General features: G+C 33.7%; 3 protein-coding genes across 3 annotated transcripts; 1 reads left to right on the top strand and 2 right to left on the bottom strand.

Annotated features, from left to right (window-relative positions):
• Window positions 1-44,216: 44,216 nt before the first annotated feature.
• Window positions 44,217-46,007, top strand: LOC130671228 (uncharacterized). Its single transcript, XM_057474995.1, has one exon. The coding sequence runs from the start codon at window positions 44,217-44,219 to the stop codon at window positions 46,005-46,007; it is 1,791 nt and encodes a 596-aa protein (XP_057330978.1).
• Window positions 46,008-51,865: 5,858 nt separating this feature from the next.
• LOC130671227 (uncharacterized) lies at window positions 51,866-56,176 on the bottom strand. Its single transcript, XM_057474994.1, has 2 exons — window positions 55,991-56,176; window positions 51,866-55,843 (listed from the first exon to the last, which is right to left on the bottom strand). Exons 1-2 carry the CDS (start codon window positions 56,174-56,176, stop codon window positions 51,866-51,868), a joined length of 4,164 nt encoding a protein of 1,387 aa, XP_057330977.1.
• Window positions 56,177-57,133: 957 nt separating this feature from the next.
• Window positions 57,134-61,444, bottom strand: LOC130671223 (uncharacterized). Its single transcript, XM_057474990.1, has 2 exons — window positions 61,259-61,444; window positions 57,134-61,111 (listed from the first exon to the last, which is right to left on the bottom strand). The coding sequence occupies exons 1-2, from the start codon at window positions 61,442-61,444 to the stop codon at window positions 57,134-57,136; spliced, it is 4,164 nt and encodes a 1,387-aa protein (XP_057330973.1).
• Between the last annotated feature and the right edge of the window lie 10,645 nt (window positions 61,445-72,089).

Raw genomic sequence — 72,089 nt, 5'->3', positions numbered from 1 at the left:
AATTCTACGAATTCTTGAGACAAAATTATATATTCTTGAAAATTATCAAGAATTTATGTTTTTGTCTCAAGTAAATGTTCTTGATAAAAGTATTTTTTTTTCTCCGTGTAATAATTGATTGAAAAAATGAAAAAAAAAACAATTGTGCATTTAGGGCTTCGGGTTTTTAGATGTATGCATATTTATTAAATTATTTTTCATAAATTATCTGTGAAAAAACTATTATTGATAAATATATATATATATATATATATATAACAAAATGGTCACCTAAAATAGTTTTAACATTTTCGGATAACAAATTATCAGCATTAACATGGTAACTTTCATTTACCCCCAAATATTCATAATTCATTCCACCATTTTATGATAACTATTTTCTAACACTTTTTAACTTCCCGCTAAGAAAATCGACGATTTTCGAAAAATTGGGAAGTTATTGTTTTCACCCCGATTTTCGAAAGTCGAGTTTTCATCAGATGTCGACGTTTTGAGGTCCTAGGAAGCTATTCTGACTATTTCCGGAATGATGTCCGAGTGTATGTATGTATGTGTGTGTGTGTGTGTGTGTGTGTGTGTGTGTAAAGTCTTTGTAACTTTTTAACTAAAGAATCGATTTGGGTGGTTGAGGTGGCAATCGAAAGAGCTTGTTGGCCCTCAACTTTTCTGAAAATTTCAGATCATTCGATCAAGCAGACTCGAAAATATTGGCGAATTACGAAAAAAAAAAAAATTTTTTTTTTTAGTTTTTTAGTGATTTCTCAGAAACGACTCGAACGATCGACTTCAAAATCTAATCAGCTCTAGAACTTTATAAGCCGCGTCGAATGCCACCTCAACCATCTCAATCGGTTAATTTGTTCGAGAGAAATCGTTGGCGAAAGAAATGATAAAAAACGGTTTTTTTAGATTATCTTTGAAGTGACTCATCCGATCAATTTCAAAATCTAATCAGCTCTAGAACTCAATAAAACGCGCCGAATGACACCTCGAACGTCACAATCGGTTCATTAGTTCAAAAGATATCGGCGCTGAAAAGTTAAAAAAATAACATAAAATGTTATTTTTTCCGGATAAATCAAAATACAATGTAATAAATGTTTTTGAAATCATACCAACTCTTTCTGATTATAGTCTCTTTCGATTATCATTTAATGTCATCTAACTTGTTCTTTAGTTTAAAACATATCATCAGCAAAAAATTGAGAAAACCCCCTGATTAAAAAAAATAATTAAAAAGTATTTAAAATGATTTGTTTTTTAATCATTTTAAATACTTTTTAATCCTTCAAATCATTTCTAATCCTGTCTCTTATGGACATTTAACGTGTGAAATCATTTTTAATCATTTTTTTTAATCAGGGACCAGTTTTTAATGTTTCTCTCGGATATTTCATATATGATTGCTCTGACCTAAGTCAAAACTCACTCAAATCTCGATTTTGATCACTGACATTGATTTCTGCCTCGATAAATTTATTTCATTGAACATAATCAAGAATAAAAATTAAAAAACCGCTTTTTCATTAACAATTTTCGATTCTTAACTTGTCAAGCTTTAGCAAAAAACGCAACTTCGTAGAGCTTGAAAAGCTCATATAAAATAATCGCAGGTAATAGCATTTTTGATCTAGAAAAGCTCGCAAATATATTCAGAGTAATGTTTTCAAGCTCCTTGAGGTTGAAAACAGCGGGAAGTTTTGGGGCTGGCCCGCAGGGTCAACCGACGCCCAGATTTTTATATTACGTTATGTTAACATTTTTTAGTAACCTTAAGATAACTTTTAAAAGTTGACTTTCCAAAAAAATCTGTTTGTCGTCATTTTATCAACATTTTGGAATAGGAGAAAGTCACCCGTTCCGAGTCAACTTTCAAAAGTTATCTTAATGTTATCAAAAAAATGTTAACAAAACGTAATATGAAAAAAGGTAGCAAATAGTTATCATAAAATAACTCTAATGGCATGGTATGCTTAGCGCAAGTTCACTTGACAAAAGTTTCCTTGAACTTTTCGTCAAACGGCTGTCAACTTCGGGCTTTTCCGTTTTTGACGACAATTTGAATACAACGTGCTCTATAAATTAACGTAAATTTAGAACCCGACTTTGAATGCAAATTCACTTCAAAAGTTGTATACTAATTGTCGTCCAAAACGGAAAAGCCCAAAGTTGACGGGAATTTGATGCAAAATTTAAGGGAACGAATTGGGTTTTCTTTTTTTCTAAAAAAAAGTTACCTCTGAAGTAAAGAAAAATTAACCGCGAATTTTTCTTTCCAAATTTTGCTGTTAAATTGTCGGCAAATTTCGGTAATTTCAATTGTCAAATTACTGTCAATTTCAAGCTAAAGTAGCTATCAGGGAAATTAATAATAAATTCCTATAATTTGCCGTATTTACCATAATTTACCATAATGTACGGTATTTCGTCGGCAAATTTGCTCTATGTTACGGCCATTTACCGTATGGCAAATTTGCTGTATATTACGGCTGTTTACCGTCAAGTACTGTTGTATTTTTCGGCGAATTACGGTAAAATAGGAAATTGACCGTTTTTGGCGACATTTTTGCCGTAAGCACTGTATACTTTTTTATTTTTACAGTTTTTATAGAGCAATACTTTACTTTACGGTAAAATACTGCAGGCTTGCCTCAATTTTTTACGGTAAATTACCGGTCTTGTATCCAAAAGAAAAACGAGTTTATATCCGATTGTTTGTAACTGATTTTTAGGCGCCAGGTTCATACAGATAAATAAACAAGTGTCTGCCAAAAAATTTAAATAAACCAACATTGATCTTCGAATGACCAACAAACAATTGCGATAGAAAAAAATCATATCGGTTAAAAGTACCCTGATAGCCATCTTAACCGTAAGTTAACTTCAAGCTGCAGCCGTTTTCTGAAGCAAACTTGAAGGAAAATGTTGGAGAGCAAGCAGTTACCTTTAAGTTGACAGTAAATTGTCTGTTACTTGAGTTCAAAATTTGATTACAAGTGTTACTGTCAGAGAATGACGTTAAGTTGGTTGAAAGTTTCACTTCAAATTGACGGCTAGTTTTTTTGTCAAATTACCCTGAGCCGCCCTAACCGTAAGTTAACTACAAGCTACTGCCGTATTCTAAAGGTAACTTAAAGGAATGTGTTTGAGAGCAAGCAGTTACCTTTAAGTTGACAGTAAATTGTCTGTAACTTGAGTTCAAAATTTGACTCCAAGTGTTACTGTCAGACAATGACATTAAGTTGATGGAAAGTTTCACTTTAAATTGACGGCAAGTTTTTCTGTCAAGTTACATTCAAGCGACTGCCGTATTCTGAAGTCAAATTAAAACAAAAGTATTATTCAGCCAAGGTTTGCCAGAAAATGATCGTTAAGTTAGTTGAAAACGTTTCACTGCAGAACTTTCTGAGGAAAGGTGCTGCTATCAGGGTACATTCAGATGACTGCAGTAAATTTGCATCAATTAGCACGCAAGTATTATCCAGCCAAGGCTTACCAGAAACTTGTCGTTAAGTTAGCTGTAGATGCTTCACTACAGAACTTTTGCTAAGCAATTATATTGAGAGCGTGGCAATACGGACTAATGACCCGAGTACATATTTTTAATAATTACTCAAAAAATATCCATATATAAGTATAACTGATTACCTATCATTCACCATCAAACGATTTTAAATTGAATTTCATTTAAAAAAACCGGCATATTTTAAAAATGGGGTGCTGAAAAAAAAAAAAATTAGGTCAATTTTTATTTTTTATTTTATAAATAAATTAATAACCATCAAACAATAAAATTAGACTATCATGAACCATCAAACGACCATCAAACGATTGCAAAAAAAAAATTTGCAATAACTCATTATGGGATGCTAAATGTAAATCGTTGCCAACGACCTCGTAAGTTGCGAGTTAGTGATGCGACTTGTCACCGGGTGTCGCACGATCACCTAGACCCGAATATTCGCCACTCCCCTAGACTAAGTTTTTCGGGAGTGAACCGAAATGGTGGAACGAGACTATAAAAATACCAACGGAACAAGGAATAGACAGAGTTCTTCGGATATCCAAGGGGATCAGACCATATAAACAATTACAAGGTAAATAATTACGTCTGTACACGCTTCACGTGGAACGAGGCGATTACATTAATTCATAAAATTATTTAGGCTCTCTAAAGCCATTTGTTAACTAATTTATAAATTACAAGTTACTTATAAGTACTGTTCATTGACAGGTTATGAATTACAAATACCATCCAAAAGATTTTAAATAATTATTGGCGAAAAGGAATTTCGAGGACAAGGAAGCCGGACAACGGAAACCTGGAAATATAACTAACACCAGAGAGATAGCAGCCGGAGTAATTCATCACCTGAAATTTCCAAGGACTGCTGAAATAAAATTTGAGGTAAATTATAATTAATTCAAGCCGCTGATTAATTTTATTAATCTGGCAAATTAATTATAATATATTACTTAATATCTTTCCGTTGATCTCGCGTAAAGAAACGGATAGTTCAGGCTCTCCAGCCGTTCAATCTCGTGTTCTCGAAAGTTCCGTCGCGTCATTTGTCGTTAATATCTGGTCTAAACTCTGTAATAGTTATTCAAGGCTCCCCAGCCGGAATAAAACTAAAATTTCCGCGTAAATAATCCGGTAATTAAAACTATTAATTTATTAATTTATTCCAGGCTCTCCAGCCGTTATAAATTAATTTATTAATTGATATTAAGGTTAATACAGGCTGGAATTTATTCCGTCGGCCGCATTAATTCTAAGATTCATTAATTTACTCGAATTACTCGAATTAACGTCAATAAAATCGGGAACCGCGTGACGCCAATTCACCGGTCGAAAATTCTAGTCAACCCGAAAACAAATTCTAGTCAGAACGTGATTATTAAATTAATTTTAAGTTGAATAAAATATCTAAAATTTAATTAAAGATACTAGAGTTTGGGTAAATTAAATTGTGAGTAAAAAGTGAAACGGATTATTTTAAAAGTGAAATAAATTTAATTGTGAAAATTGTCAGTGGAAAAATTAGGAATTGAAAATAATAATTGTATAAAATTTGTGGCAAATTAATTATAAAAATTTAATCAGGGAAAGTTAATTAGGAAAATTTATAAAGTGGAAAAGATTAATTAATTTATGAATTATATTAAACAAAAATAAATTAATTGATTGGAAATACAGTGAATTATGGTATAAGAAAATTTATATTGAGTATTGGAAATTATGAAGTGTTGAAAAATTGAGTGAGAAAGTTACTGAGCAGAGTAGAGTTGAATAAAGTAAATTTAATGTCAAGGAAAATCTGTGATTTAGTCCGGTGGACAGTTAGTAATAGTTATACATCCAGGGGATGATTTTATAGTAAATTTTAGTTATACATCCAGGGGATGGTATTAGAATAATTTTAGTTAACGTCCAGGGGACAGATGTATTAATTGGTATTAAGGTTTAACGTCCAGGGGACGGTATTTTAACGGGAGTGTGTGGGTGTGGAAACGTCCGGGAGACGTATTAGTTTGTCATAAGATTCCGTCCAGGGGACGAGGAAAAATTTAGTTTGTCATAAGGAAAACCGTCCAGGCGACGAGGTTATTAGTTTGTCATAAGAAAATTAGTTTGTCATAAGGAAAACCGTCCAGGGGACGAGATTATTAGTTTGTCATAAGAATATAGTTTGTCATAAGGAAATTAGTTTGTCATAAGGTAATTAATTGTTATTAAAGGTTAAATAAATAAGAAGCAAGGTGCTTAAAATAATTGAAATTAAAAGCAAAGTTTTAATAAAATTTATTTCAGCCTGTTCACTATTCCTCTCCTCTCTCACAAAATATAAAATTTACAAACGACCCTGAGAATCAAAAATTACAATTAACATCCGGTTCTGGAAGGCCGAGTCCATCTTCCAGTGGTGCCCTAATATTCGACCATAATACTTAGGTGCGACCAGATTTGGCAAGCTAATCACTCTGTCATAAATTATTAAATTAAAGTATTTTAAATGCTTAATTAAGATATTTCAATATTGATCACGAGTATTTTAAATACTAAACTTTAATTTTTAATTATTGAACTTGAGTATTTTAACTACTAGATGAGACTTTTTATTATTTAATTGGAGTATCTTAATTACTAAATTAAATTTTTTTCATCATTTATTTCAAGTATTTTAAATATTAAATTTTAGTTTTCTATTATTTAACATTAGTATTTTTTTATTAAACCTAAGTTTTTAGTATTAATAGATTTCACAAGTATTTTTACTAGAATTAAGAAATTATTTACTTGGTACTATTTAAGTATCTAAAATACTTGAATCAAGTATTTTTACTTGAAAATATGCACTTTTTTCTCTCAGTGAAATCGGAAGTAATGTATTTTTTTAATTTTCAACGTTTTAAAACAAATCAACATCTATATTTCAGTAAAAAACAGAATACTTAAAAAAAATAACATATGCATTTATAAAGTTATACAAATATAAATATAACGAAGGATTTGTTAATCATTAGATCAAATATCTTTATTAAAAATGATAAAGATTTAATTTTCATTTTCTTTCTTTGTCTGAGATCCTGATGCTTCATAAGGTTTTTCATAAAAGTTTTCGGGAATCTTGTTTTTGCGCTTCTTAGATTTATTGTCATTTTTCTCATTTTGGGCTTTTACTCGTGCTTTCGCGCGTGCTGCGGCTGCTCGTAAAGCGCCTTTGATCGCTGATTTGTGTATTGGATCTGTCAGATGAGGATACATCACTTTTAGAACAGCTGATAAAAAAAAAATTGTATTTCAAAAAATAAAAAGAAATGTAATTACAAATGGTTTACGATCAGACAAGATCACCTTAACCATCTCAATCGGTCGGTTCGTACGAGAGATCGGTCGAGAAAAAATGGTAAAAAATGTTTTTTTTCGAAAAGACCGGCATACAAAAGTATTTTCAAGCTCGAAGAACTCGAAAACGTATTCGCAACAATATTTCCGAGCTCAAAGAGCTCGAAAATAGCAGGAAGTTGTAGGGCTGGCCCGCAGGGTCAACCAATAGACCGATTTTTTTCTTTTTTTTTATTCGTACTTATGAGATATATTCATTTTGAAGCAAATTCTAAACGTTTGATATAACTTACAAAAGAGGTCATGGTCTACACGTGTACCTCCTTTTATCCCCTTTCCTGGAGTCGTTCGGACATACACCAATTTTGAGACGAGCTCTTCCGTAAATAATCTGTCTTTATTGAGGGTGTATCGTAAATTCGCTTGAATAGACTCGCCACCACGATAGTTACTCAAATATTCTATCTGCAATAGCTACTTTTTTGAATATTGTACATCTCACAATAAAAGGCCCTAGGGGTATAAGCATGGTGAATTTGCCCCCGAAAGGTATCGGCTTGATACTGCGGGGATTTTTAGGTACTAATAAGATATTAAGATCCTGAGAGTTTCAGCTTTTGAAACCAATCGGTCTTCGAGAAAAAGCCAAATATGTAAAAATCAGATAAAATGAATATTCTCAGAGACTATTTTATCGATTGACTTATACTCGGGATATGTTTTGGGGGTCGATAGTAGCTCCTCGGAAAAAAATTGGGAGCTTGATCGGTCGACAACAACCTTGAAAAAAATGACTTTTTAGTTTTAATTTCGACTTTTCACGATGTTACGGTTCTGGTACAATTATGAAATAATTTTTTTTGGATTCCTCATCCAATTTCCTATAGACTTAAGTGCTTTCAAAATTTTTAAAAAAGGTACGCCATATAGATAAACAATAAAAACCACTTTTCAATTAATTATGTAGTTTTTTTTTGCAGTAATATTAAAATTGTTTTCAAATTGTCGCTTTTAGTCATTGAATATGGTATGTTACCGACTCAGTCGTCTTATGTGCAAAAAGATCCGCACGACCAACGCGTCCACTGGCGTATTTGGTCGTATATACAACAGCTGACAAAAGTGTTGTTTAAGATCTGAATCTGAGAGATTGTCTGTTCACATTTTATTTATTAAGCTAATAAAATGACTCCAAATAAAACAATCAATGATAAGTGTTGCATTTGTTAAAAAATAGTAAAGAAAGTTCCGGGAACTCCTAAAACTTTATTAACAGAACAAGACATTGATGAGTTTTCTGCAGTATTTGATGGTGAATTTTTTACTGGTGATATTGTTTGTGGTAAATGTCGTGTAGAGATGTATAAAAAAAGAAAAGTTGAACCGGTGGTTTTTGATGCTGAAGATGGATCTGAATCTATCGTTAGTGGAATGTTAGAACGAACGGAGTCTAGTCTGTCACACATGACATTGTCTCAGTCAAGTTCAGATGATCCTTCTTTTAGAGTCAACATTACTCCTACCGATTGTACAGAGTACGTTGAGATTCGTATGAAAAGAACTATTTCAACTCATCGATACTGTTGTCTTTGCGGTAATACTAGTGACTTAATTATTATTCCTCAAAAAGCCCGAATGCAGTCATTCATTAAGCGACGAGTCTTCATACCAGATGGAAATCGATACTGTCGAAATCATTTAATAAACAAACGATTCTATGATGAATCTCTAAGTTTGATCAGCCCTGATTAAAAAAAATGATTAAAAATGATTTTACACGTTAAATGTCCATAAGAGGCAGGATTAGAAATGATTTGAAGGATTAAAAAGTATTTAAAATGATTAAAAAACAAATCATTTTAAATCATTTTTAATCATTTTTTTTAATCAGGGAGAGTTTATTCTACAGACGTTCAAAAAAATGGCTGGCAGCGAAAAAAATTGCCGTTTCAAACAATTTCATCTGAAACTCTTGAAGACTTTCCAGAAATGACAGAAAATGATCTGCGTATTTTTTTCACTGGTTCCTATCAATTGGAACAGGCTGTTTCTTATTTAGCAGAAATGCTTGATGAAACAGGTAATCTCACTATTCAATATGTGAAAGAACAGTCAAATATACTCAAAATTCAAGTTCAATCCAGACACATTAATAGAAAGGTTTATAGATGTTTTATTGAGTATACAAAAAATGCTATTGGTCCAAAAAGCATATTGAGGCATAGTTGCGAGTGTGCAAATGGTCTGAGAACAATTGGATGTTGCTCTCATGTTGCTGCTGTTGTTTACTATTTATTACACGGGAGATATTTAACAAAGATTTTAAGGCCTGCTGAAATACTTAGCAAATTATTTGATAGAGACAGTATTTCACCTGTGATTGAAGAGGATAGTGATGAAGACTGATAAAATATGATTATACATTTTTTTCCTCAAGTATATCTTTCATTTGTTGTTATGTATGTATAATTTACAAACTAAAATCCATTTCCTGTTTTATATGTGTACAATGTTTATAATATTTTAGTTGATATTATATGAAATGACAAAATTTAACTGCTGATGCAGAGATTATTTTTGCAAATAACATTCAAGAACATATACAAACTAGAAAAATAATGATTCACACTTTAAACATGTAAATAAAGTAAATATTTGCTTAAAAAGTGGTTTTTATTTTTTTTTCTATATGGCGTAACTTTTTTAAAAATTTTAAAAGCACTTAAGTCTATAGGAAATTGGATGAGGAATCCAAAAAAAATTATTTCATAATTGTACCAGAACCGTAACATCGTGAAAAGTCGAATTTAAAACTAAAAAGTCATTTTTTTCAAGGTTGTTGTCGACCGATCAAGCTCCCAATTTTTTTCCGAGGAGCTACTATCGACCCCCAAAACATATCCCGAGTATAAGTCAATCGATAAAATAGTCTCTGAGAATATTCATTTTATCTGATTTTTACATATTTGGCTTTTTCTCGAAGACCGATTGGTTTCAAAAGCTGAAACTCTCAGGATCTTAATATCTTATTAGTACCTAAAAATCCCCGCAGTATCAAGCCGATACCTTTCGGGGGCAAATTCACCATGCTTATACCCCTAGGGCCTTTATACGAAAATTTTTTTTTCGTGTATTTCAAGTGATTTATGCAATGTATAAAATTTATTCTTCTTACCGATTGCTGGTGAGCATTTCCATCCATGCCTGCATAATTGTATACCTCGTCCATGGTTTTAAATAACAGAAAATCTGGTTTGAATCCACAACCTTTTAGTATTATTTGATTGGTAGCCGATTGTACACTTGTACTAAGATTACTGTAAATATATCAAAGAAAAAAAACTCCAACAATTGAATACGGATAAACACCCGCATCTCCCCCCTCCTCCGTCACTTATGACGGAATTAGGCTGAAAGCTATCTTTTCAAATAAAATGAAGTTCCCAATGATTGTTAGTTCACATGTTAATAAAAACTAGTAATTTTCGAAAAAATAAAAATGATTTTTTTTCTCGAATAAGGTAAGAGTGCCAGTACCCAGCCCCTAACCAGTGGTCAGTTAATCATATACTTTGACATTGGCTGAAAATATATATAATAATTATTTAACATAAAGTGGCTGAATACTGGTTTAGGGCTGCATGTATCTAGGGGTACATCGAGAAGGTCACATCCCTTATAAAAAGAAACAATTTAAAACGATTAGAAAAAAAAAAATTTCAAATACTTTTTAATACTTTTGAATCGCCCTTCTTATGGGCGTTTAACATTGCAAATCGTTTTGAATCGTTTTTTTAAATCAGGGATATACTATAAGGGTATACTAGGAGTGTATATTGAAAGTCTCATATCGAAAGTTTGGAATTTTTGTTTTTTTAGTTTGTAGAGCGATGACATATCTTCGACAGAATAATGAGTTGACGGTCTCATAATAAGTGCACTCAAAACGCGATTCGACTATGAAATGAATATCTGATAAATAAATTATGCTAAAACTTTCAGGACTCTCATACAACTAGAAACAAAAAACGAAAAATAACTAACATAAATTCTAGCTATACAGCGTAAAAAATGGATGTGAATAATTCAATAAATATTTTCAACTAATATTTCTACATATCCGTGATAGCGCACTATCTTAAACGGACTGTAGCTGCAATTTTCTGTTGAAGATTTGTTTGAAAACTTGTATAAATAATAAAGCTATTGTTTCCAGTCAGAAAATATGAAATAAATGATTCATTAGATGCTTATGTTACGTCCCCGTGAAAATTTTATGTAATTTATTGTGTTTGTAATTTGATTTTTAGAAATCTATAGATTTCTTGGAGTAACTTGTTTCGGGGAATTCACGGGGAAACATGGATGTGAAATTTTATAATAATAGATTTTATTTCGTGGTTTTAAAGTTTATTCAATCACACACATTTAATTATTAAACACCAAATGAAAATTAACAAATTTAAAATTATTTAAATCCATAAGAAATTGCTATTTAAATTTATATTTTAGTTATTTTCAATTCAAAATTATTATTGAAACTCGTATTTGTTTTAATATTTTTGCAGTTTCTTCAAATTGGTATTACTATTAATCTGGTATAGTATGATATTGGTTCATAATATAGAATATATTTTAAATTCCTAAATTAAAATTATTTATTGAAAACATTAGTGTTTCACAGGTTAAATTATTATTTAGATTATTATTTGAATTTTTATTGCTTTATAATTCACGCATTAGAAATTGTTATTTGAATTCACAATATTTCGTAAACTACTTATAAATTCACAATTGAAAATTTATTTGAATCAATATTCAAATTATTGTGAAACACAAATTAAATTAATATTGAAATCAATATTTGAATTATTATAGGTTCATAATTCACAAATTAAAGTCAAATTCACCATTGTAGTTAAAGTTCACAAATTAAAACTAGTTATTTAAATTTAACAAAATTCGTAATAAAATTTATTAGAAAATCACTTTCATTAAATAAAGTGATAAAAATAAATTATTTAAGTATATTTTATGTTTAAATTTGAATGAAAACTATTTGAAAATCACTTTCGTTAAATAAAGTGATTCAAATAGAATATTTTAAATAATATTTCTATTTAAATAATATATAAATATTTATACTGTTTAACGTCTCACAATAACCAAAAAAAAAATATTATTTGGAATACTCATCACTTGATAAAAAAAAATTTCCTTTTGTTATCCGTCGGAAACTTGAATGAAAGAGAGAACATACGTTCAAACGCAAATTTCACAATTATGTTTTCAATTCACAGAAATTTATTAGATTTTTTACGGATAAAATTTTAGTTTAATATATTAATTGCCCATAAATTTCACTACACAAACAAATGAAAATCACTGCACTCTTCCATTTTAACGCAGGGGATGAATTTAAATTTTATTGATATTCTTGAATTGCAATTTGTAATGATGAAACTCGAAATGTCCTTGAAAATTGAATGAATGATAAAATTTGAAATATCCTTGAAATTGTATAAATGATAATCCTTGATTGGACGCACAGCGGGATCACACCCGAAAATAATACTTGATAAAAAAAACTTCAAAACGGGGTCGCACCCGACGAGAACGGGATTACACCCGACGGTAACCGATTTACATCGTGGACTGATTAATTTTTCTGACTGGTTCTCATTAGCGGATGCAGTAACTTTTATTTTACTTTGTAATTTTAGATGTTCTACCATGGTAGGGGCTATGAGAAAAGACGCAGAAACACTCTCCCATAGTTATTGTTTATTCATCAAAAATTTTACCGATTATCCAGGTTTTCTCTGAATCTTTATTTATTTAAATAAATCTGATATACCATATCAGCAATTTTTATTTGTTTAAATAAAATAAAAAGTACTGCCATCGGCAGTTTAATTTATTGCATTAATAAATAATAAAATTATAGATATTTTCCAAAATGCATAAGTCAAAATTTGTAAAACTGAAATTATTATTATATTTGATGTTCCGATAAATTTACTATTAAATTTGGGGGTATTACAGTCCTCTGAACGATCTTTTCTTGATTTTTGATATTAGGATAGCAGCAGGAGTAAGTTGGTCGTTTACTCTTGCTGCGGGCGTTTCCATTAAGTAAATCTGGGCTTCGCTCTATTATTTTGCTCCGCCCGGTACTCAGGTTACAGCACGGTATTCGCGCCCACTCATATGTAATTTCTCTATCTATTCGTATGTTCTCTTTCGTACAAGAAGGTGTACTTAATTATTCTTATGAATGTTTATTTATTTGCTATTGCTTTAATTATTTCGAACTTTATATAAATGTGTATATATATATATATATTTATTATTTAACGTTTAAATCTATAAATCGTATATTGGTCAGTAATATATATATATTTAATTTAATTTGGAATATATATTTGAACATTATTTAGTTTCAAATATATATTTCATTCCATTTAAAATATATAAATTATTTTCCAATTATTTAAATGTTCATTCGGTTTATATTTATCCGATTTTATCATATAGATATTATCCTAATTGTGTATATTTATTTTTATCCATATTGTAACCGTGCAACAGCGATTTTAAGACGTGAGAGTGAGGCTCTCTCGCTTCTATTTGTCCTCTCTCTCTCTCTCGTATAATTTTCTCATTTGCGAGTTTGGCTGAGTCTCGGCGCTAGTCTTAGCGCAGCAGGTGAGCGATTTTCGGTCACTGCGCATAATTAGGTGGGGTCAACACGAGGTGTTGACCCAAGACAATTAATCAGAAGACGACACTTGAACTGTAGACTGCAAACCGATCAGTCGTTTCTTTTACTTTATCTTGCTAAAAGTATTTACTTGTGCTCCAGTGCTACTACTGTTCAGTCGCTTTTTCTTTTCTCTCATCGTGTGCCTTAATTATTCCTTTGAAAATCTTGTCCAGTGAGTTAAACATTGTGTTCGCGTGGTTAATTAAACCAAGTGTCGCTGTGCCAGGTATCCAAAATTCCAAGAAGGAAGTTTACTGCGTGGATCGATCCCTCACCAACCAAGTGGACCACCTGGGGACTGGAAGCATGAAGCGTAGGCCGATACCTACAGTAAGTCCAGTCAATTGCTCGCACTTATATATATAAATAATCTATGATAATTCTGTATAATGCCCTCTCTTCAACGCGGTAATTTCCTCATTTAATATTCTCATTTTCACGATACTTATTCCCGCGTCGATCGCCCGAATAATTTCTTTGAATAAAATTGGCAATGATTATGCACATATATATATAGAATTGTATAACTAAGGGGAAAATTCATATGTAAAGGGTTGGTTAAATAAAATACAAGAGTTCGTATCATTTGAGTATTATTCAATAAACTATCACCAGCGTCCTTTAGAATTAAGTTATTTTCAGCCGCGTGTCCGGCTCAGGACGAGCCGACTCACCCCCGAGAATTCGAAGTTCCCGAGTCTCAGGACCAACGATAATCGAACGAGATCGCGAATAAAATTAATAAATAACAAAGACCGGGAATTAGAACTTAACAGTGGTTCTTGGCTACATGGACACGCAGTAGCCAGGGCCGACCGTTATATTTGGCGCCCAACTCGTGTTCCTCGTCCTGAAATTTCTAGACCTGGTGATAATGGATAATTTATAATTATACCAATTTATAAGTATAAAAATTACAAATAAATTTGGAATTTTTCTTGTACCACCCTATTACCGTTGAAGAGAGAAATTTTATACAACCAAAAATTGTGTTTTAACTGCATTGGTTGTCCAAAATTTTGAGTTAATTATAAATTAATTTCAATTAAAAATTATAATAATAACTGGGAGAAATAAAATTTTAAGTATAAAGCGCGCGAGAAAAAAATCGATAAATTCCTGTAGCGCCGGTTAGACAAAGCGATACTCACCGGCTTACGCATCGGTTGCACGCGTCATCAGTAAACAATAACAAACACCGGTAGAGAAAATAAAATAAAATAAAGTAAAATAAAATGAAATAAAATAAAATAAAGTAAAATAAAATAAAATAAAGTAAATTCTTTAGTAAAATAACAGAGAAAATAAAATTTCTTTGGTGACAGTGTCATCCAAAATAAAATCAGAAGAATAAATGAAAATTTTGTTGAAAATAATTTTCAAAATAAAATTTTAAATAAATAAAGTAGTACTTATCTGGTTTATTCTGGTTTAGAGTAAACCATTCTTTCGAATAACCGGTAATTTGAATTTATTTGACATATGAGTCACCATAAATAAATTATTCTAGTATAATAAATTAAAATTAGTAATTACCGGTCGAGAACAGTCGTTAAGATATTTGTTTGAGGAAGTTTATTCTAAAAGAATAATTAGATTTAGTATAAAATTAATAATTAAAATAAAGACAATACTGTCATCCTAGTATTGACAATAATTATCCAAGTAATCGGATAAACGTTCTCCGGAAGTTAATTCCGGTAAAATAATAAATTTTCTTGAGAACTAATAAAACTAAAGCTGTCATTTGGGGATTAAATATTAGTCATCGGTTTAGATAAAATAAAATTTTAATCCGGAAATAAAAATTATCCGTGTATATATTAATAATTGTGCTTCGTCATTATTTGTTTAAATTTAAGTCTATTTGGGCTCGTAAGCTGATAATAGCCATCGAGTAAAAATAAATAATTGAGAATTAAGTTGTTTGAAAATGAGTAATACGCGACCACTGACGCGCCAAAATTCTAAACAACAAAGTAGGCAGGACAGTGGGGAGGTAATATTTGACGGGGTTGGTTCATCGAACCAGAGTAATCAATCCAGGGTAGTACATTCACCACCTTCGAGTACTACCGTTTCGTCCGCGAACTCGACAATGTCGGTTCCCCCTCCCACGGTACCCAGTATACCAAGCTTGGTTGTCACTGCAGGCACGCCGCTGCAAAACAGACCACCAGTCAGGCGTAGTTTAGGAAATAATTTAGCGACGGTACCAAGTACCACGTCAATGGTCACCACGATGACCACAACTATCGTTACAACCACACCGAGTACAGTAACAACTACACCGGTTACAACAATACATCCACCGATAACAACTACTACCGTATCGGGGTTAGTCAGAACGAATAATTCACCGGCAATTAATTCGAATGCGCAAATAAACCAAAGAATAAATAATAATAATTCACAAGCGTCTGTGGACGGGGTATTTGTTGAAAACCCCCCACCGGTACATTTACCACAGATTCAGCCTAATGCGGGATTCGTTTCTTATCCTGGCACCGCTTCAGTTTCCGCACAAGCTGAACAAGGGGTTTCTCAAACAGCGATAACTCAACTTATGAGTTGCATCCAAAATTTGACCCTTGCTTTAAACTCGCAGCGGGAAAATACTTTACAAGTGCCTGTACAACTTAACACACAAACTGTTCGCACCGTAACTCACAGTTTTGGCGACGGGGAGTGTGGTACAGGACACTTGACACAAGATACTAGGGCTATGACGTCTTCAGCCCTCCCGGCGTACGAACAACCTGGTACCAGTGGAACCATGAATGTCCACAGTAACTTAGCAGGAATAAATAATAATATAAATAATAATTCAAATATTGATTCGAATGCAAATCCAAATAATTACCCACCACAAAACAACAATTTAAACAATAATATTAATGTAGATAATAATTTTAACAACAATAATCACCCGATCGGGCCACAAATTAATAATGTAAACGATAATAATTATTGCGAACTAAGAAATAATAATAATTATCGCCCGATGAATAATTACGGGAATAACGGTAATGATAATTATGATATATTGGGGGAAAACTTAGGAACCGGTGGCTACCATGACAGATATTTAAATAATAATGGCAGTGAGAGATACCAAGGGTTTTTCGAGCAACCCAGAGCGAATAATTTAGCGTTACCAGATGTCGCGGCGGTCTCGTTACGTAAATGGCGGGATATAAGAGAAATCGTGAGATCTTGGCCTGTACGATACCCGCAAGGCGATTTATCCGCCAATAGTTTTCTGGCTTCATTTGAAGCCATGGCGTTTCGCGAGGGTTGGTTAATTACGGATTTAATAAAAATCCTCGGCTATATTTTTGTCGGTAAAGTTAATAAATGGTACGATACTTACAGTAGGCATTGGATAGATTATGACCATTTTAAGCGGGAATTTTTACGAGCATTTGGCTCACATAAAACAGATACGCAACTCTTAATGGAAATTGGTCAGTTAAGACCAGAAGCCGGTGAATCTTCAACCGACTTTGTTTTCCGAGTACAACAGAAATACGGTGAAATGCGCAACCCTCCTCCCGAATCTGAACAGGTGACGTGTATACGTAACCATCTACCTAGAAACTTATCAACGTTGGTATTTTCTAGGCTAGTAAATAATTATGATGACCTGTTATCGGTATTACATGAAGCTGCCGTATTATTAGAGGAGAACAAACGCACGTTAGAGTCATCCGAGAAGTCGAGTTCCAAAACGAAAGAAAAATCGCGTTTCTCAGCAGTACATACGTCACCACGTAACTCTATTTTGGTTGATATGATGAACGGGAAACAACCACTGATTATTGAAGAAATTCGTGAGGGTGAGGACGGTCAATTTATTGTTTGCGCGTCGGCAGCAACGGTACAACCTCCTCAACAAAGTTTTTCATCCTATCGTCCTCAAAATAATAGAGCGCGAAATTCAAATAACGCGAGTAACAACGGTAGTTTTAACGTCGCACCGCGCTCGTATAGTGAAGTTACTGCTGGTCGGAATTTAGACCAAGATTTCTGTCACAATTGTGGACAAAATGGTCACACATTTGACCAGTGTAACAACATTAGAGTTGATGTCTGTAATTTTTGTTTTAGAGCAGGGCATATTAAACAAAACTGCTTTCAAGCAAACGGTGGTTCACCCAACAAAGGGTTTAACCAAAATTTTAATTCCCGTCGGTCGAATGGTCCTGCCCAAGTAAACTATAATAATAGAAATAATTATAATAATAATAATAGAAATAATTATAATAATAATTATAATAATTCAAATGTAAATAGAAATAATTATAATAATAATTCGTATGTAAATAGAAATAATTTTAATCAAAATCGTGGGCAATCTGATTTTAATAACGCGAACAGATCAAACCCGAATTTTATCCCGGGTAATTTTAGAGTAAATGAAAACTGTAATGATATCGGTAATCAGTTTCATGAGAATAATCGGGCAATTTCTCATTCTCAAGGCGATAATAATTTAAATAATAATCGTAATAATAACCCCTCTAATTGCGTCGAAGTTCAGTCGACCAGTGCTGGCGATGCCAGTTACCCTCAGTCGTCAAAAAACTAATCTCGCCCTCCTATTCCCCGAGGAGAAAGGGCGCGAAATCCAGAAGATCTAGGGAACAAATAATATGGGGAAATCGGAGTCCTAGTAGTCATAATTCACACACGAACTGGTTAAACAAACCAAATAAATTTAAGAATACTGTAAATAATAAAAATAAATTAAATACGGAATCAGACGGCGGCTTTGCGCGTACTGTCGATTCGAATGTTCAATTTAATTCAGAAAATTTTATAAATTTTAATCAGGAGTCAGACGGCGGCTTGGTGCGTACTGTCGACCCGATTGAAAATCTTAATTATGAAAATTTAATAAACTCAAATCCGGAGTCAGACGGCGGCTTGGTGCGTACTGTCGACCCGATTGAAGAAAATGAATTACCAGATTTATTAAATTTAAATTTAGAACCAGACGGCGGCTCGGTGCGTACTGTCGGTTCGTTTGAGGAAATTATTAATGAAAATTTAATTGAGAAAAATTTAATTGTAAGACCTGACAGCATAGAGAGTACTGTCGGTCAAGTTGTTCTAACCAGTGGTGAACAAATTGGTGATATAATTTTAGAAAATCAAAATTTAAATTTCATTGGCTCCGATATATTTAATAGTAATAATTTTGAGACTGAGGTCGATTTAATCGACCTACGCGACCCAGTTACGGTCGAAAATAATTCTAATTTGGAGGTAGAAGATTTAATTAGCTTCGAGAATGAGGATGAAGGTGATAGAATAGAGAATAAGTGTGTCGAGGAAGACACTTTCTCGAAATTTTGTAAAATATACGATAACGTAAACGGTTTATCGGTTTTTAATAATTTATCTGTCTTAAATAAAGATTGCCCTATTTTAGATAATTTATTTGTTTTAAATACTGACGAAATTAATCGTTGGGAAGGCTTAAGGGAAGAAGCACAGCCCATGGTTAATTTACCAGATTCTAATAATTTAATCGAAGATATTTATGAAAATTTTAATCGGGATAATTCTTATGAAGTTCCTCTAAATCTTTTGGAAAATTTTGAAGTTAGTGATTTCATTGAGTCAATTGGTTCTGATGAATCTGAGGAACCAGGTTCCGTTAATGTTCCTGGGGTGCCATATTTATGTGGATTGGAGCCACTCGAAAATGATGAGGAGACCGAAGAGACGTGGGAGGAAGAATTGGATCCAGGTTTTGAACCTGAAGATCCCGCTTTAACTGACTCTCCACCATCTTGTCCTTCACCCCCACGCGCGTCGTATTTACCACATATATTTAAAAATAAAATATTACCCTCACGTATCGCGAATCGTATTGCATCTCGGACCAAATTTTATTCCGGTACTGGTCCAGAGCCACCTAAAATTACAGCACGAATACCTGTGTCTATTTGGATATTCGGGGTGCAAGTCAACGGTATAATTGATACGGGAAGTGAAAGGTCCTATATCAATCGGCGAGTTTATGACCAAATACGTGAGCTAAGCTCTGGTCAATTACAATCAGACGATACGAACCGTCGGGGAGTTCTTCTCGCGAACCACACCGAATGCAAAACTATCGGTGGGGCTCCTTTCATTATTCAAATCAGTACAATAGCCGGAGAGCAATATCTGAGTGTCCTCGAGGACCTAAGCTATTCAGTAGTCCTGGGTATGGACTTCGCTCTTCAATTTGGTTTATTAATCGATTGTGCAAATAAAACTTGGAAATTTAAAGGCACTGATGAAAGTCATCCTTTTCAATTAATTAATTGTAATGATAATAAAACCCGTTGTCAATCACTAACTTCTGATCAACAAAAAGATTTTGATGAATTTTTAAAATCGGAAATGTCAAAATTCGCGGAGTTACCGAACCAAGGTCTAACTGACCTCGTGCAGCATACGATTACTTTACAGCCGGGAATAAAACCCATACAAATCCGTCCATATCGGCGTAGTCCTGTTATATCGGCGGAATTAAATAAACAAATCGACGAGCTGCTCGAGAAGGGTTATATAAGGCCCAGTAACAGTTTCTGGTCGTGTTCTCCGGTCATGGTGACCAAAGCCTCCGGTGATTGGCGTTTCTGCGTCGATTATCGACCAATCAACAAATATACTATTTTACCTGCTCACCCTCTTCCAAATATGCTACGTATTTTAAGTGCTTTACATGATGCAAAATATATAACTACGATGGACCTCAAGGAGGCGTTCCATCAAGTTTTAATGGCACCGGAGTCCATTCCTTACACTGCCTTCTCCGTAGAGGGTAGGGGGCAATTTGAATGGGTCCGTATGCCTTATGGGCTCGCGGGTGCACCATCGACTTTTCAAAAAGCGATGGATAAGCTCCGTGAACGTTTTGTAGCTAGAATACATGAAAGTAATCTACCGAGGTCTTGGATAGACAAAGTTTTCGCGTACCTGGACGATTGGGTAATAATAAGCGAGACCTATAGCGAACATAAAGCTATTTTAACTCTAGTTTTTGAAATATTTCGCGAGGCTGGATTATTAATAAATCCAAGTAAATGTAAATTCGCGAGGTCGGAGGTAAAATTTCTTGGTTTTATAGTAGATAGGGAGGGTCTACGACCTGACCCTGAGAAAATAGCACCTATCGCGAATTTCCCGCGTCCGACGACTAGAAAACAGGTACGCAGTTTTTGCGGATTAGTTAACTGGTACCACAGGCATTTACAAAACGTCGCGAAGGTCCAAGGACCTCTAAATAAATTATGTAGCGTGAATACTGAGTGGAAGTGGGGAGATGAGGAAGAAAAGGCTTTCCAAGATCTTAAACAAGCTCTTGTTAACGCGAAACCGTTGGCTGTACCTCAGCCAAATCTTCCGTACTATTTATACACCGATGCGAGTGATACGGGTCTAGGCGCGTTCTTGGTTCAAAAAGAACCAGATACCGGGAAAGAGTTCCTTATAATATGTTTAAGTAGACCGTTGCGAGGCGCCGAAACACGCTATACTACAACTGAGAAAGAGTGTTTGGCGGTTGTATGGGCCGTAAGAAAATTAAGATGTTATTTGGAAGGATTTCCATTTGTCGTAGTTACTGACCACGCTTCGTTAAAATGGCTCCATACATTAAAAAACCCGAACGGTAGGCTTGCCCGTTGGGCAATGGAACTTCTGGCCCACCAAATCACGATTGAACACCGTCGTGGGACCGAGAACGAAGGCCCGGATGCCTTATCGCGCTTATACGAGGACCAGGAGCCCGTGGAGTGGTCCGAAGTCCTCGATGAAATTAAAAATAAAGGTATAGATTTTGTGCATATTCAAGTTCGCTCGTGGTACGACGTAAAGAAAGCAAACGTTAGAAAATACCCGGAAAATTTTGTTGATTGGCGAATAAATAATGAGGATAAACTAGAATATTATAAACCCGATTATTTAAAAGAATGTATAGATGATCAAGACGCGTGGAAATTGGTTTTAACTGAAAATGAGATTCCCGATATTTTGAAAGCAAACCATGATGTGCCAGATGCGGGACATTTGGGTCGCGATAAAATGTACCATCGGATACGTACACGTTATTATTGGCCTGGTATGTATCGCGATGTCGGCGAGTATGTAGATAATTGTGAGACGTGTAAAAGGGTCAAATATAAACAGACCTCGTCTCAAGCGCCAATGCGCACGCGACAACCAATTGAACCCTGGGCCATAGTCGCAGCTGATGTGACTGGCCCATTTCCGCGATCTAAAACGGGCTATCAATATGTGTTAATAGTACAAGACCTATATACGCGATTTATTGAGGTCTTTAGGCTTCGTAAGCAGACTGGATTAAATGTCAAGAAAAGTTTTCGTCGCGTTTTCTCACGTTGGGGATATCCACTATTTTTAATCACAGATAATGGAAAAGAATTTATTAATCATGAAATTAAAGATTATTTAAAAGAAACGGGAATAAAATCTGTACCTACAGCGATCGCGCATCCGCAAAGTAACCCGGTTGAGAGAATTAACCGTACTCTGAAACCAATGATACGGGCATTTATTTCGAAAGATCAGACGTCGTGGGATGAGCACTTAGGTGAATTTCAGCTCGCCTATAATAGTAGTTACCATGCTTCATTACATATGTCGCCATATTATTTGGTTCATGGTAAAGAACCACGGCTGTCGGGTAAAATAACCGAACTAGAAATAGATGACTTAGATTCAGATGATAATTCATGGCGCGATCGGGTTAATCGTCTTGATCAGTTACGTCACAAAATAGAAGACACAATGAGAATAGAGAGTGAAAAACAAGCTGTATATCATGATAAGGGACTTAAAGAGCCACCTAAATTACAAGTGGGTGATCCGGTATATTACCCAAACAGAAAATTGAGCAAAAAAGTTGATAAATATTCGTCTAGTTTGGCTAACAAATTCTTGGGGCCAGCCATTGTCAATAAAATCATCAGCCCTTTAGTTGTCGAGTTGAAATCAGACACTGGGAAAATTTTGGGCAATCATTATGTGCCTGATTTGAAATTGCCCAGGCGCAGTCAGAGGCTGATGAAGACCGTTTAATTTGTTGCCAAGAGAAGAGAGTGACCGCCGAATCAATGGAAAATTTACTTAATCTTTTTCAGCTTCCGAGCCCCAATCTCAAGTCTGGCGACGGGGAGTGTAACCGTGCAACAGCGATTTTAAGACGTGAGAGTGAGGCTCTCTCGCTTCTATTTGTCCTCTCTCTCTCTCTCGTATAATTTTCTCATTTGCGAGTTTGGCTGAGTCTCGGCGCTAGTCTTAGCGCAGCAGGTGAGCGATTTTCGGTCACTGCGCATAATTAGGTGGGGTCAACACGAGGTGTTGACCCAAGACAATTAATCAGAAGACGACACTTGAACTGTAGACTGCAAACCGATCAGTCGTTTCTTTTACTTTATCTTGCTAAAAGTATTTACTTGTGCTCCAGTGCTACTACTGTTCAGTCGCTTTTTCTTTTCTCTCATCGTGTGCCTTAATTATTCCTTTGAAAATCTTGTCCAGTGAGTTAAACATTGTGTTCGCGTGGTTAATTAAACCAAGTGTCGCTGTGCCAGGTATCCAAAATTCCAAGAAGGAAGTTTACTGCGTGGATCGATCCCTCACCAACCAAGTGGACCACCTGGGGACTGGAAGCATGAAGCGTAGGCCGATACCTACAGTAAGTCCAGTCAATTGCTCGCACTTATATATATAAATAATCTATGATAATTCTGTATAATGCCCTCTCTTCAACGCGGTAATTTCCTCATTTAATATTCTCATTTTCACGATACTTATTCCCGCGTCGATCGCCCGAATAATTTCTTTGAATAAAATTGGCAATGATTATGCACATATATATATAGAATTGTATAACTAAGGGGAAAATTCATATGTAAAGGGTTGGTTAAATAAAATACAAGAGTTCGTATCATTTGAGTATTATTCAATAAACTATCACCAGCGTCCTTTAGAATTAAGTTATTTTCAGCCGCGTGTCCGGCTCAGGACGAGCCGACTCACCCCCGAGAATTCGAAGTTCCCGAGTCTCAGGACCAACGATAATCGAACGAGATCGCGAATAAAATTAATAAATAACAAAGACCGGGAATTAGAACTTAACAGTGGTTCTTGGCTACATGGACACGCAGTAGCCAGGGCCGACCGTTATAATATATATATATGTGTACCCACATATATATACATGCGTAAGGGATGAAGGATGCCGGGTTCGTAACACTTAAGAATATTGATTTCTTTTTTATGAGTTTTAAAAAAAATTGAAAGACAAAATGTTAAAAGACCTTTTTTGTAGATCATTTTATTTACTGTAGATTATCTTTAACCAAATTATCAACATTCTTGTAAATTCTTTAGTTATTCTTGTTTGAAAGGGTTACCTGACCGTTGATCCAGAGACGATTAATCCCCGACAATTGATCCATCGATAAAATATACTCACTCACATATAAATGTGAAAAACGACGCCCTTTTTTCACTAATTTTGTGTGCGTGTAACATAAAAAATGTACTCACACACAAATTTTTCACATTTATATGCATGTGAGTATATTCTATCGGCGGATCAATCGTCGCAAGGATCAATTGTCGGAGACCGGTTGTCGGGGATCAGTTGTCTTCCCGAGTAAAAACAGAATTCCGCCGCACCACCGCTGCACTACAGCCGTGACAATTCCGATTATTTTATAAATGCCGCACCACCGCCGTGACAACTAAAGAATTTATCTATTCGCTGCACTACCACCGCACCACTGCCGTGACGACTAAAGATTTATCTATTCGCTGCACCACCGCCGTGACAACCCGAGTAAAAATGAAATTATTATTTTTACGAAAAAATTATAAATTTTTATCGACCGCCGCACCACCGCTGCACCACCGCCGCACCATAGCTGTGATACACTGGTCACAGAAATTAAGGGATAGAAAAAAAATCCGAAATTTTTAGGTGATTTTCAACATGCTGTAACTCGGTGAAAAATGGTCGTATAAAAAATCTAAAAAAAGCAAATTGTAGCCTCACGTTTCTAGTTTTCAGATCTGGACCTCAAAATTTTTTATCATGTACGGTTCTGGAGTAATCATGAGAAAACCAACGAAAAAAAAATTTTCAAAATTTTTGCTGGTCTTTCAATACCTCTATGGGCGACAATAAATTTTTTTGAATAATCCGACTATCTGACTTTTCTCGGAAATTTTATGCCCTTTAATTTGGTGGCCTTAAAAAGTCTCTACGACGATTTGGCGCCGAATTATCATTGATCAAAGCAAAAAAGTCCATTTTGGCTTTGATAATCAATAACTCCGGATGTATTGGTCGTACAGAGAATGGAAGCAGGGTTTTAAAAACTGGAAAACATTCTCTATAAGGCAAAATTAGTGGCATTTGATAGAAAAATTTTTTTTAAAGCGATATTGTTTGGTAAAAAACAGGTCAAAATTCACAAATTTAAGGATATTCGGAAATCTTGCTATAACTTTGGATATGAAGGATGAACAAAGGATATCTTCGACTTTTTTTCAACCTCAAAGTGTTCTGAAAAAACCCTGGAAATTTCAAATCGCTGCGATTTTTCATTCTTAGTGCCCCGAAGCTTTAAATTTATCGATTTTGTCAAAAATCACCATAATTGGTAGGTTCTCGGTTTTTGTTCATTTTTTCGATTTGAAAATGGTTTTTTTACCGATAATCTTCATTTCTTTGATCAAAAAGATCGATTATCGAAAAAAATTTTTTAAAAAAAATTTAAAAAAAAAAATTTTTTTTTTTTCAAAATTTTTTTTTTCAAAAATTTTTTTTTTTCAAAACTTTTTTTTTTGTTGTATCTGCAATGATTTATCATTGTCAAAAAAAATTCCTAAAATTTTTTTTACTGCCGGCATTAGAGTTACCCAAAGGGTATGTTTGTTAAGTTGACATTTGAAGCAGATGCAGTTACAGCGGTAAAAAAAATTTTAGGAATTTTTTTTGACAATGATAAATCATTGCAGATACAACAAAAGAAAAAAATTTTGAAAAAAAAAAAATTTTTGAAAAAAAAAATTTTGAAAAAAAAAAAAAATTTTTTTCAAAATTTTTTTTTTTTCAATTTTTTTCGATAATCGATCTTTTTGATCGAAGAAATGAAGATTATCGGTAAAAAAACCATTTTCAAATCGAAAAAATGAACAAAAACCGAGAACCTACCAATTATGGTGATTTTTGACAAAATCGATAAATTTAAAGCTTCGGGGCACTAAGAATGAAAAATCGCAGCGATTTTAAATTTCCAGGGTTTTTTCAGAACACTTTGAGGTTGAAAAAAAGTCGAAGATATCCTTTGTTCATCCTTCATATCCAAAGTTATAGCAAGATTTCCGAATATCCTTAAATTTGTGAATTTTGACCTGTTTTTTACCAAACAATATCGCTTTAAAAAAAATTTTTCTATCAAATGCCACTAATTTTGCCTTATAGAGAATGTTTTCCAGTTTTCAAAACCCTGCTTCCATTCTCTGTACGACCAATACATCCGGAGTTATTGATTATCAAAGCCAAAATGGACTTTTTTGCTTTGATCAATGATAACTCGGCGCCAAATCGTCGTAGAGACTTTTTAAGGCCACCAAATTAAAGGGCATAAAATTTCCGAGAAAAGTCAGATAGTCGGATTATTCAAAAAAATTTATTGTCGCCCATAGAGGTATTGAAAGACCAGCAAAAATTTTGAAAATTTTTTTTTCGTTGGTTTTCTCATGATTACTCCGGAACCGTACATGATAAAAAATTTTGAGGTCCAGATCTGAAAACTAGAAACTTGAGGCTACAATTTGCTTTTTTCAGATTTTTTATACGACCATTTTTCACCGAGTTACAGCATGTTGAAAATCACCTAAAAATTTCGGATTTTTTTTCTATCCCTTAATTTCTGTGACCAGTGTATTTTGCTGTAAATTATTTTTGGTTAGTGATTTAAAAGTGGTATATTCTTTCCAATCTCATATAGCACAAGTAAACTTAGTAGTCACTGTCGGTAGCGTAGCCTAGTCGTTAAAGCGTCGGTCTTTCGTGCGTAAGGTCCCAGGTTCGAATCCTACTAAATCGTGTGCGTTTGGTTGATATTTATAGCGTTTTTTCCTTAAATTAAAAATTTCTACTCGGTTAGAAATTAATTTCATCACAAATCTGATTGATTTCCGCATCATCAAAGAAAAAAAAAAAAACTACTAAAATTGAGTAAGTCTTTTTTTTTTAATTTAGTTGAAATTTCTACACATGGCTATGTATATATTGAAAACCGGGTAAATTAATTAATTAATCATAAAATATTTTGGCATATAAATGCCATTTTTTTGTGAAATCGGGGTTATGCTGAAGCATTGGTGCGGTGGTCGTGCAGCGGTCGTGCAGTGGCGGTGCGGCGGTCGTGCAACGGCGGTGCGGCGGTGCTGGCAGAATATATTTTTAGCGTGCGGCGGAATAGTCCACCAAACGGCGGTGATGCGGCGGTATGGTGCGGTAGTGGTGCAGCGGTGGTGCGGCGGTTGATAAAAATTTATAATTTTCTCGTAAAAATAATAATTTCATTTTTACTCGGGTTTGGGTCATTAATCGTGTCACCGTCTGAAAGTAAGTCAGGGTGGCCACAAAGAAATAATTTCTAAATTCCCTGATACTTCCCGGTTTTCCAGTGAAGTTTTTCACATTTTTCCCTGATTTAGAAATTTTATTTGTATCATTTAGATATTCAAAGTTTTTATTATATTTTCATTTTTAATAATTGAATCATGTGAGAAACCATAAAAAATAGTAATAAAATAAATTAATATTGCCTACTTTTAATTATTCGATGTTAAAAATGTATAATTTAAAATATTTAATAATAAATTTTATGATTTAAATAAATTAATAATACACTGGTTACGAAAATTAAGAGATATTAAAAAAATTTCAAATTTTTTAGTAATTTTCAACAATTTGTAAATCAAAGAAAAATGGTCGTACAATAAAAACAAAAAGTCAAACTGTTGCTTTGAGTGTCTAGTTTTCTGATCTGGGTCTTTAAATTTTTTTATTATGCACGGTTCCGGAGCAATCGAAAATCAATCATAATTATTGAAAAAAATTTATTGAAGCTCGAAGACCGTTTTAAGGACAAGCAAAAATTTGGTAAATTTCTTTTTCGATAGTTTTCTTAGGATTACTCCGGACCCGAGTAAAAATGAAATTATTATTTTTACGAGAAAATTATAAATTTTTATCGACCGCCGCACCACCGCTGCACCACCGCCGTTTGGTGGACTATTCCGCCGCACGCTAAAAATATATTCTGCCAGCACCGCCGCACCGCCGCTGCACGACCGGCGCACCGCCACTGCACGACCGCTGCACGACCACTGCACCAATGCTTCAGCATAACCCCGATTTCACAAAAAAATGGCATTTATATGCCAAAATATTTTGTGATTAATTAATTAATTTACCCGGTTTTCAATATATACATAGCCATGTGTAGAAATTTCAACTAAATTAAAAAAAAAAGACTTACTCAATTTTAGTAGTTTTTTAATTTCTTTGATGATGCGGAAATCCATCAGATTTGTGATGAAATTAATTTCTAACCGAGTAGAAATTTTTAATTTAAGGAAAAAACGCTATAAATATCAACCAAACGCACACGATTTAGTAGGATTCGAACCTGGGACCTTACGCACGAAAGACCGACGCTTTAACGACTAGGCTACGCTACCGACAGTGACTACTAAGTTTACTTGTGCTATATGAGATTGGAAAGAATATACCACTTTTAAATCACTAACCAAAAATAATTTACAGCAAAATATCACAGCTATGGTGCGGCGGTGGTGCAGCGGTGGTGCGGCGGTCGATAAAAATTTATAATTTTTTCGTAAAAATAATAATTTCATTTTTACTCGGGTTGTCACGGCGGTGGTGCAGCGAATAGATAAATCTTTAGTCGTCACGGCGGTGGTGCGGTGGTAGTGCAGCGAATAGATAAATTCTTTAGTTGTCACGGCGGTGGTGCGGCATTTATAAAATAATCGGAATTGTCACGGCTGTAGTGCAGCGGTGGTGCGGCGCTTAAAAAGCCGTGCAGCGATGTTGCGGCGGTGGTGCGGCGGAAATCTGTTTTTACTCGGGGAACCATACATAATTAAAAAATATAAAGACCACATCAGAAAACTAGAGACTTGAAGCTACAATTTGCCTTCTTGTTTTTCGAGATACAATCTGTTGAAAATCACTTAAAAATTTGAAATTTTATTAATATTCCTTAATTTTTATAACTAGTGTATAATTGCAAATTTTTCAAATTTTGAACTGCTACAATTCAATTCCTGGATATTTTTCGAATTTACCTGACATATCCATGATATTTCCCGATTGCATTAAATTCCCTGATAATTCCCGATATTCCCAGTTCGAAGCCACCCTGTAAGTAAATAAAATCGACCAGAATACGATTTCTTGGAACAACTTAAAACGTAAATCCAAAGAACAAAAGAACTTTCAAAAATTTCGAAAACTTTATAAGAGATAATTCGTACACGGAGAGAAAAATATCGCCAGATTAAGTATACGTATCGCTATTCTGGCTATACGCTGTATAGTCATCTTACTTGACGATACGCCGTATAGCCAATTCAGCTATACAGAGTATCCTCACAGTGGATCGTCAAAATGACGATTCGTATCCTTATTTTAGGCATTTTATGAATCGCTGACATGACTATTGCGCAAACTCTGTATTTAGGCATCCGGCAACCGAGAACGATGATACGTATAGCCAATTTAGCTATACGGATCCTCACGCTGGCTATACAGATACTTATATCAACGAAACTACATATCGTTACAAAGGCTATTCGTCGTATTGTTAAATTAAATAAACGAATACTTAACCTAACCCAAAAACGTATCTTTACTTTAACGATACTATAAATCATTAAATTAATATGAGAGTATTCCTAAATTAGGTATACGAATCGTTATTCTGACGATACGTCATTTGAGGATACATTGGATAGTCATTCTGGCGATATTTTTTTCTCCGTGTAAGAAATGAAATGATTTACAAAAATAGTCCTTTAACATTTTATGATTGATTATTTCGTCGAAAAAGTCAAGAAATACCAAAATTTACTACGAATTTTTCATATATATAAAACATACTTCACTTTCTCAGCTAATAGTCCATTAGTTGCTTTAATTTTACTGAAATAAAAAAAACTATCCTCTTAAATTCTAATCCAAATAATTTAATTTTCATTTATTAATTATTAAAACTTACTCTAATCTGCTGTTTTGATTTCCGATATTACTATTTATGTCGCCTAACAGACGAACGATCTCATTATAGTCTAGTCGATAAGTTGAAAATGGTCGAAAATAGAGATACTGCTCTTAAAATTAGGTGAGATAGCTCATTGGATCCGGAATGACGTCTAGAAAAATGTGCCAAAAGATTGTCTTAGCACGTAAAAAATTGCAAAAGTTATAAACAAATGAAGATGAAAAAAAACAGGCTTTTTGTTTTTTGCCAATATTTCATAAACTATTAATATTTAAGAAATCTAACAAAAAGATTCTTAAAGAGGAAGAAATTTAAAAAAAAAAACTCCCATCTCCCGGATTTCTATCTCCATTATTTATAATTTTAATGTAACGCTGAAAATGGGTCTCCGCGCGATATTCTTAAGTTGCGCGCGCAGCGTCAAAAGCGAGTACGACACATTAATTAATTTATTTAAGGTATTAAATATTTTTTTTTAATTTTAAAAAATTATGGTGTATTCTGAACAATTTAAATAATTTATTCCCGTTGGAAATTTTACTTAAAGTTAATTTTTCAACAAGTTGAACGATTGTTAACTTACAAAATTTTCTCGAACTTACGTCTTCATTGTAAATGAGAAAAAATGTTTAAATAATTGTCGTATAAATTTTTCGCTTCGTGGAGCCTTTCTTACATACATACTTAACAAGATCACGCTATAAAAGTTAAAAAAATATTCATACTTTGTTTATAATCATTTTTGTACTTGAACAAAAACTGAAAAATCGAAATAATGTTGCTAAAAAAAATTTTTTTTTTCTTAATCATCATATTATCGTTCTTTCATTAATACAAGATATCAATTGATTTGGACAAAAAAATTCTTCCGTCATTTGTTGATAAATTTTTTATAAACAAATTGATTATTTTGATATTTAAAAAAAATTTTTTTTCACAAATTCATTCTATTACAAATATTATGATTTTTAAAAAACAAATTTTTCCTTAATAACAATTTTTAATTGTTTATAATCGTTTTTTTTATATTTCGATGGTTTAAATAATTAGTTAAGAAATTATTTTTTATCTAAAAATCATAATTGACAGTCCTCTATAAAGTAACAAAAAAAAAATATTTTTTTATTAACAATTTCATTGTTTATTAACTTACCAATTTGTTATAAACAAATTTTCAACTTTGTTATATTTTTTTTCTGAATCTTATAAAATTTACAAATACGACCACATATAACAAAGTATAGAAAAAAAATTTTTTAATTTTTTATTGTACTTTTAAAAAATACGTGCTACAAAAGATGCAGCGGCTGCTTCATTTGTCTACTAAAAAACTAATATAACTTTTAAATTATTAGAGATACGAAAATAAACATTATTGCCGATTTTATAAAGGGTTAAGCGATCTTTGAAATAAGCTGTTATAGAAATTTTTAGTCATTGATAATCTATTGTCATGCATTTTTTAAAAAGTTAAATGCCGTTTTTTCTGTTTTACGATTCTCTCACTAGTTAGAAATCACGAGAGTTCGACAAGCATCGAAAAAAATATTAGTTTTTATAAACAAATGCGCATAACAGAAGATTAGCAATGACTAAAAATTTCTATAACAGCTTATTTGAAAGATCGTTTAACCCTTTATAAAATCGGCAATAATGTTTATTTTCGTATCTCTAATAGTTTGAAAAGTAATATTAGTTTTTGAGTAGACAAATGAAGCAGCCGCTGCAACTTTTGTAGCACGTATTTTTTAAAAGTACAATAAAAAATTAAAAAAATTTTTTTTCTATACTTTGTTATATGTGGTCGTATTTGTAAATTTTATAAGATTCAGAAAAAAAATATAACAAAGTTGAAAATTTGTTTATAACAAATTGGTAAGTTAATAAACAATGAAATTGTTGATAAAAAAATATTTTTTTTTTGTTACTTTATAGAGGACTGTCAATTATGATTTTTAGATAGAAAATAATTTCTTAACTAATTATTTAAACCATCGAAATATAAAAAAAACGATTATAAACAATTAAAAATTGTTATTAAGGAAAAATTTGTTTTTTAAAAATCATAATATTTGTAATAGAATGAATTTGTGAAAAAAAATTTTTTTTAAATATCAAAATATTCAATTTGTTTATAAAAAATTTATCAACAAATGACGGAAGAATTTTTTTGTCCAAATCAATTGATATCTTGTATTAATGAAAGAACGATAATATGATGATTAAGAAAAAAAAAATTTTTTTTAGCAACATTACTTGGATTTTTCAGTTTTTGTTCAAGTACAAAAATTATTATAAACAAAGTATGAATATTTTTTTAACTTTTATAGCGTGATCTTGTTAAGTATTGTTACGTTTTGAATAATTCCCAATATTAATTTTTAATTATTTAATAATTATTTGTATCGTCTATAAACAATGGTCACTGATCCTAGTCACAGCACCACTGTTACGTTTTGAGAATTACCCCAAACTAATTAAAAATAAAAATAATTTTTAATTATTAAATTTAATTCAGGTTTGGCCTCATTGGAGTATCGACAGACCCCCGGTGGGCCTTGGTCGTCGATTATTTTATTGTAATTATTTATTTTGGATAGTGAATGGATAGGTCATAGTGTAGGTGAAAATATTGGGGTGCCAATTGGCACCCCAAAATAAGGTTGAATTAATTTAGAATTAATTACGTTTATTAACTATATAGAGAGCAGAGGATCGAGCTCTATGAGCTCTCTCGAAGGACTGACTATTTAGTCATTATAAAAATATAATAAAGCCAACAGAGTTGACAAAATGTTGACGCTGCATCTCAGGTTCTCTGTGAGAAAATTGTCGTGACCCGGATCTCATGCATCGTCATCTGTTTTGACTGCCCGCGAGCCACGACGACTCTCTTATCGTAACTGATTTCTGTTACATCGAATTAAATTAATTTATGAAAAATAATTAATTTAATTTAATCAATAAAATATTACGGGAACGTAACACCTCCCAACATAAGCAAGTCGCAGCGTTTCAAACGAATAACGCTACGACTGAAAATGAAATTCATGACTTGATATATTCCAAATAGAATGTGTAATTGACTCTATATAAACTAAAATTCAATGTATGAATGAATCTATATAAACTAAAGTTGAATGTTTAAATGACTCTATATAAACCAAAGTTCGATCATAAATTTTTTTATGAAGTTATTCGCTTGCAATTTTAACGTAAACCTGAGATGCGCTATTTTTGTATATAATTATATAATGTTTAAGTAATTAAAATTATTACTATTTTTATGGCTTAAGTCATTTATGTAATCTAAATTCACTTTTTCAATGCCTCCCGACATAAGTCGGTTACTATTTCTATTTTGAACACCTTATAGTATGGAATTCAATTAATTTTAACACAGTAGTAAAAATAACGTACTTTCATTTAACTGATTTAATTCGGCAGTTAAAGTAATAATTGTGATTGATTGGATCGGCTGACTAATATCCTAATCTTCATTTCTTAAGATCGAAACCTTGATCCTTGGTTGATTCGGCGACGACCTTTAAGGTGTTGATGTACATAGTTGGAATCGACATTCCAACTGTTTCTGCTAAACAGTAGAAGTCTTCAAAATTAATAGAAATAAATAACTCGACGTGTATTAATTTGATATTTATACACGCAAACGAACTGATTGTAGGTGCCTTGACATCACACGTAGAACTGGAAGCACCGTTGCTGGTTGATTTTGAAGATCTATTTTCCACACTGTAGTGTTCTTCCGTCAGGCTCCGATGGTGATGTTTGAAATTCGCCCAATCAACCCAATTACACCACCGGATTAAATCAGTTTCATAAAGTCGTATACAAAGCCTGAATAGTGCTTCAAAAAAAATCCAATTCATATAATACATTAACATTAAATAATTTTTTGATTTCTTTATACGTATTTAATAAGATCAAAAATAAATCGTTAATGTCTAATCCTTTTCGGTCCAAATTAGCGCCTATTTTCAAATATTTAATATTTGTATTGTCAAATCTAATTTCCGATAATTTACATTTATCTGGCGGTTTTTTCCACCTTACTTTACAGATACTCTTTTTATAAATATTCATGATAAGACAAAATCTTAAATCGTTTTTAATTGAAATTAACAGGTCAAATATACCTTTTATACAAAACATAATGTAAAATATATTTCTTATAAAGTCTGAGCCGGAAAACGTAAAACCACTAAATTTATCGTTTACATTATTACAATAATGTTTATAAACCTTTTCTTGCCTTTCATTTTGTGGATTGTTTCCTTTTGAAATAACCCACCATAGCGAATTAATTTTTGAGCCCAATGATTGACTGTAATTATTTTCTACTTTACTCTCCACTGAGCAGTAAAGTAGTTCTTTATTTTTAATTGTTTTTACATTCACGAACTCAACGCGGTCATTTTTATCCGTATGCTCGATCTCGAAGACTCCACTGGCTCGGATCGGCATAATTTCATTTTCCGTGGTTGCGAAAACAGCAAGCTCGCCAACCCGGGTATTCAAATTTTCGGCTCTCAATAATCCTTGAGCAGACCGAACCGTACGAGCTCCTGACATAACAAGTACAGGCAGCTCCTTATTGACATCCGCGTGACTCGAATTATTACTCAAACAATTAAAATCAATCATTGGCTCCAAATTATATGAATTCTCGTTTAAAATATTTATAAGTGGTACGTTTTCAGGCAAAAATTTATTTGAATCTAATCCTGCCTTCTTACGGACAGTTTTGACCCTAATAGATCCTTTTGATCTATTCAAATGGTCGAGATTAATTTCCGACTTGTTTTGGAACTCGCGAATTGCGGCTTCATTCAAAAGATGAGCCTTCATCTTTATGGATTCAGATTCTACTAAAGGTAGAATCTCGCATCCGCTTGATTCTTGCTTTCGAAAAGCAAGCAATCGAGCCCGTAAATAATTTTGATTTTCGCCCATCGCAGTCTCGTTTAAGAGACGGGCTTTTAATTTTGTAGATTCCGACTCTACAATCGGTAAAGTTCTACAACTGTTCGATTCTTGCTCCCGAAATGCAAGTAATCGATCCCGTAAACGATTTTGTCTTTCCATTAGGAGTTCCGTCTCCGATATCGGAACTTTTAATTGATTATTCATTTTAAAAGTCTATGATATCAAAATCATTAAAATGATTTGATTCTTAAATTAATATGATAATAAGCACAATTTTCTATGCATTTCAGAGAGACATCTATATTGATGCTCTAATAAATTTTAAATAAGTTCACAATTCATTTATTTGAACTTGAATAAATTTTTCAAAGTTAATTGTAAAGGTGTTGTCGCGAATCACAGTATATAATATTCTGTTTTAATGTATATTTTCATTCACAAAGACCAGTGGTGGAAAAATGTTTTAATTATGCTTTATTTGAAACTAACTGAGATCAGCTTTGAGACCTGATCGTGATATAGCGACTACGTCTTGGTTTTACAGTATACCGGGACATACTCTTCGTTAAATCAGCGACGAGAATCTCAACTGATCCCATTGAAAAATAAATTGACACACAGTATAACATAATTAAAACATCTTCTAAAATATTCGCGCAGTATTATTTCTTATAATAATAACACAATAATATTTATCCTGTAATATATTTAAATATATTCGCGAAAACACCTTTAAAACTCCGTAGCAACAGTTTTGCAATAATTAAATATTTTATAATAAAAATTATCATATCTGATCGCGTACAAATGCATTCGCGATATAAGTTAAAAATATCCGTAGCAACACTTATAATTGACGAGTATCAAAATTATAAATTTTTGAAAATTAATTAAAACAGAATAATAAAATTCTACGATTGTAATTATTATTTAAAAATATAATGTTCTTTGCAATTCGTCCAGCAGTCATCAAGTAATAAATTGTTTCAATAAAATAAACAACTGTTTCCGCACAATATTCGCGGAAAATTATTTAAATTCCGTAGCAACATTTTTTGATTGTAATTATTTAAAGAAAATGTTTAAACTTTAGTATAAAAATCATTATTTTAAGTTATAGTCAACTATAACGTTTTTAGTAACAAATTTTTCCGCACCATACTCGTGAAAAATTATTAAATAACAAAGTCCGTAGCAACGTTTTTATTTTTAAAAATCGTTATTTAAATTATTATCAATTATAATCTTTTAATGATTTATCCGGCGGTATCATATTCAGTTTCAGCAACCTGACAATTATTTTCCACTTAATTTAAGAACTTAAATGTCAATAATATCGCGTAGATATTAGTGAATACTCGCGAAACATTTTATTTACTGTCCGTAGCAACATTCCCTTTTTTAATTCTTGAATTTACACTTTTTCACAGAAAATATTTGAATAATAAATTTAAATATTTAATTCGTAATCGATTTTATTAATCTTTGAAATTAATTAGATAATCGAACTAAATTGAATAGTGAGATTTTAATCATCACTGTAATCAATTCATCGACGTCTTCCGACGGTAAACAGTCTTTTTGGATATCACAACCACGATTAAAATCGTCAAATTTTACCTTTTGGTTGGTCTAGTAATTCCGTGTAAGCGTTAGATTCACATAAAAAAAATAAATTTTATAAACAATAAATCACTTAATTATTTTTTATATGAGCACTGTATGTGCAAGTAAAATGCTTTAATGTTCACTCAATTAAAATCTATAACTGGTAAAAATTTATTTTTACAGTGTTTGATTTAAAAAAAAAATAAATTCGATTGCGAAGCACATATCTTGAACGACACATAGTTTAATATTCTGATGAATGAAATTATTTATAACAAAATTCAAATCACTAAAACAAATTCACTGATTAACTATTTTTTACAAGTTCACAAGTTCCGATGCAAATTATTTCACTAATTAATTTCTATTATAAAATCTAAATGAGTAAGCTCAATGTCATTGTCAATTATGTCACAGAATTATCCTTTTTAATAATTATAAATAATCTAAGACCATCCTGGTCACAGCACCACTGTTACGTTTTGAATAATTCCCAATATTAATTTTTAATTATTTAATAATTATTTGTATCGTCTATAAACAATGGTCACTGATCCTAGTCACAGCACCACTGTTACGTTTTGAGAATTACCCCAAACTAATTAAAAATAAAAATAATTTTTAATTATTAAATTTAATTCAGGTTTGGCCTCATTGGAGTATCGACAGACCCCCGGTGGGCCTTGGTCGTCGATTATTTTATTGTAATTATTTATTTTGGATAGTGAATGGATAGGTCATAGTGTAGGTGAAAATATTGGGGTGCCAATTGGCACCCCAAAATAAGGTTGAATTAATTTAGAATTAATTACGTTTATTAACTATATAGAGAGCAGAGGATCGAGCTCTATGAGCTCTCTCGAAGGACTGACTATTTAGTCATTATAAAAATATAATAAAGCCAACAGAGTTGACAAAATGTTGACGCTGCATCTCAGGTTCTCTGTGAGAAAATTGTCGTGACCCGGATCTCATGCATCGTCATCTGTTTTGACTGCCCGCGAGCCACGACGACTCTCTTATCGTAACTGATTTCTGTTACATCGAATTAAATTAATTTATGAAAAATAATTAATTTAATTTAATCAATAAAATATTACGGGAACGTAACAGTATGTATGTAAGAAAGGCTCCACGAAGCGAAAAATTTATACGACAATTATTTAAACATTTTTTCTCATTTACAATGAAGACGTAAGTTCGAGAAAATTTTGTAAGTTAACAATCGTTCAACTTGTTGAAAAATTAACTTTAAGTAAAATTTCCAACGGGAATAAATTATTTAAATTGTTCAGAATACACCATAATTTTTTAAAATTAAAAAAAAATATTTAATACCTTAAATAAATTAATTAATGTGTCGTACTCGCTTTTGACGCTGCGCGCGCAACTTAAGAATATCGCGCGGAGACCCATTTTCAGCGTTACATTAAAATTATAAATAATGGAGATAGAAATCCGGGAGATGGGAGTTTTTTTTTTTAAATTTCTTCCTCTTTAAGAATCTTTTTGTTAGATTTCTTAAATATTAATAGTTTATGAAATATTGGCAAAAAACAAAAAGCCTGTTTTTTTTCATCTTCATTTGTTTATAACTTTTGCAATTTTTTACGTGCTAATACAATCTTTTGGCACATTTTTCTAGACGTCATTCCGGATCCAATGAGCTATCTCACCTAATTTTAAGAGCAGTATCACTATTTCCGACCATTTTCAACTTATCGACTAGACTATTATTACTTTTTTGGGTATTTACTGTCAAAAATCTAGTTCCAGAGATTGTTAGCTTCATGAATTGAGATGAATTTATCGGTGATAAAAGAACTTTTTTATTCAATAATCGACATGATGATGTCGGCGTAGATGGCAAATTCATGAACTTGTTTGCAGCAGCACTCACATTAACATATTTTTTGGATGAGGATGATTCTCCAAACTCACTTCCTTCTGAGTCACTTGTCTGCTGTACAATTTTTAAGTATATAATAATCTAATATACTTCATAGGGTTTATGAATGAGTCATTCCATAGCAAGTCCCTTAAGTTTAAAAAATACATATTTTGACTGTTTTTAAATTTCCTGCAATAGAAAATAAAAATTTTCCAAAATTCAAAAAGTTATTGGTTCCGGTCCGATTTTCAAAAATCGAGTGATCATCAGAGCTTGTGGTTATAAAGTCCAAGGATGCTCTTCTGACTACACAGAAAAAACAGTTAACTTGAGTCAAGACAATTATGGTCTTCCGAATTTTCTTTCTTGATTTAATAAAAATAAAACATTTGATTCAGAAACTACCTTCTGCTTTAAGATAGTAAATTTTATTGCTCCAAAAAAAATTTATTTTCGGAGCGAAATCAAAAATTTCTTGGTTCAACAAAAAAAATTCTTGGCTACAGAAAATCAGTCATCTCCCTTAGAAAAACCAATGTTTTGAACGAAAAAAAGTTTACTTGCACCGATAAACTTTTTCTTGCCGCAAGAAAAACATTTTCTTACTTCGAAAAATCAAGGTTCTGAACGAAAAAAAATTTGCTTCGACCAAGAAACTTTTTCTGGCCCGAAAAAAAAATTTTTTTTGCTTAAAAAAATAAACGTTTTGAATGAACAAAAAAAATCGGTCTATCGGTTGATCTTGCGGGCCAGCCCTAAAACTTCCCGATGTTTTTGAGCTCCTTGGGCTCGAAAAATTGTTGTGAATACAGGCTTGAAAATATTTTTGTATGCCGCTGGTTTCGAAAAAAACCGTTTGTTACCATTTTTTCTCCAACGATATGTCTCGAACAAATTAACCGACTGAAACGGTTTAGGTGGCAATCGACGTGTTTTATTGAGTTCTAGTGCCGGACAAGTTTTGAAATTGATTTATCTAGTCGTTTTTGAGAAATTTCAAAAAAACTAAAAAAAAAATTTTTTTTTAATTCTTTCGTTAACGGTTTCTCTTAAACGAATGAACCGATTTTGATGTTCCAGGTAGCAATTGATGCGTTCTATTGGGTTCTAGAGCTGATATAATTTTGGAATCGATCCGTTCTGCTAAAGTTTGCTTCTTTAATAAAAACGGAAAAATTTTCTTAGTCAGATTGTATTCTCTCTTTGAAAGATTGACGTGTCGATTATTTTTAACTTCCCGCTAAGAAAATTGTAAATTTTCAACAATTCGGGAAATTATTGGTTTCGGTCCGATTTGCAAAAACCGAATTTCTATCAGATTTTGACGTTTTGAGGTTCTAGGAAGCTATCCTGACTAATTTCACGATGATGTCCGAGTGTACGTACGTACGTACGTACGTATGTATGTATGTAAATATTCGTAACTCTTGAACGGATGAACCGATTTTGATCGTTGAGGTGTCATTCGACGCGGCTTGTTAATGTCTTGAAGCCGTGAAAATTTGAACTTAATCGGTAGAGTGCGTTCAGAGATATTTCAAAAATAAAATTTTTTCGAAAATGTTTTATTTGGATAACTTTTAATTTGATCGATGGATTGATTCCAAAATTTAATCAGCTCTGAAACTCTATAAGCCGCGTCGAATGCCACCTCAACCATCAAAATCGGTTCATTCGTTCAAGAGAAACCGTTGACGAAAGAAATCGAAAAAAAATTTTTTTTTTGGTTTCTTTGAAATTTCTCAAAAACGACTCAATAAATCAATTTCAAAATTTGACCAGCTTTAGAACTTGATAAAACACGTCGATTGCCGCCTCAACTGTCTTAATCGGTCAATTCGTTCACGAGATATCGTTGATTAAAAAAATAGTGAAAACCGTTTTTTTTCGGATATCTACAAAAAAATTGAATCATTCGATTTCAAAATCTAATCAGCTCTAGAACTTAATAAAACGCGTCGATTGCCTCCTCAACCATTAAAATCGGTTAATTCGTTCAAGAGAAACCGTTATCGAAAGAATTAAAAAAATTTTTTTTTTTAGTTTTTTTGAAATATCTCAAAATCGACTCGATCAATCAATATTAAAATTTGATCAGCTTTAGAACTTGATAAAACGCGTCGATTGCTAGCTCAACCGTCTCAATCAGTTAATTCGTTTGAGAGATATCGTTGGAGAAAAAATGGTAAAAAACGTTTTTTTTCGAAAACAACAGCATACAAACGTATTTTCGAGCTCGAAGAGCTCGAAAATGTATTCACAATAATGTTTTCAAGGTTCTTGAGCTCGAAAACAGCGGGAAGTTTTGGGGCTGGCCGGCAGGGTCAACTGACAGACCGATTTTTTGTTTTTTTATTTCGAGAAAAATTATTCAAGTAACTATTAATAGTAAATGTTAAGGTCATGATGTACTATAGGATATACTATCCCTGATTAAACAAAACGATTTGTAACGATTAAAAATTTTATCATTATTACTCGTCATAATCGTCATGGTTTTTCACGTTTAATCGTCTCTAATCGTCAACAGACGATTTATTATTTTACGATTAAAAACGATTAATGACGATTAAAATTTCAAAACGCCTTTAATCGTTTTTAATCTTCATGCGGAACCTGTAACTGCAATATTATTTTACGATTGAAGATGATTCATGACGATTTGAAATTTTTAATCGTCACGAATCGTCTATAATCTTCATGCGGGACTAGAAATTGTAGTATTATTTTACGATTAAAGCCGATTCATGAAGTTTAAAAATTTTCAATCATTATGAATCGTGTTTAATCGAAAATAACATTACAATTTATACTCCCACTTGCACTTTCAAACCAAGTGTGTTACAAGTGTATCATTTTTACACATATTAAGTGTGTTCTATGCATAAGGCCATAAACAAAACTATAGTTTTTTGTAGTCACTTTAAACACGTTTCACAGTGTGTTAAAAATCTATAGATTGCTTATGGCGTTTCAATGTTATTCGGCAAGTGTGTTAATTTCGACTACACACTTGATTTTAGAGTTTGAAGATTAAAGACGATTTAAAACGATTAAAACAGTTTTAATCGTCACAAATCGTTTTGCTTAATCAGAGATAGTACAATCCGAATAAGGTATTTTTCACTCTGTCAGGTCACAGAAGAGTACTCGAACAAAATCGTATTGAACTTTGAAATATAACAATTCTAGAATATCTTTCTTATCAGGGACAATACATGTGGCTGAGCGCGATCTCTTAGCAAGCACCGAAGAAATTTTGTTCCGAGAAATTTTATTTTCTTTAAACAAAAAATGCAATATTGCTACACAAAAATAATGTACCCTCGCAGATTTGAATCACGGTGGAAACACCGTGGAAGTGTAAACACCGTGGATCCACCGTGGAAGTGTAAACACCGTGAATCCACCGTGGTTACACGGTGAGTTTGTTCCATTTCACCACCGGGTATACACAGTGGTAAAATGGAACAAACCCACCGTGTTTCCACCGTGATTCAAATCTGCGAGGGTATTTTGCTTAAAAAAAAAATTCTCTTACTTGAAGTAATATAAACTCGTGAAACAAGCGAAAATTTTTTGATTCAAGCGTAAAAATATGTTGACATGATAAAAAAATTTTGACTTAAGATAAAAATTAGAAGATAATTGTTTACTTAGCACAATTAAATTTTTATTTTCCGAATCGATCAAAAAAAAATTTTTTGAATCAAGATTATCTTTCTTCCTCCAAGTTAGTTGTTTTTTTACTTCCCGCTAAGAAAATCGACGATTTTTGAAAAATTCAGGAAGTTATTGTTTGCACCCCGATTTGCAAAAGTAAAAATTCCATCAGATGTCGACGATTTGGATCATAGGAAACTATTCCGACTATTTTCAGAATGATATCCGAGTGTGTGTATGTGTGTGTGTGTGTGTGTGTGTGTGTGTGTGTGTGTGTGTGTGTGTGTGTGTGTGTGTGTGTGTGTGTGTGTGTGTGTGTGTGTGTGTGTGTGTGTGTGTGTGTGTGTGTGTGTGTGTGTGTGCGTGTGTGTGTGTGTGTGTGTGTGTGTGTGTGTGTGTGTGTGTGTGTGTGTGTGTGTGTGTGTGTGTGTGTGGGTAAACTCTTTGTAACTTTTTAACTAATCAACCGATTTGGATGTTTAAGGTGGTAATCGAAAGAGCTTGTTGACCGTCAACTTTCCTGAAATTTCAGATCATTTGTTCAAGTATAATCGAAAATATCGCGAATTACGAAAAAAAATAATTTTTTTTTTTTAGTTTTTTATTCATTTCTCAGAAACAAGTTAAACGATCAACTTCAAAATCTAATCAGCTCTAGAACTCGATAAAACGTGTCGATCGCCGCCTTAATCATCTCAATCGTTTAATTTGTTCAAGAGATATCGTTGGAGAAAGAAATGGTGAACAACGGGTTTTTTCAAATATCTTCAAAACGGCAGAACGGATCGATTACAAAATTATATCAGCTCTAGAATTCGAGAAAACGCGCTGAGTGCCACCTCAAATGTCAAAATCGGTCCATTAGTTCGAAAGATATCGGCGCTGAAAAGTTAAAAAAATAACATAACACGTTATTTTTTCCGGATAAATCAAAATATAATGTACTAAATGTGTCTGAAATCATACCAACTATTTCTCTTTATAGTCTCTTTCGATCATTATAGAATGTCATCCAACTTGTCCTTTAGTTTAAATCATATTATCAGCAAAAAACTGAGAAAATGTCAGTTTAAAAAATAATTTTTTTCTTAAAAAACGTAATTAATATTAAGTCGAAGAAATGATAATTGCAAAAATTATTATCTACCTGTTTGGAATTTTTAATATAGGTTTCACATAATACGCTGTAATGGGTACACTTATTACATTAAATTGAATTGTGGTCTCAATGTAATAAGTGTCCTACACATGTGCAAATAGTCTACTTGCCCTACTACGAAACTTTGTGGCGAAAAATTGCCGTAGTCAAATAAAAAATTGAATAAAATAGAGAAAAATCTCGTGAATCTCCCAGTACAAAAATCCGAAAAAATTCGTGTAACTTTTTTTGTTATTAACAAAAACGTTTTGCAAGTAAAGCCTCAGTCAACTTTAACGGAATACTGGAGAAAGATTTTTCTCATGCAGTTAATCTTCCGTTACTTGCGCCATTGAGGGAATCCCCGCATAGTGACTTTTATTTAAAATAATTCAAAAACGATAAGAAATATTGTTACGAATTTTTCAGAATTTGTTAATTATTAATCGAAAAATGCTCCCAGCCCTGAATTTTCAATTTATTTTGCTTAAAAGTTTTATCAATTAATTTAAATTAACGTTGCCCCTTGAAATTGCGGCTTTTCCCCGCGAACGCGTGTGCTCTTGATATAAAAATTTTACTTGCTGCCAGATTGTTCGATACTGTCTACAGACCTTGCGCAGTAACTCCGTGTACAATACCTATGGGTAAATAACACACAAATACATCTATATATCGTCTAGTTGTTTATTTATGGATTATTAATTATATTAATTGATTGCAATAATTGAAGTCAATAAAATTACATAAAATATTACAAATCAAATATAAATTTATTCCAAGTATTAAATATTTATCATGTAAGGTGTTTCACTAGAAATATTGAGAACAAATAGGTTATGTACAGGTACGTGTCAATAAATTATTTTTCATTTAATCATGTAATTAAATATAGTTGATTAAATAAATTAATGATCTGAATAGGCATTTGATTAATCAATAATTCACATAAATAAATTAATTAAAATATAAATTTTTTTCAGCTAAATCTTATTATGTCATCAACTAGAACATCAACAACAAGTAATTGGTTTCAGCCAGAAATCGAAAATGATGAAATCACGGGTGATCCCTCAGCTATTTTTTCTGATAGTGATGTTTCAGATGCTGAATATGAAATTTCAGATCATGCTAGTGATACTGAAGAATCTAGTGATTCAGATGATGAGACTAGCTTTAATAAAGCAAACTGTAAAAGTTATTATGTAGGAAAAAATAAAACTACAAGATGGATGAAAAAACCTTTTTCAAAATTGGAGGCAACAAATCCCAATCATATTTCCAGAGTTAAAAAACCAGCTGAAAAATGTAATTCACCAATCAAATGCTGGGAACTCTTTTTTGATAAACAAATGATTGAAGACATAGTCAATTTTACAAACATAAAATTATTAAGTCAGCAACCCAAATTTGATCGAGCTAGAGACTGTGCTACGACTGATGTTACTGAAATGCGTGCGTTATTTGGGTTGTTATATCTCGCTGGAGCACTTAAAATGTCCCGAGTGAATCTTAGAGATATTTGGGCTACAGACGGTACATCTTCTGATTATTTTCGCTGCGTGATGAGTTTTAATCGCTTTAATTTATTACTCCGAGCATTACGCTTTGACGATATAAATACTCGAAAACAACGAGCATCACTTGATAAATTTGCACCCATTCAAGAAGTTTGGGAAAAATTTAACACATCATGTCAAGATAATTATACTCCAGGTCAGGTGTTAACTGTTGAAGAAATGATGTCAGCGTTTCGCGGTCGATGTAGCTTCAAACAGTACATGCCTAAAAAACCTGATAAATATGGATTAAAAACATGGGCTCTTGTTGACTCGCAAAGTTTTTACGTAACTAAAATGGAGATGTATCTTGGAAAACAGAAAAATAAAACAGATAATAAACCGGCCAATGTCGTTAAACGTATTGCTGACTCTGTATTAAACACTGGTCGAACTTTAGTAATGGACAATTGGTTTACTTCAGTACCTCTTATTCAAGAACTAAAAAATCATTATAATACAACTATCGTGGGTACTATTCGAAAAAATAAAACAGAACTACCACCAGATTTTGTAGTTACTAAAAAAAGAGCCATTTACAGTAGTTTGTTTGGATTTCAAAAAGATGTTATGCTTGTGTCCTATGTACCCAGGAAAAATAAAAATGTTTTATTGACTTCATCGTTGCATTCTTCAGGAAGTATAGATCCTGATACCGGTGATAGAAAAAAACCTCAAATCATTACGTATTACAACAAACATAAAGGTGGTGTTGACACTGTTGATAAGCTGAAATCAGCGTACAGTGTATCAAGAAATAGTAATCGATGGTCTTTGACGACATTTTTTACGTTGATGAATATTGCTACGATTAACAGTCAAATTATTTATAATAACAATACTAAGCATAATCTGAAAAGATCTGCATTTATTAAGATTATAGCCCGAGAGTTAACTGCACCTTTGTTAAAACAACGAGCCAATATGTCAATGTTACCAGTAGATCTTCGTTCACGTATCAAAACTTATTCCAACAAGCTATCAAAAGATGATAGTAGTCACGAAGTAGCTGGTATTTTATGTGTCCTCGGCGTAAAAACAGAAAATCTAAAACTCAGTGTGCAAGTTGTTTTAAAACAATTTGCAGAGAACACACAAAAGCAAGTTGTATCAAATGTCATGATTATGATAATGATAATGGATACTCCGAGGAGTAGTGAATCATTTGGAGCATTATTTTTCAAATTTAACATTATGTTTTTGGATATTATATTTTTCTCGAATTAAATATGATTTAATTTTCGATATCACGTGATTTTTCAGAAGTTTCTGAATTTAAAAATTCACTAAGTATTTAAAAATAATATCTGTTGTTAAATCTAAATTTTAATTTATGAGATTCTATATTTGTGTTAAGAAAAAAAAGTTCATGTCATAATTTTTAATTTATTATTTGTAAGTGCAATATAACTTTGATACTTAAAACAAATTTAAATTAAATAGAGTTTTTTGCAAATAATTATCTGTGACTGATAAATAGATAAATATTTAGTACTAGTCCATTAGTATTATAACGACAATTACTATTGCATTGAAAAATGTATAAATAATATTAATTAATATCATAATTACTCTAGAAAGGGCTATAACAATATACAATATAAAATAATGTACGTTTGTGATTGTCAAGTGGCTGTTAACTGAAATTAAAAAGTGGTAAAATAATTATAGTTTTTATAAAACCACGGATAATATATATAACAACAAATAGCACTTAACATCACATTTAAATAATTTTAATTGGTTTTAAAAATTTAAGGATTTTTGTATTTCGAAAATAAAAATAATGATGATGCAAATAAAAAAATTTTTTATTCATTGAATTGAACTTGAAAAAAAAAGAAAAAAACATGCTAAGTACATCGCTAATTTGAATTTGACTAGAAGATACTATTTTACGCGCTTAGAATGGATCTGGCAACACTGTCAAGCTAAAAAGCATTGCGGCGATTCCCCGCGACGCGTGAAACGACGTCAGGAACTTTAACGCGTGTGACGGAAGGTTAATGAAATGTACAAAATAAAATAATTCAATATTTTCTGAATCGTTTGGTCACAAACTTTATACGAAAATGTTAATTATTAATTATGAAAAAAATTATTTAATTTAGTCAATAGAAAAAAATACTAGCCTAACAGCTGCTGTTTTTACCGACGTGGTCTGCGCATATCCATAGTGGGGAGAAATTGCGCGCGTCGCCATGTCTTATTTAAAATTCTAAGCGCGTGAATTATTTTATTTCAGGCAATTATTTATTTTAATACTATAAATTAAATTAATTAATGAGAAAACTTTATAACAATTGATAAAATTATTAAAATTATTAATGTATACTGTAGTATTATTTTTAAAAAAAGTTTTAATTTCATAAAAATTATTAATTTCCAAATTATTTAAAAATTATTTCAAAGTTTTTGCGACAATTGAACGAAATTTTTTTTTTTTTATATCACGAACAAATTATACTTGGAAGTAATTCAAGCTAAAATTATTTATTATCAATTAGTCAAATTATAATTAAAGGCAATAAAAAAAAAATTGGTAAGATCTTCATTTTATGATTATTTTCTTAAAATAATTACAAGCAAATAATATTCACAATAATTATAAGAAAAGTATTAGAAACAAAAATAATTGGTGAAAAATGTAATTATATAAAAAAATAATGAACTGTATATTTAAATATTTTTATGAAATTTTTATGAAATTAAAACTTTTTTTTTAAATAATACTACAGTATATATTAATAATTTTATCAATTGTTATAAAGTTTTCTCATTAATTAATTTAATTTATAGTATTAAAATAAATAATTGCCTGAAATAAAATAATTCACGCGCTTAGAATTTTAAATAAGACATGGCGACGCGCGCAATTTCTCCCCACTATGGATATGCGCAGACCACGCTGGTAAAAACAGCAGCTGTTAGGCTAGTATTTTTTTCTGTTAATTAAATTAAATAATTATTTTCATAATTAATAATTAACATTTTCGTATAAAGTTTGTGACCAAACGATTCAGAAAATATTGAATTATTTTATTTTGTAAATTTCATTAACTGCATGAGAAAAATCTTTCTCCAGTATTCCGTTAAAGTTGACTGAGGCTTTAGTTGCAAAACGTTTTTGTTAATAACAAAAAAAGTTACACGAATTTTTGCCGGGTTTTTGTACCGGGAGATTCACGAGATTTTTCTCTATTTTATTCAATTTTTTATTTGACTACGGCAATTTTTCGCCACAAAGTTTCGTAGTAGGGCAAGTAGACTAAAAACTTCAGGTGTTTTGCAAACCTGTCTAGCCGAACTCAGTGCCTCAGGACGAGGATAAGCCCCGTACTGGACCACACAGTATTAAAATTAGGAGAGAAGTCTTATTGGCAGGGAGCCTAGTATATGGTGGGGACAACTGAAACGATCGCAGCGCTCGCTGTAGATACAATTTCGTTAAATCATGCTCTCTTTGAATATAAACACATGAAAATTAAGTTTAAAAATAGTTCATAATAGTTATTGTGTCGTTAATGTTTGCCTTTGCTCATCAGTTGAGGTTAAAACAATATTTTATAATTTATTGATTCAAATCCGGTTTGGATAATGATTTTTATCATTGCCTAAAAATTATTTTTTAACCCTTCGTTACTCGCGCTATACGGTGATTCCCTATACAACACTACTTAAGCTAATAGAGTTGGCGTGAATATGAGTGAGATACTAGAGAAAGCGCTTGTAACGGAAGGTTAAAAAAACATTATGTTTTTTTAGTTACGATTTACAAGCAAATTATCATGAATTAAAATAAAATTATTTTCTTCAATTTTGTTAAAAAACTCAATTGACTATTCTACTATTTTCTAAACCATTATCATTGTAGTTGTCATATATTATTTGTTTTGATTTTATCGGTTAACCTTATTCTATTCTAAAATAATAGTGTTTATTATTTATTAAAATTTTTTATACTTAATTTTTTTATCGAAATATATTCAATTTAATTTTCTCTATCAAAAATACAATTACACTTTTTTATTTATATCAGTATAAATTTTTATATTTTGATTTTATAACGAATTTTTATTTTTTACACTGATTTTATATATCTTTTATAATTCTCGAGCATGATTTTTTGTAGCCATCAGATGTCGTTTTCGTCGCGCTCCCTGCCAATACCTAACTTATCAGGAAGGTTGTGATAAATTAATTTTATATGTCAAATTTAAACATAAAAACCATGGCATCCATTTAACGAAGCCGCTTTACAGATAATTGATGAAAGATGAACAATAACCAAAATGACTGATGACACTGACTCGACAATTGACTTAGATAAAGAACGACAATGTGACTCTACTGACTCTAATTTAGTAAATGACTCCAATCTTAAATATTATTTTACAAATAAATAGTTAACCCGACAATAAAACAAAATGAGTTCACTTACTCCAACAATCTCTAACCTTAACCAGTCCTTCATTCCACCGATCCTTTTCCTCCAAGACCAAGACCAAAACCATAACCAGTCCTTCCTTCCAAGTCCACCAAACCATTCCAATCAATTAGGTCCAATCCACAATAATTATTATTATATAAATACCAGTTTAAATAACTTAATTAACTTAAATAAAAGAATAAGCTATGACAGAGTGATTAGCTTGCCAAGTCTGGTCGCACCTAAGTATTATAGTCGAATATTAGGGCGCCACTGGAAGATGGACTCGGCCTTCCAGAACCGGATGTTAATTGTAATTTTTGATTCTCAGGGTCGTTTGTAAATTTATATTTTGTGAGAGAGGAGAGGAATAGTGAACAGGCTGGAATAAATTTTTATTAAAACTTTGCTTTTAATTTTAATTAATTTAAGCACCTTGCTTCTTATTTATTTTTCCTTTAATAACAATTAATTACCTTATGACAAACTAATTTCCTTATGACAAACTATATTCTTATGACAAACTAATAATCTCGTCCCCTGGACGGTTTTCCTTATGACAAACTAATTTTCTTATGACAAACTAATAACCTCGTCCCCTGGACGGTTTTCCTTATGACAAACTAAATTTTTCCTCGTCCCCTGGACGGAATCTTATGACAAACTAATACGTCTTCCGGACGTTTCCACACACACACTCCCACGTTAAAAAATCGTCCCCTGGACGTTAAACCTTATTAATTTGTCCCCTGGACATTAACCTTAGTAATTATTATTAAAATACCGTCCCCTGGACGTTGAACCTTAATACCAATTAATAAATTTGTCCCCTGGACATTAACTAAAATTTTCCTTAAACAATTAAAACATCTCCTTGATATATAACCAATCTAATCTTAACATGTCCACCGGACCTAAATCACAGACACAGTTTTCTTTATTCTAATTTGACTCTATAACTAAGTGACTCTACTCATTAACTTTCTCACTCAATTTTTCAACACTTCATAATTTCCCATACTCAATATAAATTTTTTCTTGCTATGATTTACTGTCCTTTCCAATTAATTAATTTATTTTTTTGTTTAATATAAATTATAAATTAATTAATCTTTTCCACTTTATAAATTTTCCTAATTAACTTTCTCTGATTAAATTTTATAATTAATTTGCCACAAATTTTATACAATTATTATTTTCAATTCCTAATTTTCCACTAACAATTTTCACAATAAATTTATTTCACTTTTAAAATAATCCGTTTTCTCAATTTTACTCACAATTTAATTTATTCAAACTCTAGTATCTTTTATTTAGTTTTTAGATATTTTAATTAACTTAAAATTAATTTAATAATCACGTACTGACTAGAATTTGATTTCGGGTTGACTAGAATTTTAGGCCGGTGAATTGGCGTCACTCGGTTCTCGATTTTATTGACATTGATAGAGTAAATCGATTGAATTAATGAATCTTAGAATTAATGCGGCCGACGGAATAAATTCCAGCCTGTATTAATCTTAAGATCGATTAATAAATTAATTTATAACGGCTGGAGAGCCTGGAATAAATTAATAAATTAATAGTTTTAATTACCGGATTATGTACGAGATAAATTTAGTTTTATTCCGGCTAGGGAGCCTTGAATAATTATTACAGAGTTTAAGCCAGATATTGACGACAAATGACGCGACGGAACTTTCGAGAACACGAGATTGAACGGCTGGAGAGCCTGAACTATCCGTTCTTTACGCGAGATCAACGGAAAGATATTAAGTAATGTATTATAATTAATTTGCCAGATTAATAGAATTAATCAGCGGCTTGAATTAATTATAATTTACCTCCAATTTTAATTCAGCAGTCCTGGGTAATTGCAGGTGATAATTTGCTTCGGCTGCTCTCAATTTCTCTGTGTTAATTATATTTCCAGGGTTCCGTTGTCCTGCTTTCTTTATCCTCGTAATTCCTTCTGTAAAGTAGAGGATGTACTAATTGGATCTGGTGCAGGTGTTGGTGATTTTAACAATCAAAAATTACTCAAGATTTATAAAATATAAATTATAGATTTATTTACACTTATTTACACTTTAATTGTAAGAATACTGTATAGCGAATGCGACTTAATACTAGCTAGCGAATGCGACTTAATACACGAGTATAAGAGAAACACGTGGTACTTTGTGGTTAAACACACGGAAATTACTTTGAGTAATTTATTATAAGCGGGTGACAATTTATTTATATCCAATAAATAGCAGCCTTGATATACTGACTAAGTATTGAATATAATTCAGCACAAGATTTAGTTTAATAACTCAAGAAAGCGTTTAGGAAACAAAGCGGTTTTAGTACACGAGGTGAACTGTTCAAAAGCACGTTGAGAATTATAATTATGAAAATGTCGTAAAAGAAAGCCCACAACGGTTTCTTTGTGACGTCAGAGCGGTCGACCAATGAGAAAATTAGACAACGACGCTAACGAGATTTCAGCCAATAGGAAAAATCCACGTAGCTCGTTGAGATCTTAAGCCAATGAGTGCGTTTCATGTCGCAACTCTTTTATTCAAAGTTGGAACTAATAATTCAAATGATGGAATTTTCCTATTGGTTGAGATCTCGCGCGTAAGTTTGAATTAGCGAAAGTGCTGCCGACCTATTGGTGAGGCTCGGCGTTCTCAGGTGGTAGCGAATTGGGTCTTGACTGAACATTCTCCCCAGCGCTGGCGACGGTGTCGACAGGATTGTCGTCTGGAGAGTGAACTGGCAGCACGCACAGTTTAGCGATTGGTCTAACAAGTTCAGTGGTAGCGGTCTTCAGGGTGACGACTCGAGTCAACCCATCTCGTCCTGGATGTAATGCGAGTACTCTAGCGAGTGGCCATTTTGATGGTGGGAACCTCTCATCAGTCAGCAGGACTAATGAGCCCACTTTGATGATATTAGATGGATGATGCCACTTTGATATTGATTGATGTCGTTGTAAATACTCGGACGACCATCTAGTCCAGAATGACTGGAACATTTGTTGTAATTGTTGCCAGCGTGACAACGTAGCGGTATTGTTTTCCAGCAGCGAAGGTCCTGGCACAGCGATTAGAGGTTCACCGATGAGAAAGTGTCCAGGAGTCAAAGCGGTTAAGTCTGCAGGATCTTCGGATAGCGGAGCGATCGGTCTTGAATTTAACACAGCCTCAATCTGTGTTAAAACTGTAGCGAGTTGGTCGTAAGTCAATAGCGATTCACCAATAGTTCGAATAAGATGGAACTTGATTGACTTGACGGCTGCTTCCCACTTGCCACCAAAGTGGGGAGCACTTGGCGGGTTGAACTTCCAGTCTGTGCCATCTGTAGCGAATAGATACTGAAGTTCCCGTAGCTGTTTTGATCCTGCTGCGAATTCTCTCTTTAGCGTGGCGTCTGCTCCTACAAAATTTGTACCACAGTCCGAGTATAGGGTACTGCAGGCGCCTCTCCTACTAGTGAATCTTCTGAATGCTGCGACGAAAGCGTCAGTAGAATAGTCGGTGACAATTTCAATGTGTATAGCGGACGTAGCGAGACATACAAAAACAGCGATCCAACCCTTATAGGTTTTCGCACCTCGACCTTGAAATGTCTTCCGTGTTACTGGCCCAGCGTAGTCTATTCCAGTGTGCAAGAATGCTTTAGATGGTCTTACACGAGCGGATGGCAATTGTCCCATTAGTTGTTGTGCACGAACACCTCTATGTCTCGTGCACACGACGCAGCGAAGAATATGAGACCTGACTGGAACACGGCCACCTTCTATCCAGACAGATCTCCTTAGATCAGCGAGTGTCAATTGAGTTCCCCCATGGAATGTCTTTTGATGCGAATGCTCTATCAGTAGCGTACTTAGACGTGATGATCGTGGTAAAATAGCTGGATTTTTTTTATCATCATCCAGTAGCGAATTCTTCAAGCGACCGCCGACTCTGAGTACTCCATTGTAGTCGACGTAGGGAATCAATTTAGCGAGACGATGATTTCGATGTAGAGAATCACCATCTTTCAGTAGTTTCAGCTCTTGCGAATAGTACTGACTTTGAGTATACTTGATCAGCAAAGTCTTAGCGAGTTCCAGGTCAACTGTAGAGAGTGGTGTGGCCAGTGTGGACTGTGGCACTTTTTTAAATTTAGCGATGGCACGAAGGCAGATTCCAAGCGTGCGAAGTAGTGGTGACAACTTAGAGAATTTGTCCAATAGCGTATGTAGCGGGTGTGAATCTGCCTTGTAGATGGTAAAAACCAGACCTGGACGTTCTTCAAGATGTGATACCGTCTGAGTAGGGATGTCAAAAGATGGCCAGTTTTCTTTTGATTGACTGAGCCACTTAGGTCCCGTCCACCATAGCGAATGCTGTTCTAGTTTGGCTGCTGTTAAACCTCTTGAAGCGCAGTCGGCTGGGTTAAGTTTCCCAGGAACAAAATCCCAGTTGACACTTGGTAGCGATTCTTGAATCTTGGTAACTCTGTTGCGAATGTAGACTTTCCATCTAGCGGGGTTGTTTCGTATCCACGTTAAGGATACAGCGGAGTCTGTCCACATGAAAATTGGTACGTTTTCAAGCTTCAAGACCTTCTTCACGTAGAGTACCAGTTGAGCGAGTAATACAGCGGCATTGAGCTCCATTCTTGGTATAGATATTGGTTTCAGTGGTGCAACTTGTGTTTTGGCACACACTAGCGAAATATTGGAGCTTCCAGTAGCGTCAGTAACCTTTAAGTAGACGACAGCAGCCATAGCGAGTTGCGAAGCGTCAGAGAATCCATGTAATTCAATCGATACACCAGTTCTTACATGATTCCAGCGAGGTATCTGAATCTTCGAGATCTGATGTAGTTCATCTCGAAACAAATTCCATTCTTGAAGAAGCAACGGTGATAGCGTAGCATCCCAATCGAAGTTCTGCAGCCACAGCTTCTGCATGAACATCTTGGCTCTTACGATGATGGGTGCCAAAAACCCAAGCGGGTCGAGCAAGCGAGCAATTTCAGATAAAATTGTGCGTTTAGTAGTTGGAGATGCTTCTGGTAGCGAATAACCGAATTGGAATTTATCTTGAGTAGAATTCCAGGTTAACCCGAGCACTTTTACTGTAGTATCCCCAAGTTCTCGTGGTGTATCTTCTTGGGTTTCGACTGGAGCGACTTGAGACAGTAATTCTGTTGAATTACTTGCCCATTTTGCAAGCGGGAAGCATCCTGCGGCACACATATTTTTTGTGTCGAGAGCAACTTGAATTGCCTCAGCGAGTTCGTCTGCGCCTCCATAGATGTCATCAACGTAGCGGGTGTTCGTCAGCGGTTCAACAGCTTTAGGAAATTTATTTCCTTCATCTTCAGCGAGTTGTAAAAGTGCTCTTCCAGCGAGATATGGAGCTGATGTTGTTCCATACGTAACCGTAGCGAGTGCAAATACTGTTGGTAGGTCCTCTTCGTCAAACCAGAGTATGCACTGTAGATGATGATCTTCCTTGTCAACTGCAATCTGACGAAACATCTTAGTTACGTCAGTAGCGAATAGATAGCGGTGACAGCGAATTCGAATCAGTACATCACTGATGTCAACTTGAATCTTGGGGCCCACATGGAGTATCTCGTTGATGGATACGCCTGATGTCGTTTTCCATGACCCATTGAATACCACCCTGAGCTTGGTGGTAGTGCTCTGTTCTTTGAGTACCCCATGATGAGGTAACATGTAGCTGTTTGGTGGTAAATCCTTTAGTTTTACGCGTCTCATGTGTCCCAAGTCTTCATATTCTTTCAAGAAGTCGTAGTATAGCTTCTTGTAGATTGGATCTTTGTCCAGACGTTTGCGAAGACGAAGTAAAGCGTATTGCGCAGCTCGTAGCGAGTCACCCAGTTGACTTGGAGAGGATTTAAGCGGCAAGCGAACGACATATCGACCATCAGTCTGTCTGTAGTGTGTATTGACAAAGTGTTGTTCACACTTTTCTTCATCTTCATTGTAGTGTATAGCGAATTCTGTCTGTGGTTCTTCTTGGTACCAAAACTTGCTCAGCAAGTCTTGTAATTGATCATCAACAGTGACATGATGACCGTAAGCTGTCAGTTTAGAAGTAGCGGTGTCCACAGATCCATAGATGATCCAGCCAAGCGTCGTTGACTGAGCGATTGGGTCATTGTCATTACCCTTCCTTATTTTAGCGTTGATTATGTGTGCAGCTGGTGCTGCACCCAGAATGATGTCAATAGGTCGAGATGTTAAGAAGTCTGGATCAGCGAGTTGTAGACCTTTTATGTGAGGCCATTTCTTGTTGGTTAGCGTGAATGACGGCAAGTTCACCGTCAATAGAGCAAGCACATGAGCTTGGATAGTAATAGAAGCGGAACTATGTAGCGAATGCAGCGACACCTGGCATGATCCAAGTGAGTGTCCAGCTGACACATTACCAATCCCTCGTAATGGTATAGCTGCCTTGTTTAGCGGTATATCCAACTTCTTAATTAGCGAATGCGTCACAAAGGATAACTCCGATCCTTGATCAATAAGTACACGGGCAGTACATGTACTTCCTGATAGCGAATTCAACTTAACGAGCGCGGTAGCGAGTAAGAGATCAATTGATAGCGATTGTGTTAACTGAAAGCAGAAAGAGTTAGCAAATTCTGTCAAAGGTATCGAAATCGGAACTATTCGGTACCTTGGCGAGAAGCGGTGCCTCAATAAGCGAATTCATCGATGTAGCGTCCTAATGAATCGATGAGGTTAGTGCAGCGAATAATAAACCATTTCCAAGCGGTCGTGGAGGCATCCTTTTTTGACAAGAGTCCGTGAACTTTCTAGAATAGTAAGTTCAGCATCAATAGCGGGTGCACCTTGGGTAGCGAAAATGGCGTCGGTCAAGCGGGTAGACATATTGCGCATCGCGTCGATGCGTTGCATTTGTAAAGCGACTTGGGCTTCGGCGGCCATCTTGTTTCAACGTAGCACACAAAATGGACGCGGTAAGTGAAAACCGATGCTAAGTTTTCGATCTTGAAAATCTAATTGTCTTTATTACACCGGTGTGTAATTATGATCACCACGGGCAGCACTCTAGCAGTGCTCAGCAATGCCCACGGCACTTAGCGATTTCACTGCACAAGAAACTGATCACTCACTATTTTCTCACAATTTTTTTGATGTTTTAATTTTAATAATTTTTGATTGTAAAAATCCACACCAGATCCGGCTCGAAGGACCAAAATGTAAAGTAGAGGATGTACTAATTGGATCTGGTGCAGGTGTTGGTGATTTTAACAATCAAAAATTACTCAAGATTTATAAAATATAAATTATAGATTTATTTACACTTATTTACACTTTAATTGTAAGAATACTGTATAGCGAATGCGACTTAATACTAGCTAGCGAATGCGACTTAATACACGAGTATAAGAGAAACACGTGGTACTTTGTGGTTAAACACACGGAAATTACTTTGAGTAATTTATTATAAGCGGGTGACAATTTATTTATATCCAATAAATAGCAGCCTTGATATACTGACTAAGTATTGAATATAATTCAGCACAAGATTTAGTTTAATAACTCAAGAAAGCGTTTAGGAAACAAAGCGGTTTTAGTACACGAGGTGAACTGTTCAAAAGCACGTTGAGAATTATAATTATGAAAATGTCGTAAAAGAAAGCCCACAACGGTTTCTTTGTGACGTCAGAGCGGTCGACCAATGAGAAAATTAGACAACGACGCTAACGAGATTTCAGCCAATAGGAAAAATCCACGTAGCTCGTTGAGATCTTAAGCCAATGAGTGCGTTTCATGTCGCAACTCTTTTATTCAAAGTTGGAACTAATAATTCAAATGATGGAATTTTCCTATTGGTTGAGATCTCGCGCGTAAGTTTGAATTAGCGAAAGTGCTGCCGACCTATTGGTGAGGCTCGGCGTTCTCAGGTGGTAGCGAATTGGGTCTTGACTGAACATTCTCCCCAGCGCTGGCGACGGTGTCGACAGGATTGTCGTCTGGAGAGTGAACTGGCAGCACGCACAGTTTAGCGATTGGTCTAACAAGTTCAGTGGTAGCGGTCTTCAGGGTGACGACTCGAGTCAACCCATCTCGTCCTGGATGTAATGCGAGTACTCTAGCGAGTGGCCATTTTGATGGTGGGAACCTCTCATCAGTCAGCAGGACTAATGAGCCCACTTTGATGATATTAGATGGATGATGCCACTTTGATATTGATTGATGTCGTTGTAAATACTCGGACGACCATCTAGTCCAGAATGACTGGAACATTTGTTGTAATTGTTGCCAGCGTGACAACGTAGCGGTATTGTTTTCCAGCAGCGAAGGTCCTGGCACAGCGATTAGAGGTTCACCGATGAGAAAGTGTCCAGGAGTCAAAGCGGTTAAGTCTGCAGGATCTTCGGATAGCGGAGCGATCGGTCTTGAATTTAACACAGCCTCAATCTGTGTTAAAACTGTAGCGAGTTGGTCGTAAGTCAATAGCGATTCACCAATAGTTCGAATAAGATGGAACTTGATTGACTTGACGGCTGCTTCCCACTTGCCACCAAAGTGGGGAGCACTTGGCGGGTTGAACTTCCAGTCTGTGCCATCTGTAGCGAATAGATACTGAAGTTCCCGTAGCTGTTTTGATCCTGCTGCGAATTCTCTCTTTAGCGTGGCGTCTGCTCCTACAAAATTTGTACCACAGTCCGAGTATAGGGTACTGCAGGCGCCTCTCCTACTAGTGAATCTTCTGAATGCTGCGACGAAAGCGTCAGTAGAATAGTCGGTGACAATTTCAATGTGTATAGCGGACGTAGCGAGACATACAAAAACAGCGATCCAACCCTTATAGGTTTTCGCACCTCGACCTTGAAATGTCTTCCGTGTTACTGGCCCAGCGTAGTCTATTCCAGTGTGCAAGAATGCTTTAGATGGTCTTACACGAGCGGATGGCAATTGTCCCATTAGTTGTTGTGCACGAACACCTCTATGTCTCGTGCACACGACGCAGCGAAGAATATGAGACCTGACTGGAACACGGCCACCTTCTATCCAGACAGATCTCCTTAGATCAGCGAGTGTCAATTGAGTTCCCCCATGGAATGTCTTTTGATGCGAATGCTCTATCAGTAGCGTACTTAGACGTGATGATCGTGGTAAAATAGCTGGATTTTTTTTATCATCATCCAGTAGCGAATTCTTCAAGCGACCGCCGACTCTGAGTACTCCATTGTAGTCGACGTAGGGAATCAATTTAGCGAGACGATGATTTCGATGTAGAGAATCACCATCTTTCAGTAGTTTCAGCTCTTGCGAATAGTACTGACTTTGAGTATACTTGATCAGCAAAGTCTTAGCGAGTTCCAGGTCAACTGTAGAGAGTGGTGTGGCCAGTGTGGACTGTGGCACTTTTTTAAATTTAGCGATGGCACGAAGGCAGATTCCAAGCGTGCGAAGTAGTGGTGACAACTTAGAGAATTTGTCCAATAGCGTATGTAGCGGGTGTGAATCTGCCTTGTAGATGGTAAAAACCAGACCTGGACGTTCTTCAAGATGTGATACCGTCTGAGTAGGGATGTCAAAAGATGGCCAGTTTTCTTTTGATTGACTGAGCCACTTAGGTCCCGTCCACCATAGCGAATGCTGTTCTAGTTTGGCTGCTGTTAAACCTCTTGAAGCGCAGTCGGCTGGGTTAAGTTTCCCAGGAACAAAATCCCAGTTGACACTTGGTAGCGATTCTTGAATCTTGGTAACTCTGTTGCGAATGTAGACTTTCCATCTAGCGGGGTTGTTTCGTATCCACGTTAAGGATACAGCGGAGTCTGTCCACATGAAAATTGGTACGTTTTCAAGCTTCAAGACCTTCTTCACGTAGAGTACCAGTTGAGCGAGTAATACAGCGGCATTGAGCTCCATTCTTGGTATAGATATTGGTTTCAGTGGTGCAACTTGTGTTTTGGCACACACTAGCGAAATATTGGAGCTTCCAGTAGCGTCAGTAACCTTTAAGTAGACGACAGCAGCCATAGCGAGTTGCGAAGCGTCAGAGAATCCATGTAATTCAATCGATACACCAGTTCTTACATGATTCCAGCGAGGTATCTGAATCTTCGAGATCTGATGTAGTTCATCTCGAAACAAATTCCATTCTTGAAGAAGCAACGGTGATAGCGTAGCATCCCAATCGAAGTTCTGCAGCCACAGCTTCTGCATGAACATCTTGGCTCTTACGATGATGGGTGCCAAAAACCCAAGCGGGTCGAGCAAGCGAGCAATTTCAGATAAAATTGTGCGTTTAGTAGTTGGAGATGCTTCTGGTAGCGAATAACCGAATTGGAATTTATCTTGAGTAGAATTCCAGGTTAACCCGAGCACTTTTACTGTAGTATCCCCAAGTTCTCGTGGTGTATCTTCTTGGGTTTCGACTGGAGCGACTTGAGACAGTAATTCTGTTGAATTACTTGCCCATTTTGCAAGCGGGAAGCATCCTGCGGCACACATATTTTTTGTGTCGAGAGCAACTTGAATTGCCTCAGCGAGTTCGTCTGCGCCTCCATAGATGTCATCAACGTAGCGGGTGTTCGTCAGCGGTTCAACAGCTTTAGGAAATTTATTTCCTTCATCTTCAGCGAGTTGTAAAAGTGCTCTTCCAGCGAGATATGGAGCTGATGTTGTTCCATACGTAACCGTAGCGAGTGCAAATACTGTTGGTAGGTCCTCTTCGTCAAACCAGAGTATGCACTGTAGATGATGATCTTCCTTGTCAACTGCAATCTGACGAAACATCTTAGTTACGTCAGTAGCGAATAGATAGCGGTGACAGCGAATTCGAATCAGTACATCACTGATGTCAACTTGAATCTTGGGGCCCACATGGAGTATCTCGTTGATGGATACGCCTGATGTCGTTTTCCATGACCCATTGAATACCACCCTGAGCTTGGTGGTAGTGCTCTGTTCTTTGAGTACCCCATGATGAGGTAACATGTAGCTGTTTGGTGGTAAATCCTTTAGTTTTACGCGTCTCATGTGTCCCAAGTCTTCATATTCTTTCAAGAAGTCGTAGTATAGCTTCTTGTAGATTCGATCTTTGTCCAGACGTTTGCGAAGACGAAGTAAAGCGTATTGCGCAGCTCGTAGCGAGTCACCCAGTTGACTTGGAGAGGATTTAAGCGGCAAGCGAACGACATATCGACCATCAGTCTGTCTGTAGTGTGTATTGACAAAGTGTTGTTCACACTTTTCTTCATCTTCATTGTAGTGTATAGCGAATTCTGTCTGTGGTTCTTCTTGGTACCAAAACTTGCTCAGCAAGTCTTGTAATTGATCATCAACAGTGACATGATGACCGTAAGCTGTCAGTTTAGAAGTAGCGGTGTCCACAGATCCATAGATGATCCAGCCAAGCGTCGTTGACTGAGCGATTGGGTCATTGTCATTACCCTTCCTTATTTTAGCGTTGATTATGTGTGCAGCTGGTGCTGCACCCAGAATGATGTCAATAGGTCGAGATGTTAAGAAGTCTGGATCAGCGAGTTGTAGACCTTTTATGTGAGGCCATTTCTTGTTGGTTAGCGTGAATGACGGCAAGTTCACCGTCAATAGAGCAAGCACATGAGCTTGGATAGTAATAGAAGCGGAACTATGTAGCGAATGCAGCGACACCTGGCATGATCCAAGTGAGTGTCCAGCTGACACATTACCAATCCCTCGTAATGGTATAGCTGCCTTGTTTAGCGGTATATCCAACTTCTTAATTAGCGAATGCGTCACAAAGGATAACTCCGATCCTTGATCAATAAGTACACGGGCAGTACATGTACTTCCTGATAGCGAATTCAACTTAACGAGCGCGGTAGCGAGTAAGAGATCAATTGATAGCGATTGTGTTAACTGAAAGCAGAAAGAGTTAGCAAATTCTGTCAAAGGTATCGAAATCGGAACTATTCGGTACCTTGGCGAGAAGCGGTGCCTCAATAAGCGAATTCATCGATGTAGCGTCCTAATGAATCGATGAGGTTAGTGCAGCGAATAATAAACCATTTCCAAGCGGTCGTGGAGGCATCCTTTTTTGACAAGAGTCCGTGAACTTTCTAGAATAGTAAGTTCAGCATCAATAGCGGGTGCACCTTGGGTAGCGAAAATGGCGTCGGTCAAGCGGGTAGACATATTGCGCATCGCGTCGATGCGTTGCATTTGTAAAGCGACTTGGGCTTCGGCGGCCATCTTGTTTCAACGTAGCACACAAAATGGACGCGGTAAGTGAAAACCGATGCTAAGTTTTCGATCTTGAAAATCTAATTGTCTTTATTACACCGGTGTGTAATTATGATCACCACGGGCAGCACTCTAGCAGTGCTCAGCAATGCCCACGGCACTTAGCGATTTCACTGCACAAGAAACTGATCACTCACTATTTTCTCACAATTTTTTTGATGTTTTAATTTTAATAATTTTTGATTGTAAAAATCCACACCAGATCCGGCTCGAAGGACCAAAATGTAAAGTAGAGGATGTACTAATTGGATCTGGTGCAGGTGTTGGTGATTTTAACAATCAAAAATTACTCAAGATTTATAAAATATAAATTATAGATTTATTTACACTTATTTACACTTTAATTGTAAGAATACTGTATAGCGAATGCGACTTAATACTAGCTAGCGAATGCGACTTAATACACGAGTATAAGAGAAACACGTGGTACTTTGTGGTTAAACACACGGAAATTACTTTGAGTAATTTATTATAAGCGGGTGACAATTTATTTATATCCAATAAATAGCAGCCTTGATATACTGACTAAGTATTGAATATAATTCAGCACAAGATTTAGTTTAATAACTCAAGAAAGCGTTTAGGAAACAAAGCGGTTTTAGTACACGAGGTGAACTGTTCAAAAGCACGTTGAGAATTATAATTATGAAAATGTCGTAAAAGAAAGCCCACAACGGTTTCTTTGTGACGTCAGAGCGGTCGACCAATGAGAAAATTAGACAACGACGCTAACGAGATTTCAGCCAATAGGAAAAATCCACGTAGCTCGTTGAGATCTTAAGCCAATGAGTGCGTTTCATGTCGCAACTCTTTTATTCAAAGTTGGAACTAATAATTCAAATGATGGAATTTTCCTATTGGTTGAGATCTCGCGCGTAAGTTTGAATTAGCGAAAGTGCTGCCGACCTATTGGTGAGGCTCGGCGTTCTCAGGTGGTAGCGAATTGGGTCTTGACTGAACACCTTCCGTCACCAATTTTATAACATCCCTTTTCGAATTTATAATTTATAACCTGTCAATGAACAGTGCGTATAAGTAAATTGTAATTTATAAATTGGTTAACAAAATGGCTTTAGAGAGCCTAATTACACTAATGCAAAAAATTAAAGGAGCAGAAAAATTTTATAAATTTTTCAGTGATTTTTGGAAGGCTGTAACTTGGTGAAAAAAAATCGTATCGAAAATTTAAAAAAAGCATTTTATAGCTTGAAATCTCTAGTTTAGGTGAATTTTTTTCAAAATTTTTTAAAAGCTCCGATTATTGCGCAAACATGAGAAATACCGCGAGCCAAAAAATTTCAAAATTTTTTTTTTTTTTCCGAAGAGCCCACGGACCGCGGAAAAATTCTTTCAACTAAACGAATGCATACATCGTTTAGCAAATTTATTCAGCTTCAATTTGGTTTTTTTTTTAACCTCGTAGGACGATTTATCGCAGAGATATCAGCCTTCAAACAGAAAATGATCTTTTTGGCTTTGATCTTCGATATTTCAGGTACCAATGATCGCACAGAAAGTTAAAGGGCGGCGTTGAAAACTTGAATAAATTCTCTACAAGATCCTGTCATCGTTTTTTAAAAAAAAAAATTTTTTTTATTTTTAACATCCATTAGAAGAAAGTACAAAAAAATGACTTTTTTTGGTTTTTTAGTAAATCAACCGCTACTCTGCAAATATCGATAAAAAAAATAATGTTGCCAGGGACTTTTTTAGCTCAATGTACCCCCAAGACCCGTGTAAATTTTTAAATTGATCTATCAAACCGTTTCTTAGGAATCATCGATCAAAGTTTAGCTAAACAATTAAAGGAGCAAGTTTTGTTCCTTTAATTGTGTAATCATAATCAAAATGAAAAAAATTTTTTTTTTCGACTTTTTTCAAATTTTTGCGTTGGTAACTCAGCAAAAGCAAGGAAATGACAAAAAAAATAAAAAATTTCCAAAAAATGTCAAAAAAAATCGAAGAAAAAAAAAAAATTGAAACTTGTTTTTCGTGTTCTAAATTTTTTTTTGACATTTTTTGGAAATTTTTTATTTTTTTTTGTCATTTCCTTGCATTTGCTGAGTTACCAACGCAAAAATTTGAGAAAAGTCGAAAAAAAAAAATTTTTTCATTTTGATTATGATTACACAATTAAAGGAACAAAACTTGCTCCTTTAATTGTTTAGCTAAACTTTGATCGATGATTCCCAAGAAACGGTTTGATAGATCAATTTAAAAATTTACACGGGTCTTGGGGGTACATTAAGCTAAAAAAGTCCCTGGCAACATTATTTTTTTTTATCAATATTTGCAGAGTAGCGGTTGATTTACTAAAAAACCAAAAAAAGTCATTTTTTTGTACTTTCTTCTAATGGATGTTAAAAATAAAAAAAATTTTTTTTTTTAAAAAACGATGACAGAATCTTGTAGAGAATTTATTCAAGTTTTCAACGCCGCCCTTTAACTTTCTGTGCGATCATTGGTACCTGAAATATCGAAGATCAAAGCCAAAAGGATCATTTTCTGTTTGAAGGCTGATATCTCTGCGATAAATCGTCCTACGAGGTTAAAAAAAAACCAAATTGAAGCTGAATAAATTTGCTAAACGATGTATGCATTCGTTTAGTTGAAAGAATTTTTCCGCGGTCCGTGGGCTCTTCGGAAAAAAAAAAAAAATTTTGAAATTTTTTGGCTCGCGGTATTTCTCATGTTTGCGCAATAATCGGAGCTTTTAAAAAATTTTGAAAAAAATACACCTAAACTAGAGATTTCAAGCTATAAAATGCTTTTTTTAAATTTTCGATACGATTTTTTTTCACCAAGTTACAGCCTTCCAAAAATCACTGAAAAATTTATAAAATTTTTCTGCTCCTTTAATTTTTTGCATTAGTGTACAATTTTAATTAATTAATGTAATCGCCTCGTTCCACGTGAAGCGTGTACAGACGTAATTATTTACCTTGAATTTGTTTTGCGTCCGATCCTTTTGGTCGTCTGATCAACTCTCTAGAACTTAACTGATGATTCCATGTTCCGCAGTCCTTTTTATATTATCATTCCCTCTATTCTGGTTCACTCCCGAAACTTAGACTAGGGGAGTGGCGAATGTTCGGGCCTTAGCGATCGTGCGACACCCGGTGACAAGTCGCAACCCTAACTCGCAACTTACGAGGTCATTGGCCGGTTAACGGCGGGAATAATATTCAAATTCAAATATTTAATTTCTCAAAAATTTATAATTTGCCCTGTTACAAAGCTTCCACGAGCCGTGGGCTTATACGCTCTTGGCCCATTTTCATGATGACTAGCAGCACGTGTAGTAGTAGTAGTAGATGGAAAATTGTAGTGGAAAACCAAGATGTTAGTGGTAGTCATAGTAAGGCACGTCCGTCCACGGCGGTTGCTGCGAGCCAAGAGACCGACCACTCGTCGTCTCTGGCCCTCGTACCTCTCCACTCAGGTTGGCCAACTCCTAAAATCAAATGTCGGGACTCGACCGTAGCGACCCCGGCGCATCAGTGACTGGATTTCCTCAATTATTGACAGTTGTTGAAGAAGGAGGGCGGATCTTTTGACGCGAGTCGAAATTAAATATAAATTGTAATGTGGGAGCATTCCACCCCGTGACAACGCATTAAATTATTTTTGACTATTTCTACCCAGTAAACACATTGACGTAAATTTGACGTCAGAGTGACGTTACGCTATGTCATCATTTACGTAAGATATAAGTCACGAATGAGTCAGGTGTGACTCATTATTTCCCACTTTTTTACGTAAGATTATGATGTAAAACTAATGACGTATGCATGATGTAAATGTGATGTCTGTGTGACCTTCTATGACGTCAATATGACATATGGGTGATGTCATAATTATTAATTCGGAAAAAATATTTTGAAAAAGAAAAAAATAAAATGAAATACCGAATTTTTGATTTGATTATTACCGCGCGAACGCATTGTGAATTCTGAAACAAGATTAGATAACGTTAAATGATGAAAAAATCCTGGGCGTCTGCTGGGTTCGAACACGGCTCCTCTTGGCTGGTAGTCCTGAACGTTGCTCACTGGTCCACATCACGAGAGTTCAAATCTAGTGCTTAATTGATGTATTTAGAGTGAAATGCCGGAAAAGACATAGTTAATAAGTTTTCGTGATGGATTTTTACAAAATTAAAAAAACTCCATGAACTTATATGAAATTTTATAGAAGCAATATTTGTCGACCTTAATGATAATTGTATAAAATTTCATTAAGTTGCATCAAATTTTTTAATTTTTAGTTGTGATGTGAAATTCAAAAAATCTTATATAAAATTTTGCGAAACATTAAATAATTTCACAAAATCGTATGAAATTCAATCGATTAAAAAATTGTGATACTAAACTTTAAAATCATAATAGCAAAAGAGTTCAAACTGTCGTTACATTTTCTTTGTCATCCTAAATGATATTTTCGATATATCATTTAAAAAAATAAAGTTAATTTTTTTATGCTCACGCTAATGTTTTAATCTAAAACGTCTGAATGATCTATTATCGAGTTTATCGATTACTTTGACCCCAAAAATGTTCGACGTTTAATTGTTATTTTAACACATTTACACATGTTTGAAAATTCATTCTATGATTGTTTTATTTCAATAAATACCCGATGAAAAAAGATTTTGTCTAATCATATATGAATATATATGTTCATATTTATGATCATATATGATTATATATAATCATATATGGAGTTATATATAATCATGCATGATTATATATGGGGTCATATATAATTATATATAATTATATATGACCTCATACATAATTAGATCTGATCATACCTGGCTGTTATGAGCCCATATATAAGTCTATATATGATCAGATCTGATTATATATTAGTCTATATATAATTAGATCTGATCAGATCTGATTATATATAAGTCTATGTATGATTAGATATGATCATACTTGGCTGTTATAACCCCATATATAATCATACATAAGTCTATATATGATGAGATCTATTTATATATAAGTCTATATATAGTTAGATTTGATCATACCTGGCTGTTATGGCCCCATATATAAACATATACAAGTCTATATATGATCAGGTCTGATTATATATGAGTCTATATAAAATTAGATATAATCATACCTGGCTGTTATAACTCCATATATAACCATATATAAGTCTATATATGATCAGATCTGATCATATATGAGTCTATATATAATTAGATATAATCATACCTGGCTGTTGTAACCCCATATATGATAATATATGAGTCTATACATGATTAGATCTGATCAGACATGATTGATACAAACTCATATATAATTAGATATTGGCCTATATATAATTAGATCTGATCAGACATGACTGATATAAACCTATATGTAGTTATATATGTCTATGTATGTTTAAATCTGATCAGACTTCATTGATATGAAAAATAGATATATATATATATACATATATATATATATATATATATTAAATAATATGACAATTTTTTAATATCAATGTTATTAAATTTTTATTCTGTCAACTATCAATCAAACTTAAATCCCCAATACTTAAAAAATATTCAAAGGTTTCGGCGGCAATTTAAAAGTATAAATCGATATCGATTGATATACGAATATTTATAAGTTTATAGATAAATTCATCATTAGGTGCATTATCTACGTAGGATGTATCAATTTGATTATTTGAGTTGTCACGATATTTAAATATCGCGGCATCTTCGCATTAGGTCGGAGAAGGGCAACAGATGGCAGCACACGCTGCTCAGCACGTCTCCGACATTATTATTATTATTATACTATTATTATTATTATTTTATGCATTATTTTACTTTATTTACTGCGTGATTATTACTTGTTTGATTATCTAGGCAAAAATTGCGGCCGAATCAGTAAAAATTACTGAATTTTATTTACTGATGGAGGGATTTTACCGCCGCCGGGATAATTAATTGCGTATTTATTTATTTTAATTATTTGATTATCATTATTATTATTTTGGTTGGTTGGCGCATGCGCGGCAACGCAACAGTTGGCCTCGGTGAATTTATTTAATTTAAATAAATTTACGGGGTTTGTAAATAAATTAAGGGAATATTTATTTATAATATTATATTATTAATTATGCTCTGGGGAAAAATGGCCATTTAATGTCGAAAGGGGACAAATTACACGTAATACAAGTCATACATCATGTTGGTGGTAAATGAGTGAATTAACATGCGACAGAGATAGTGCTCCATTGGTTGGAAAGAGAAACCATGATAAGATGGCGCCGGCCGAAGTGCCGGCATGGGACTCACGTGCTGCCATGGTCAGACGTGGATAAACTTTTGTGAGAGTAAGGTGTGCTGTTGTTGCTGGAAACAATAATTTATTAGGACGCCATTTGAGCTATTGTGCATATTTGGAGGAATACTGGCATTTTGTATATTTGTATTGATTGGAATTGTTGGCTGCTGATTAATATTGCCTTTAAAATTACACCAATGGAGCCAATCCGAGTTTTATATTACAACGACGACTGTAAGTACCTTTGTGCTTAATTCATTGGCGTGTAATTTGTCCCGCGTTGGTGGCCATTGTTATTATATATCTCACGTGTGAGTGAGAGAGAGGTTTCAACATATATGTATACATATATGTGCGTACAGTAGCGTCCAATATATATAGATATACATTTGCGCACTTGTTGTCCCGGCGACAAAACTTAAACCCAAAACTTGGAGGGTAAATTTATGATTATTAGTGACCGTATATGTTATTGACGGTAAATAATTATTAATATATTTATTGGTATTATTTTGTATTCTTTATTAATTATTGGTGACCGCGTATTATTGTCGGTAAATAATTAATTCCATTATTCTTATTATTTTATTTATATTAATTATTGGTGACCGTGTATTGTTTACGGTAAATAATTAATATTAATTATTATTATTATTTTATTTATATTAATTATTGATGACCGTGCATTGCTGCCGGTAAATAATTGGTATTATTTACAATTATTATTTATATTTTCTAATCATTAGTTTGAAGAGTGTGGGGAAGTATTTATTTTGTTGGTGGATATTTATCCTTAATTAATTATTATTTGGAACTCATTTATTATTTGTTGGTAATTATTATTTATATCATTTATTATTTGTGGTAAATTTATACCCACCAGTAATTTTGTGGGATCAGTATTCACCATTTGGAAGTTTTTGCACTTATTTAAATATCACCAGTGGGTGCATTAGTATTTTGCGATAACGACTTAATTTATTACCAGTGCAAATTTATTTTGAAGTAATTATTAATATTGTGATACATTTATTCCGTGCGCATAAAAATTGGTATAATTAATTATTTATATTTACTATTTATCACGTGCGAGTGATAACCAAAAGGAACATTTGTTTATTATATTTATGGTTTTGCGTTATTTGACTATGGTCAGTACTTGTATATTGTGAAGTGATTACTATTATTTTTTATATTATTGTTTATTATTAATACCCGTTGGAACAATTCTGTTTATTAAATTAAATTATATCGGGTAAATGGCTACCAACCCGGGATTTAATTAAATATTATTATTATTTATTTATTGCATCTATCTCTTTCTTGCTATCCTCTTCCAATACCTGAAAACTGCTCTCTGTTTTATTTTATTTTATTATTTCATTTTCATTTCATTTTTCTTATTTATTGTTTATTCGTTATTTTGTTCGTGGGGTACACGAACTGGCGCCCAATTCGGATTTCTAACCCAGCCTGAGAGGAGCTGAGTGTCCAGTGGGGTCGTGGGCATCTCCAGAGGACATTTTTGGTTTCGTTTTTCTGTTTTTCTATTTTTTTTATTTTCAGTTTTTACCATCGGTGGGCAATAACGCCTATTTGACACTAACCACACTCCGCCGTGGGTAGTGTGAAATAGTAGTGAACGTTATAGAGTTAAGTAATGCCAAAAACGTTTCTTTATTGTAAGTGTATAACAGACTAGAGGATCAGACTACAAACCATCGATAACCAAAGTTAAACAGCATCGACGTGGGACATTAATTGGACGGGTGACCTCGTAGTAAAATAATAGTCAATGGTTAATAATTTTTTTTTTTAATTAATTTTAACCGACATTGATATTGATGAAGACAATAAATCCTAATTAAACAACTTAATTAATAATTTACAGATATTCTAAATGAGATTCTAAAAAAGACTATATTCGTTCATGCATGATTATATATAATCATATATGATCATGTATAAACAGGTCAAGTTATGTATGATCAGACCTGGCCAATTTTTGGATCTGATCATATATAGACAATTATGCATGACCATATATAATTAGACAAAATCTTTTTTCATCGGGTAGATGATAAAAAACTATGACTCGGACATTACATCAGCATTGCGTAAAATACTGACTTGTCACTGATGTAAAGATATGATTTAAGAGTGACATCCACATTACGTATAAGCGTGACTTTGCTACTGACATAAATGTATGATTTTAAAATTACGTCATTATGATATACGGATAATGACTTTATTACTACATAACAATGTGATGTAGATTCTATGTCAAACGTACGTAATACATAAGTCATAACTGTGACATCGTTCAAGAGTCATGCTTACATCAATATGATGTCACAAGCTTTACATCATATTAAAGTCATGTAGAACGTCAGATTGACATCAAATTTACATCAGATGTCGTGACATTGCTATGACCTACGTATAACGTCAAAATAAGGTCATGTGTTCACTGGGTAACATTACTGTTCAGCTACAATATCATTAAATTGTACTTTATTAAACTTAAGAAAAATTAATATTGCTTTTGAACGACAAATCTCATAAAAAAAAATTTTGGAAACACTATTCAAATTAATATAGAATTCTTGAATGTACAATGATGAGTTATTTATGAGAATAAATCAAATAATATCATACCAAACATATCGTTTATCATTTGGATGGATATAACTATAATAATCCACACGCTTTGGATCTGAAATTAAAAAATTCTTTGCTTCCAATCCAAGGAAGAGAAAGATGAATGCCATTTTTCTGCGACTGAAAACATCATTGCGAATATGTTAAACATAATATACTATAGAACTTAATTATATTTAACGAATTGTTTGAAATCCATATACGTACATATAGTATATGGCTTTCAAAATATGTAGCGATTATAGGATTCACAAAAATGATGCTGCAATAAAGAGTTACACCCTAATAAAAAAAAAAATTAAACAAAGGTAATCAAATAATATTTTAAAGTCCATTTATGCCAAAAATTGAAGGAACAAAAAAATTTTAGAAAATTTTTAGTGATTTTCGCAAGGCTGAACTCCGTAAAGAATAATTTTATCGAGATTTGAAAAAATCAAAAACATTTTATAGCTTGAAACCTCTAGTTTCGGTGCATATTGATAAATAATTTTTAGAGCTACGACTATTGCGTAGCCGTAAAACTAAAATTTCCAAAAAAAAATATCAAAAAAAAAAAAAAAAATTTCGAACACAAAAACCAAGTTTCAATTTTATTTTTGACATTTTTGGAAATTTTTTTTTTCTCTTTTCCTCACATTTACTGAGTAACCAACGCAAAAATGGAAGAAGAGTTAAAAAAAATTACTTTTTTATTTTAAAGATGATTACCAAATAAAAGGAACAAAACTTGTTCTTTTAATTCGTTTGCAATTTTTGATTAATCACCCCGGAAAAATGGTTCCATAGGTCAATTAAAAATTCAGAGGTTTATTCGGGGTACATTAAGCTAAAAAAATAAAAAAAACCTAATGAATGTTGAAAATAAAAAAAAATTTTTTCCAAAAAATGATGAAAGACGCTGATGGGGAATTTATTCAAGTTTTCAACACCGCCCTTCAATTGACTTTGCCATCATTAGTACCTGAAATATCGATTATCAAAACAAAAAAGATCATTTTTCGTTTTAAGGCTGATATCTCAGCGACAAGTTGTCGTACAAAACACGCGAAAAAAATTAAATTAAAGCTGAATAAATTTGCTAACCAACCTATGCATTGGTTAAGCTGGAAAAATTTATCCACGGCGCATGGACTCTGTGGAAAAAATGAATTTTGAAAATTTTCGTCTCGCCATATTTCTCGTTTACGCAATAGTCGTAGCTTTAGAAAATTAATTATCAAAATGCACCGAAACTACAGGTTCCATACTTTAAAATTTTTTTTTTAAATCTCGATATGATTATTTTTTACGGAGTGACAGCCTTGCAAAGATCAATAATAAATTTCCAAAAATTTTTTGATCCTGTAATTTGTAGCAAAAGTGTATTTAAGTTGATGAGTTTCGCATAAAAAATGATGTATGTGACGATAAATTATAAATTATTGCAATAATTTATAAAAAAAATAATAAAATAAATTTACTATAAAATGTTAAGCCCAATTATTGTGAATCAGAATTTAAAAAATGCATCTTCGTAAAGTGAGCGAATGAAACAGAATGGATCTGGTTTAGGCGTGAGGTTTTAAACAATTATAAATTATACAAGAATTAATAAAGAATAAATTATAGATTTATTTACACTTGTATACACCTTA

This window comes from Microplitis mediator, chromosome 7 (assembly GCF_029852145.1).
Source record: "Microplitis mediator isolate UGA2020A chromosome 7, iyMicMedi2.1, whole genome shotgun sequence".
NCBI lineage: Eukaryota > Metazoa > Arthropoda > Insecta > Hymenoptera > Braconidae > Microplitis > Microplitis mediator.
This window is presented reverse-complemented; position numbering and strand designations above follow the sequence as displayed.

Excerpts from the sequence above, each read along its gene's own strand:
- LOC130671228 (XM_057474995.1), top strand. The coding sequence starts at position 44,217 with ATGTCATCAACTAGAACATCAACAACAAGTAATTGGTTTCAGCCAGAA.
- LOC130671227 (XM_057474994.1), bottom strand. The coding sequence starts at position 56,176 with ATGGCCGCCGAAGCCCAAGTCGCTTTACAAATGCAACGCATCGACGCG. Across the intron at positions 55,844-55,990 it reads TCCACGACCGCTTGGAAATG|TTAACACAATCGCTATCAAT; the intron begins GTTTATTATTCG and ends TTCTGCTTTCAG.
- LOC130671223 (XM_057474990.1), bottom strand. The coding sequence starts at position 61,444 with ATGGCCGCCGAAGCCCAAGTCGCTTTACAAATGCAACGCATCGACGCG. Across the intron at positions 61,112-61,258 it reads TCCACGACCGCTTGGAAATG|TTAACACAATCGCTATCAAT; the intron begins GTTTATTATTCG and ends TTCTGCTTTCAG.